This window comes from Musa acuminata, chromosome BXJ3-5, assembly GCF_036884655.1.
Source record: "Musa acuminata AAA Group cultivar baxijiao chromosome BXJ3-5, Cavendish_Baxijiao_AAA, whole genome shotgun sequence".
Taxonomy (NCBI): domain Eukaryota; kingdom Viridiplantae; phylum Streptophyta; class Magnoliopsida; order Zingiberales; family Musaceae; genus Musa; species Musa acuminata.
This window is the reverse complement of record NC_088353.1, coordinates 18,948,626-19,020,714: the sequence shown is the minus strand read 5'-3', so window position 1 is coordinate 19,020,714 and position 72,089 is coordinate 18,948,626.

Sequence of the window (72,089 nt, the reverse complement as noted above, 5' to 3'; positions counted from 1 at the left end):
ACTCCCGATAAGCTCCTGGACTTCACAATGATCTTCTTGGTGAGTTTCGATAAGCTTCTTTAGCAAGATCCTGGACTTCTCAGTCAATTTTGGTAGAACTTCCGATGAACGTTTGGACTTCCGACGAACTCTCGAACTCTCAACGAAATCTCGTTCTTGACTCTAGGACTTCATTTTGCTTTATTCCTTGCTATCATAGTTAGTCCTTCACACTTAAAGCCCACTTAAATATAGATAATTATTATAAAGCTAATCAAATGTTGTATGTCATGTCATTGGTTTATCGATGCTTCATCCGATTATTTGACGCATCGTCCTCTCTTACGGCATAGTACCCAATCGGTCAGTTAACCTCCGCAACTCCGATATCTTTGGCAAAATTTTCGCTCTTCTTGGCCCGATGCCCGAACCCATGGCCCGAAGCCTTTTGTCAATACATCGACCGATCCTTCGACTCGACGTCCAATCTTCCAACATATTTTTCTCTAGCCCAACATGATTCTTCTTGCTTTAATTGTCTTTCCCTGATCGAAGCTTCCTGCATCACTCAAAATGCAAATCAAATCATAAATACTATCAAATTGGTTTAATCATCAAAATCCAAGATTCAATAATCTCTCCCTTTTTTATGATGACAACCAATTGATGACGAAGTTAACCTTAACTCCCCCTATTAATATGTCATATTGATAGAACTCTTGAATTCCAAAATTCAAGCAACATGTCATCATAAAATCATTCATAACATCATCATACTTCTCCCCCTTTGTCATCAACAAAAATGAGAAGTGCATTTAGCAAGTTTCAAATCATTGCATTATAAATATAATCTCAAGTTTTATCATCATGCAAGCAAGTAATTTTCTTTCTTCTCTTTTGAGAAGTATAATTTTTGCTTTCTTGGCAAAGTGCAAGCTAGTAAAATTTTACATCATTTTACATGCAAGCTAGCAAAAATTTTGAGTTTTACAAGTTTGTAAATTTTGCTAGATGTGCAAGTTAGCATGTTTTAGTTATTGAGATAGTCAAGATAGCACTTCTTGGTGATGTTCAAGATAGCAAGTTCTACATCATGCAAGCTAGTGAATTTTACAACATTTTAGAACATGCAAGCTAGCAAATTTATATCATTTTAGAGTATGCAAGCTAGCAATTTTACACATATGAAAGTTAGCAAAATTTTATATCTTTTGAGATGTGCAATATAGACTATTTTTGCATCTTCTTGAAATGTGTAACTTAGCCAACATTGCTTCTCTTGAGATTTGCAAGATAGCACTTCTTGCTACACTTTTGATATGAGCAAGTTTGACTCTTTTCGGGATGTGCACGTTAGAAATTCTTTCTCCCCTTTTGTCATTAACGAAAAGAGGGAAATAACAATACAATAGTGTAATTCATTTCCATTTACTACAATCTTCAAATTATGATAAGGATAAATAACAAAGATGAAAAATCATCATGAATGTCAAAATAATTTTTCATCATGAATATTTTATCATTGCATGAATCATTATCATAAGTTGAAGTATTGCATGCATAATACCAAATCATCATTCATAATTACATTAATATTCTAATCATTATTTCAATCATAAAAAATGAGAGATTTGAGTCCAAAATTCGAGAAATCAAGATCATGATAAAAATGTATAAGAAGAATTTATGCATTTGGGAGCTCTAACATTTCTAAGTTTATCATTCAAGCTAGCAAATTTGATTCTCTTAAGATGCTAGCTTTTTTTTTTCTCCCTTTTGTCATTGTAAATAAGAAAGAAGAAAGGAATAACATAATGGTGTAAATGTTCAAGTCATCAGAAAAATACAAAGGTGTCATATGAAAATCATGACATGAAAGATATTAATATCAAATTATGAATGCCACAAGACATGATTAATTTCAACAATTTTTTTTTGTATAAATGGAAAAAAGAAACATAGGAGATCAAATGATATAATATCTTGATTCATGCATAAGAAATCTCAAGTTACAAATCTCAAAAAATCAAGATAAAGCTCATTCAAATTCAAATCATCAAATCATCAAAATTACTTTCAAGAGATTCAAAATGACATAAACAACTTTGTCAATCTCTTAGTGAAAAATCGATAAGATAGAGAAAAAAAAAATTTCAAGAAAAATACTTTTCTCTTTTTAGTTATTTGAATTCATGTGATTTATTTCATAGAAGCATGCCTTTTTTATTTATGCCAAATAAAAATATGCATCAACGTTTAAGATCGAAAAATAAATTTTGTCATAAAAACCATCAAGACCAAAAAAGTATAACACATTAAACATAAGGCTTCTTCAAACAAGAGATTTGATTCATCATTTTAACTTCAATGATAATTCATTTTTCTTTTTATGTGACTGATTTTATATAAATATGCTTAAGTTTTTCATATGAAAATCATCCTTCTTGTTTAAAACCGAAAAAGTAACTTTCATTTCGATAAAGATCAATAAGCCATGAATCACAAAAATCATCATGTATAACTTCAAAATCTCATGCATAGTATAAAATCATTAAGCATGGTATCAAAACTTAAATATTTTCATTACATCTTATATCATTATGTCATTAAAATATTAAACATGATTTCATTGAGCATTTTCAATCAAAGTCAGAAATCATCAATTTAGATACACATTATTTTTTCTTAAAAACATACATATGATTAATCATTAGATTTAAATCTAACATTTTGCTCCCTTATCATAAAACATGTAATTTTCATGATCATTTTCAAAACCACTTAGAAAGATAAGTATGGTCTCAAAATTTTAACTTTTTCATTATGTCTTACATCATTATGCATTAATCTAGGAGTAAACTGTTGAATCTCGGATTTTGATGATGAAGTCAATTGTCATTTGTTATCTAATCTATATGTTGAGATAAGTGTGCAGGATTAACTACGATGAGATTAAGACAAGCAGCAGGAGTTGCGCCGGAGTCAAGATCAGGATCACGTTGGGAGTTCGAGAGTTCGACGGAAGTTCGGACGGTCGTCGGAGGTTCAGAGAGAACAGATCCGAGAAGTCCAGAAGCTTGCCAAGCGAAGCTCGTCGGAACTCGCCAAGTGGATCGTCGCAAAGTCCAGGAGTATGCCGGATGTCCGCAGAAGGATCACCGAAGGTTATCGGTTGATCGACGGAAGTTGGCCGGAAACTCGCTGGAAGAAGCGATTGACGCATCGGTGCAAAGCTGCAGAAGTTGTCTTAGAGATAATCGTAGTTAGCACGATGATTAAGCATGAAAATGGGAGGTGATCCCATTAGCTTAATCTTGGGGCAATTGGGCCCCTGAAAAGATTCAAAGTGGGTCGAATGGAGTGAACCATTCGGACCCTGATTGCACCAGGAGGTGCAACCGCCCCAGCCAGGAGGTGCAACCGCCTGGGCTGAGGGGCTGGGAGGTGCAACCGCCCCAGCCAGGAGGTGCAACCGCCTGGGCTGAGGGGCTGGGAGGTGCAACCGCCCCAGCCAGGAGGTGCAACCGCCAGGGCTGCACGGCTGGGAGGTGCAACCGCTCCAGCCAAGAGGTTGCACCGCCAGAGCTCAAGTTCCGAGCTCTGCCAGGCGATGCAACCACCAAGCTCAGTCTTCGAGCTTTGGCAGAGTGGTGCATCAGCCTGAGCTCAGTCTCGAGCTTTGCCAGGTGATGAATTCACCAAGCTCGGTCTTCGAGCTATGGCAGAATGGTGCATCAGCTTGAGCTCAGTTTGGAGCTCTGCCAAGTGATGCAACCACCAAGCTCAGATTTCGAGCTCTGCCAGGTGATGCAACCACCAAGCTCAGTCTTCGAGCTCTGCCAGGTGATGCAACCATCGAGCTCAGTCTTCGAGCTCTGGCAGAGAAGAAGCAATCGGCAGAGCTCAGTCTTCGAGCTCTGCCAGGCAGTGCCACCTCTCCAGTCGAGAGGTGCAACCGCCTGATCCCAGAAATTCTGGGATTGGATCGATTTGATCGATTTGAGCTCGAATTTTGAATTGGGTTGGGGCCTATAAATACCCCACCCATTCAGCACTGAAAAGATACAGACACATACCAAAATTGTGATCTTTTCTGTGATTCTAAAGAGCTCAAACGTGTTGTAAAGCCTTGAGTCTCCTCCTTCTGTTCTTCAAGTTTTCAACTGTAAAGTGAGGAGAGAAAGGTCTGTAAAGGTTGTCTCCTAAGCCTGTCAAAAGGAGAGAAACTGTAAGAGGGAAGTTTGGCCTTCGCCCATTGAAGGAAGGCAGCTAGTTGACGTCGGCAACCTCATCGGTAGAGGAAGCCAAAAGTGGAGTAGGTCAAGGCTGACCGAACCACTATAAATCTCTGGTTTGCGTTTAATTTCGAGCACTTTATCATTACTGCAAACCTCCCTCATCACTACTGCTCTCTGCGCTTTCACGAACAAGTTCTAAGTGCTGTTCTTCCAAATCTGGATTCAGACGTAAACTCGTATTTTCGTACATTACAGTTTACGTTTACGTTTGATTCTGCAGAACTGTTTTCTGCGCTTTTACGAACGAGCTTCCTTGCAGTTTACGCTTGCATTTTAATCCTATTAATAACTGCAATCTGTCCTCTACGATTTTACGAACGAGTTTCAACATTTAGACGTAAAACTGCATTCGGACGTAAATCGGCTTTCTTCGCTCAATCATCAGATTTCAGTTTACGTTTATGTCTTGATTTCAACTGCATACTGCCTTCTGCGAATATACAAACGAGTTTCAAAGTTTAGACGTAAATCTGCGTCTAGACGTAAAACTGCGTTTAGACGTAAAACTGCGTTTAGACGTAAATCTGCGTTTAGACGTAAAACTACGTTTAGACGTAAAACTGCGTTTAGACGTAAAACTGCGTTTAGACGCAATCTGCGCTTAGACGCAAACTGCACTTAGATACAAACTGAGAATTTGCTTTTGCATCATAATCGTTTTTGAACGAACGCAGCTTTTTGTTTTTAAATTATTATAAGATTTCCGCTGCACTAATTCACCCCCCCCCCCTCTTAGTGCTCTTGATCCTAACAATTGGTATCAGAGCTCGGTTAACTCTCTAAAGGATTAAAACCCAAGAGAGATGGCATACGCCGGAAACCAAGAGGGGCATTCGATTACACGTCCACCCATGTTCAGTGGAACGGACTACACTTACTGGAAGACCCGAATGAGGATCTTTCTTATTTCTATGGATTTTGAACTATGGAACCTTGTTGAAAATGGATTTTCAAAATCTTCTCTTCCAATGATCGATTGGAACGATTTGGAGAAGAAGGCTTTCGCTCTTAATGCAAAGGCTATGAATGCCTTATTTTGCGCACTAGATAAAAACGAATTTAATCGTGTTTCAACTTGCGAAACTGCTTTTGATATTTGGCACACACTTGAAGTGACCCACGAGGGCACAAGTAGAGTGAAAGAGTCAAAAATCAATTTGTTGCTACATTCTTTTGAACTTTTTCGAATGAAACCGAGTGAAACCATTGGCGACATGTTTACCCGTTTCACGGATGTCGTCAACGGTTTAAAAGGTCTCGGAAAGAGCTTTTCGGATTTTGAGCTTGTTAATAAGATACTAAGATCCCTTCCTAAGAGTTGGGATCCTAAAGTCACCGCCATTCAAGAGGCAAAAGATCTGCGAAATTTCCCTCTTGAAGAACTAATCGGGTCATTAATGACCTACGAAATGACATGCAAAGCTCATGAAGAGCAAGAAGACATCCTTCCAAAGAACAGGAAGGATATGGCACTTAAAACTTCTGAATGCCACTTGAGAGAAAACTCAAGTGATGAGGATTGTGACGATGACTTGGCACTTTTGACAAGAAAGTTTAAAAAATTCTTCAAAAGAAACAAGTTTAAAAATGATGTGAAAAATAAACTTGAACCTAAGAAGGACCAGGTGATCTGCTATGAATGTAAAAAGCCGGGACATTACAAAAGTGATTGTCCCCAAGTCAAGAAAAGAACAACAAAGAAGAAGGCGCTCCAAGCAACATGGGATGATTCGAGCGCATCCGAGGAAGAAGAATCCAACACCGAGCAAGTTGCTCATTACGCCTTTATGGCCATCGAAGGGGAGGTAACGGATTTATTAGATGCTGATTTATCTTTCGATGAATTACTAAATGCCTTCCATGATTTATTTGATGAATGCAAAGTTATAAATAAGAAATACAAGTTGCTAAAAAAGCTACATGATAATCTTACTTGTGAGTTTGATAAGTTAAAAGTCGAACATCATGATAGTTTAAACTCATGTATCAAATGTCATGATTTAGAAACTATACAAAAAGAAAACTTGCTGCTTAAGGACACCTTGAAGAAATTCGAGGTTGGTAGCAAGTCATTAAACATGATCCTTACAAACAAGGGTCATGCTCCCAAAAGAAGTGGGATTGGATTTGTGAGGAGTCCTCACCAAAATCCAACTACCTTTGTAAAAGGCCCCATCTTACACGTTCAACACCAAACCAAGTGCAACTTTTGTTGCAAATTTGGACACAAGACACATTGTTGTCCATTCAAGAAAACAAGTCCAAACAAATTAGTTTGGGTTCCTAAAGGAACCATGATAAACTCTATGCAACATGATAGAAAATATAGATCTGTTTATGAGGCACCCAAAAGCAAATGGGTTCCTAAAGATCATTCGTTCCTATAAAAACATTAAAAGTCTAGGCCGGAGCAAGAAATAATGTTCTGCTCCTTAACTCTCAATGATCATAAACCAAGAATCAAAAAGGAACTCGCAACACTTAAGTAACAAGTGGAAGCTATGAAATCACAAATACGATACAATTTGAAACTTATGATTCACATACCCCCCTGATCTTCAAAAACCTGTTCATCTACGAATTAATTCTTGTAGAAGCTAAACATGTCATGATCTTAAAAGGGACACCAAACAAACATTCGTATGCACGTTAAAAGATCTATCTTACAAAGAGCTTCTTCCTTAAATAAAAACTCATACGAATTCATGTAAATCGATTGCTCTGAAACTCTCCTCAAGGCAAAGGCTCCCTAAATCAAAACATCCTAAAATGCTCACCTGCTGCAGGCGGTGGCACCTCTCCAGCTGGCGGTTGCACCTCCAGCCTTCACGGGTTGCCAGAGGTTGCACCGCTCCAGCCAGAGGTGCAACCGCCAGCAGCTCTGCCCCCTTAAAATCACGCTAGGGCCGGCTAAGGAACCGACCCCAACTCACCCCCATTTCCTCCTCTACTCTTCCAAGACTCCTCCATTCCCACTTCACTCCTCTAAGCCTTCCAAATACCTCCCATTTCGGAGCAAAACATCAAGAATCCTTCCTTCTCTTGAAGATTTCACAAAGGTATTCTCTAAGAAGCTCTTAAATTCTGTTTTGTTCTTCATCTACTTTAGCTCATCATCATCCCTTTAAAACAGCAGTAGTAATGGGATCTAGAAGATCCTCAAGGGACAAGGGAAAGAGGAGAGTAGTAGAAGAGTTTGATCTCTCTCTTTTTGATTCCAAAAACCATGCTGAAAAATTTCTCTCCTTCGAACTAAGAAACATCAATAAAGGAAAATATGTAGATCTGAATGAACTAAGAGATGTAGAGACTATCCATTGGTTTGCAAACCTAAATCTACTTCCCATTTTGCAGATCAACGAACCCATTTATCCTAGACTAGTTAGATTGTTTTATAACAATATGCAAAAAGATGATGAAGAAAGGATATCAACCTATCTATTAGGACAACACATTTCAATCACTGATAAATTCATTTGTGATATAATAGGTATTCCCATAAAAAGCATAGGACTTTACTTCAAAGGATCATGGGATAAAAAAACTATTGAAACATCCTACGTTGAAGCCTTAGGAACAATCCTTGCCAATCCTAACGTAGAATCTATTCCTAAAAGTTGTGAACATCTAATGCCCTTTAACACTAAGATACTTCATCATATCATGACTAGTATAATTCTTCCTAAGCAATACCATCATGATGAAGTGAGTCAATTAGAATTAGGAATTATGTACCTAATTATGAAAGAACGCGACATTTGTCTTGGCTATCTGATCCAACAAAACATGTTGGAATTATCTACGAAAGATATGATGCTCCCATATGGTGGAATTATTACTAGAATAATGAAAGCTTACGACATTCAAATACCACCAGAAGAAGAAGTAATGAAATCAGATAGATACAGCATAATAAACAAAAATCTACTTCACCGACTGAGATGTCACTATAGAAACGGTAACTGGGTTAGAATGCCTAGAAGAACTGATCCCCCTCAGCTTGAACCTGAACAAGAGCCAGAAACCCCAGTCTTTAGAAGTACCCACTCTCCTCCGATCTGTCCCTTTGAGGAAACATATCCGGTTGAGCAAACTCACACATCATCCATCGAAGATATCGGGATTCGGATGGACCGATTTGAGCAACGACAAGAACGCCTTGAACTTCGACAAGATCAAATCCTAACCGAGCTACAACAAATCCATCGACAATTTGACTCTTTATTTAGGCACTTTAATCTTCCACCTCATGAATAAGCTTGTATAAACATCTGATGTTTTTGATATGACATGTTGTAAACTCCTTATTCATAAAGGACTTTGTCTTTATGGTTACCTGTATGCTGTACATATGTTACCCTGATATGGTTATCTTTATCTATGTAAGCATATTTGCAAACATCTCTTGTTGTTTATCTCGTCTTTTTTACTGAAACTACAAAGGTTTAAATGCCTATGCCTTGAAAATATGAAGCAACATACCAATGTAAGTTGATAAGTTAGCAGTATGACATTGATATGGTAGCTATTGCTAATATGTTTGCTATCATGCCATGTATCAAACAAAAATTTGCATCATACGAGCTGATATCTTACCATGTGATGCAATGCTACACTTGCTAAAAATCCTGCTATGCAATATGATATAATGCTGTACTTAAAATAATTGTGTTACTGCATCAAAATTATTCGAATACTATTACATGCCTTGACAACGCTTAACATGTTGCAAATTATGTGACAAATATTTTTAACCAAATGCATGTAAGAAGTTCATTTTTCAGGATGTATGCTAAAAATGGGATGTTCCCGTACACTCTTAAAACTCCTTGGAAAATGACTTTCCTCCGTCAAGCAAAAACAATACAGTGATATATGTGTCATGACTTCTTTTATATGCTTAATAATGCTATCATGCTTTTTGTTGATGACAAAGGGGGAGAAAAATATGAATTGATAAACACTATGTCATAGCTAAACTGCCATAATCATATCTATGTCATAGTTGCAAATACTTGAGTGATGCTATAAACAATATTATGCCATCCTTGCATCACCAAGAGATATGTGAACATGTGCTATAGTTTGCATCATATCTTGATTTGATAAACACTATGTCATAGCTGAACTGCCATAATCATATCTATGTCATAGTTGCAAATACTTGAGTGATGCTATAAACAATATTATGCCATCCTTGCATCACCAAGAGATATGTGAACATGTACTATAGTTTGCATAATATCTTGATTTGATATTGTAAAGAAAATGCAAACTTACTAGAAAATCTCAAATGTAAGCATCATGTAAAAAGTCCTTCGTTGCTTTATATGATTGCATGATGATTGGTTACAAACATTATCATACAAACTTGTTGATGTATGTCATGCCTTGACATAATTCTTGAAGAGATACATCATGATAGGCATCATGATGGAAGCATTGATAAGTTTAACTGATCTAACCTATCAATGCGTCACTTGAATTCTTAGGTCTTGAATTCAAGGTTGACTTATCTCAACTATGGCATATAGATAGGGGGAGTTAAGGATAACTCCTTTATCAATTGATTGTCATCATCAAAAAGGGGGAGATTGTTGAATCTCGGATTTTGATGATGAAGTCAATTGTCATTTGTTATCTAATCTATATGTTGAGATAAGTGTGCAGGATTAACTACGATGAGATTAAGACAAGCAGCAGGAGTTGCGCCGGAGTCAAGATCAGGATCACGTTGGGAGTTCGAGAGTTCGACGGAAGTTCGGACGGTCGTCGGAGGTTCAGAGAGAACAGATCCGAGAAGTCCAGAAGCTTGCCAAGCGAAGCTCGTCGGAACTCGCCAAGTGGATCGTCGCAAAGTCCAGGAGTATGCCGGATGTCCGCAGAAGGATCACCGAAGGTTATCGGTTGATCGACGGAAGTTGGCCGGAAACTCGCTGGAAGAAGCGATTGACGCATCGGTGCAAAGCTGCAGAAGTTGTCTTAGAGATAATCGTAGTTAGCACGATGATTAAGCATGAAAATGGGAGGTGATCCCATTAGCTTAATCTTGGGGCAATTGGGCCCCTGAAAAGATTCAAAGTGGGTCGAATGGAGTGAACCATTCGGACCCTGATTGCACCAGGAGGTGCAACCGCCCCAGCCAGGAGGTGCAACCGCCTGGGCTGAGGGGCTGGGAGGTGCAACCGCCCCAGCCAGGAGGTGCAACCGCCTGGGCTGAGGGGCTGGGAGGTGCAACCGCCCCAGCCAGGAGGTGCAACCGCCAGGGCTGCACGGCTGGGAGGTGCAACCGCTCCAGCCAAGAGGTTGCACCGCCAGAGCTCAAGTTCCGAGCTCTGCCAGGCGATGCAACCACCAAGCTCAGTCTTCGAGCTTTGGCAGAGTGGTGCATCAGCCTGAGCTCAGTCTCGAGCTTTGCCAGGTGATGAATTCACCAAGCTCGGTCTTCGAGCTATGGCAGAATGGTGCATCAGCTTGAGCTCAGTTTGGAGCTCTGCCAAGTGATGCAACCACCAAGCTCAGATTTCGAGCTCTGCCAGGTGATGCAACCACCAAGCTCAGTCTTCGAGCTCTGCCAGGTGATGCAACCATCGAGCTCAGTCTTCGAGCTCTGGCAGAGAAGAAGCAATCGGCAGAGCTCAGTCTTCGAGCTCTGCCAGGCGGTGCCACCTCTCCAGTCGAGAGGTGCAACCGCCTGATCCCAGAAATTCTGGGATTGGATCGATTTGATCGATTTGAGCTCGAATTTTGAATTGGGTTGGGGCCTATAAATACCCCACCCATTCAGCACTGAAAAGATACAGACACATACCAAAATTGTGATCTTTTCTGTGATTCTAAAGAGCTCAAACGTGTTGTAAAGCCTTGAGTCTCCTCCTTCTGTTCTTCAAGTTTTCAACTGTAAAGTGAGGAGAGAAAGGTCTGTAAAGGTTGTCTCCTAAGCCTGTCAAAAGGAGAGAAACTGTAAGAGGGAAGTTTGGCCTTCGCCCATTGAAGGAAGGCAGCTAGTTGACGTCGGCAACCTCATCGGTAGAGGAAGCCAAAAGTGGAGTAGGTCAAGGCTGACCGAACCACTATAAATCTCTGGTTTGCATTTAATTTCGAGCACTTTATCATTACTGCAAACCTCCCTCATCACTACTGCTCTCTGCGCTTTCACGAACAAGTTCTAAGTGCTGTTCTTCCAAATCTGGATTCAGACGTAAACTCGTATTTTCGTACATTACAGTTTACGTTTACGTTTGATTCTGCAGAACTGTTTTCTGCGCTTTTACGAACGAGCTTCCTTGCAGTTTACGCTTGCATTTTAATCCTATTAATAACTGCAATCTGTCCTCTACGATTTTACGAACGAGTTTCAACATTTAGACGTAAAACTGCATTCGGACGTAAATCGGCTTTCTTCGCTCAATCATCAGATTTCAGTTTACGTTTATGTCTTGATTTCAACTGCATACTGCCTTCTGCGAATATACAAACGAGTTTCAAAGTTTAGACGTAAATCTGCGTCTAGACGTAAAACTGCGTTTAGACGTAAAACTGCGTTTAGACGTAAATCTGCGTTTAGACGTAAAACTACGTTTAGACGTAAAACTGCGTTTAGACGTAAAACTGCGTTTAGACGCAATCTGCGCTTAGACGCAAACTGCACTTAGATACAAACTGAGAATTTGCTTTTGCATCATAATCGTTTTTGAACGAACGCAGCTTTTTGTTTTTAAATTATTATAAGATTTCCGCTGCACTAATTCACCCCCCCCCCTCTTAGTGCTCTTGATCCTAACATAAACATGCAATTTTTATGTTCAAATTTTTATTGATATATATATATATATAATATTTTTAAACTAATTTAAAAATAACTCATGAAATGTATTATGTAATTTCAAAATAAAGCAAAGGGGTTTTGGTTACGTTGTCATCGAAAGTCATTAAGGCATAGTTTACCACCTCGCCTTTGTTGATTTGTTCTTCATCATCGGATGAACTCGATTCGTTCCAAGCCACCTTGAATGCTCTCTTCTTCTTTGGCAACTTCTTTTTAAGTTTATTTTTATTTTTTAATTCTTGTTTAATGAACCTTTTAAGTTTTATAGTGAGAAGTTTGAGTTCATCATCACTTAAGCTTTTCTCGAGTGGTCTTTATTTGTTCTAAGTGTCAAATTATTCATGTTCTTTGGAAGGTTGTTCTTAAGTTCATTTTAAAAGTTGCAAGTCCTCTCATAGGTCATTAATGACCCGATAAGTTCTTCAAGTTGAAAAGTATTCAAATCCTTAGCCTCTTGAATGATCGTTACTTTAGGATCTCAAGTTTTAGAAAGAGATCGTAAAACTTTATTCACAAGTTTAAGATTCGAAAAACTTTTCCCAAGAGCTTTTAGACTATTGATGACATCCGTAAAATGAGTGTACATGTCTTCAAAAGTTTGTTAGAACCCTTGCAGATTCTAAACTTGGGGTTGATCTCTTTAGGGGATCGGCCTCCTTGGAACTCTATAGGGGTTCCTCCCTCCAAGTTGCTGCTCAAAGGCTGCAGAAAAGATTCATCTATTGCTTATCAAAAGAGGAGGAATACATGGCTATTTATAGGGTTTCTAAACCCTAACTCCTAATATGACTCCTACTCAAGACTCCTACTTCTAACCAACTCCTAATATGACTTCTACTCAAGACTCCTATTCCTTTACAACTCCTAATTCATCTCTAAGAAACAACCTCCTAACCCTAGCCGGCCTCTTCACCTCTTTAATAGGGGTCGGCTTAGGTAGATTTTACATGAATGTCCCTCTCATTTAGGACTCTCCTAGCTAGAGTTCTAACAGACCCGCCCTCTTCAAATCAGCCTTGTCCTCGAGGCTGACGATTCATGAATTTTGGGAATTTGATCTTCAAGTCGTCATAGTTCTCCCAAGTGGCATCTTCTTTTGGTAGGTTCAACCACTGTATTAGCACTTTAGTAGTGGGTCGTCGTCGTCGAGTCACGATCCGTCAATCAATAATGGCACTTGGCTGGGTTTGGAGTTCTCCTTGGATAGTCATATTTGGTGGGTGGCTTTGGGCTGTCTCCAAGCACCTATTTACAACTTTTGTCTGGCCGTTGATTTGTGGGTGATATGCTATACTCCTTTTCAATTTAGTACCCTGCATATGGAATAACTTTGTCCAAAATCTGCTCGTGAAGATGCAAGTAGAATTTATCATAAGCACAATGCGTCCCTTATAGTATAATTCGTTTGTGTCCCAATTGTAATGAGCTACGGAGCTTGGTGCTTCTTCCAATTTTTTTATAATCTTACTAGTCTCTGAATCTTCTTGCCATTCCATCTTAATATCCTCAAGAAAGTCGCTGGTCGGAAGTGAAATGGCCAAAACTTCAGCTTGCTCGGGTAGTTGCGAAAGCGTATCTGCAAGAACATTCTCTTTCCCCTTTTTGTAAGTTTTTTCATAATCAAATCCAAGAAGTTTTGTTACCCATTTTTGCTGCTCAGGGGATGATATCTTTCGCTCCAAAAAGTATTTTAGGCTTTTATGGTCAGTTTTAATTTGAAATCGTCGACCAATCAAGTAAGGTCTCCACCTCGTTGCTGCGCGCACAATGGCGAGCATCTCCTTATCATATGTTGACTTATTTTAATGGGAGGGAGATAATGCCTTGCTAGTGTATGCGAGTGGTCGATCCTCTTGCATGAGAATGGCTCCAATTCTGACTCCAGATGCGTCGGCCTCAATAATGAAGGGTCGGTTGAAATCAGGTAGTGTTAGTATCGGCGTCGTCGTCATGGCTGCCTTAAGTTTGTCGAAGGCAGTGGAGGCTCTATCTAACCATTGGAAGACATCTTTTTCCAGTAAGAAAGTAAGTGTTGCATTGATCTTTCCATAGTTTTTCACGAACTTACGATAGTAGCCTGTTAAACCCAGAAAGCCATGTAGCAATTTTATGTTCCTCGGGGTAGGCCAGTTTTGCATTGCTTCAATTTTGAAGGGGTCCACTGTCACACCTTCCTCTGATATGATATGCCCAAGATATTCCACCTTCTATTGAAGAAAGCAAAAATTCGTAGTGGTTGTTGTGTGTTCAAAAGGTGGTTTTCGGTATGTCTTCTTCGCACACTCATATTTGATGATACCCGAATCAAAGGTCCAGCTTTGTAAAGATCTGTGCTCCCTTTCATCTAGCAATTCATCTGCTATTGGAATAAAGTATTTGTCCTTGATGGTTATGCCATTGAGAGCTCGGTAATCAACACATATTCACCATATTCCGTCCTTCTTGCGTACAAGTAGCACCGCTGAAGAATAGAGGTTGCAACTTGGCCGAATAACTCCTGTTTCGAGCATCTCTTTTACAATTCTTTCTATTTCATCCTTCTAGAGATGTGGAGGTTTGCCTGAAAGAATCATTATATAATGATCATGCCGATGGGTAAGAGGTAGGTTGTACGGTTCGTCAAATATATCTGAAAATTCAGCAAGCAAAGGAAGTAGGTTTGGATCTTCAAATTGTATTGGCTCTCCCTTAGTTTGCTGCTCAAGTTGTACCAAAAATCTGCTGCATGTTTTATGCAAAACCTTCTCCATTTGTTGTGTGCAAATCGTCGTTACGTTACCCCCACGTTTCCCGTTCAGTATCACCTGTTTCTCCTTACTGTAAAATTTTATAATTAGTTGCATAAAATTCTAAGAAATATCACCTAATATCGTCAACCATTTAATTATGAGCATGGCCTCATGATCATCAAGAGGGAGAAGGAAGAAATATGCAATTATCTCTTGGTAAGGCCTCATGATCATCAATAGTTTCACTTGCGGGCGCCTACGATCATACTTCAAAATCCATCCATCGGCGACCTTAAAGTCAAACCTGCTGCAATTCTCAATAGGTAAGGCCATCTAGATAGTAACCTTACTATTTAGAAAGTTATTAGTACTGCCCGTGTCGATGAGAATAGTGATCGGTTGTTGTTTGAGAAGGCCTCCAACTTTCATCGTTTGCAGGTTTGAGTAGCCGGCTAGTGCATGTACTGTAACTTCAGTCGGTTGTGGCTCTTCTTCTGCATCTTCTTCTTCATGTTAAAGGCTCTCTTCTGGATATTCAATGATATCTTCTTCTATTGGTTCAATCATAAGAAGTCTCCCTTTACTACAGCGATGCTCACGGCTCCACGGCTCGTCACAATGCCAACATAACTCCTTCGCATATCGCTCCCGAAGCTCTTCTCTTGTTAACCTCTTTGGTGTAGGGACTTGGTCGACAGTAGGGGGGGCTAAGGGCTTCAATATTACTGGTTGAGGAGCGACCCTAGTCCTCTGAGCTTCATGGTTCAATTGCTCCTCTTGATGTCGTGCGAAAGAGATGGCTGCCATAAGCGTATACGGTTGTCGCGCTTTAACTTCTCCTCAGATCTCTGGCTTCAAGCCCTCAATGAAGGTCCTCAATAGCTGTTTTTGAGACCAATCATGAGTTTGATTAGATAACCTTTCAAACCAAGTTTGGTACTCCTGAATGGTGGAGGTTTGTTGGATCTTTGCTAGTTGTCCGTCAATATTCTCGTAATCGGTTGGTCTGAAGCGGATCAGCAGTTCTTCTTTGAATTATCGCCATGAAAGGACTCCATAAGTATGTTCAAACTAGTCAAACCACTGTATAGCATCCCCTTCAAGATGTATAGCTGCAATTTTCACCATAGATGCATCCACGATTTTATGGTACCGAAAATATCGCTCCGCGTGCGAGATCCAACTAATCGGGTCTCCTTCTTCCCATCTAGGGAAATCCACTCTCATGCATGGATAGTTGGGGTTGGTCATAGAGCTTCCCCTCTCTTGGAAGTCATATCTTTGGGCTTGGTGCGATTGGGCAAAGCTCTCTCCTTGATATGATTTCTTCGGGCTTAGTGGTCGGCCCAATCTGAGTTCGGTAAAGAGCATCCAAATCTTATCCTTCATTCGCGCCTCGAAGGCTTCGAATTTAGCATTGATTACCTTCTCAGATGCCATAGTATATGCCATCAAATCTGTGATGTTAAGATCTCTCTTTTGTTGTCGAGTTAAAGGCATGTATTGGTTGCGAGAGGTGATGGTCGAAAGGGATGGTAGATCGGTGGATGTAGGCTACGGTTTAGGCTTGTTTTGTGGCTATTTCGGGTGTAGTTTGAGGGTGTGGTTTGGTGGAGTTTTAGGACTGTAGATGAATGTTTTGGATCTGTGGTAGATGGTAGCAAAGGTTTGATAAAAATAAGTGGAAGTTGCAGCAAGTATGTACTGTCTTGTAAGAGTAGAATTCTCATCGAAGAAACAACGGTTTCTCGACGTAATTTCCACCAAAAACTTGAGAGAATTGAGGAGGGAATTGATAGCAAAATCATAGTTTATATGACAGAAAGGATATCTAATTTAATCAAGAAAATTTTGGCAGTACAACAGCAAGGAAATTGGTGCAAGTTGCGATTGCAGAATTCTCATCGAGAAATTTCAGCGGGTTACGACGAAAATTTGCAGCAACACAAAATCATTTTTAGAGATGAATTTCTTAATAGATCAATCATAGATAGAAGCCAAGATGATCTATGAAGTGTATAAGAAATTTCATTCAAAAAAGATTGCAAATAGATGGGTTAAGGCAACAATATGCGGCTGAAATTTTCTGCAGTACAGATTTTTAAGTATAGCAAATTGGACGTAAAAGATCAGTGGTTTATATTGAGAATTTTTTGATGAAACTAAAGGGAATTCTACTGTTAGGAAGTGTCAAAGCTATCATAAAAATTTCATAGAGATTTGGATAGAAACAACATAGTATCAAGATCAAACAAACAGTGCTATGCGGCTGAAATTTTACAGTGCAGATTTTCAAGTATAGCATATTAGAAGTAAAATATCAATGGCTTATATTGAGAATTTTTTGACAAAACCAAAAGAAATCTGCTGTTAGGAAATGTCAAAGATGTCATAAAAATTTCGTAGAGATTTGGATAGAAAAATCACAGTAGCAAGATCAAACAGACGGTGTTATACGGTTGGAATTCTGCAATGTATCTTTCGTCGTAGAGATGAAAACTTTATGACGAAAAGTTTATGCAGCAATATAGGAATAATTTTTTTGGGATTTTCAAATAAGGATAAGTAAATTACAACAGCAGTAAGGTAAGGTAGAAAACCAGAACCTATTGCAATTCACGGGGAGATCAAAGGATGATCCGTGGTAGTGGAGATGACGGCGGAATTTGGCAATGATCTCTTAAGCAATTGTGGGAATTGCTTTAGGCAGTTGTGGGGGGTTGATGGATGGCTGTGGAAGGGCAGCGAGACACCAAGAACGCTGCTCTGATACTAGGTGTTAGAACCCTTGTAGATTCTAAAGTTGGGGTTGATCTCTTTAGGAGATCGGCCTTCTTGGAACTCTATAGGGGTTCCTCCCTCCAAGTTGCTGCTCAAAGGCTGCAGAAAAGATTCATCTATTGCTTATCAAAAGAGGAGGAATACATGGCTATTTATAGGGTTTCTAAACCCTAACTCCTAATAGGACTCCTACTCAAGACTCCTACTTCTAACCAACTCCTAATAGGACTTCTACTCAAGACTCCTATTCCTTTACAACTCCTAATTCATCTCTAAGAAACAACCTCCTAACCCTAGTCAACCTCTTCACCTCTTTAATAGGGATCAGCTTAGGTAGGTTTTACATGAATGACCCTCTCAATTAGGACTCTCCTAGCTAGAGTCCTAACATAGTTTCGCTTTGTTTCATTCGAAATAGTTCAAAATCATGCAACATAATATTTATTTTAGAGTCTTTAACTCTACTAGTGCCTTCGCGTGTGATTTCAAGTGTATGCCAAATGTCAAAAGCCATTTCGCAATTAGAAACCCGATTGAATTCATTTTTGTCTAAGGCGCAAAATAGAGCATTCATAGCTCTAGCATTTAAAAAAAAAATTCTTCTCCAAATCATTTCATTCATTCATTGGAGTAAAAGACTATTGAATCTCGAATTTTGACGATGAAGTCAATTGTAAATTGTTTGTTCCAATCTATATGTTGAGAAAAGTGTAAATGATTAACTACAATAGTAGTAAGACATAAAGCAGGTGTTGTGCCGGAGTCAAGATTGAGATCTCGTTGGGAGTTCAAGAGTTCGTCGAAAGTCCGGACGTTCGTCGGAAGTTCTGCCGGAACCAACTAAGAAGTCCAGGAGCTTGCCAAAGAAGCTTGTTAGAACTCACCAAGAAGATCATCGTAATGTCCAGGAGCTTGCCGGGAGTCCGCCGGAGCATTGCCGAGAGTTCGTTGGATGTTCGTCGGAAGCTCGCCGGAAGAGCAATTTGTTGAAACTCAGATTTTAATGATAAAGTCAATTGTCATTTGGTTATCTAATCCATATGTTGAGATAAGTGTGTAGGATTAACTACGATGGTAGTAAGACAAGTAGCAGGTGTTACGTCGGAGTCAAGACCAAGATCATGTTAGGGGTTCGAGAGTTTGACGAAAGTCCGGATGATCATCGGAGGTTCTGCGGGAACAAATCCGAGAAGTCTAGGAGCTTGCCAAAGAAACTCGTTAGAACTTGCCAAGAGGATCGTCACAAGTCTAGGAGTTTGTCGGAAGTCCACCGAAGCATCACCGAGGGTTCGTCGGATGTTCGCCGGAAGTTCAACGAAAGAAATGATTGACGCACCGGAACATGAGTTACAATATTAATGTCTTAAATGTTATAGTTAGCATAAATATTATGTTACGAATGTGAGGTGATCCCATTAACTTAATCTAGGGCCAATTGGGCCCTTGATAGACCCAAATTGGGCCGAATGGATCAGCCCATTTGGACCCAGATTTCTTGGCCGGCGGTGGCACCGCCCAGAAGCTCGGTCTCCGAGCGAAGCTAAGTGGTGGTACTACCCCCCTATCAGGTAGTGGTACCGCTTGAGCTCGATCTCCGAGCGAAGTCAAGCGGTGGTACCGCCCCTGTCAGGTGGTGGTATCGCCTGAGCTCGGTCTCCGAGCAATGTCAGGCGGTAGTATCGCCCAGTTCTGGCGGTGGTACCGCCAGCACCCCGGAAATCTAGGAGATGACACTTTTGAGCTCCAAATTCAAACCATTTGGGGGCCTATATAAACCTAACCCTTTCTTGTATGAAAGGGCACCGAAAGCTTGCATTTATTTTGAGAATTTAAGAGCTTAAAAGTATTGTAAAAGGCTAGAAGTTCTTCTCCCTCTTTTCTTCTAAGTTTTGATCATTCAAGATTGGAGTGAAAATTTGTAAGGGTTGTCTCCTGAGCCCATCAAAAGGAGTAAAGTTGTAAAAGGGTGGTTGGCCTTCGCCTATTGAAGGAAGGCCTCTAGTGGACATTGGTGACCTCATTGGAGGAGGAAGCCAAAAGTGGATGTACGTTAAGATTGACCGAACCACTCTAAATCTCAGTTTGCATTTACATTCTGCTCTCTATCTTAACTACAAACTGCCTCCGTTGCTTTACTTCAACTATACTTTTGTTTGATCTTAAGTTGAAGAACTTTCCGAAACAATTTTCATCGAAAATGCTTTCATCGTACAAACGTCGTTTTAAACCAACGAAAGTTTTCTACTGCACTAATTCAAACCCCCCCCCCCTCTTAGTGCTCTTGATCCTAACAATTGGTATTAGAGCGGGGTTCACTCTCAATCGGATTAAAACCCAAGAGAGATAGCATACGTCGGAAACCAAGAGGGTCACTCTATTACACATCCACCCATATTCAATAAGATGGACTATACCTATTGGAAGACCCGAATGAGGATCTTCCTTATTTCCATGGATTTTGAACTTTGCAATATTATTGAAAATGGACTTTCAAAGTCTTCTCTTCCAATGATCGATTGGAATGAATTAGAGAAGAAGACTTTCACTCTTAATGTAAAGGCTATGAATGCTTTATTTTGTGCGCTTGATAAAAACGAGTTCAATCATGTTTCGATTTGTGAAATTGCATTTGATATTTGGCATACACTCGAAGTGACTCATGAAGGCACAAGTAGAGTGAAAGTGTCAAAAATCAATCTTTTAGTACATTCTTATGAACTTTTTTGAATGAAACCAAGCGAGACCATAGGCGGCATGTACACCTGTTTCACGGATGTTGTCAATGGTCTAAAAGGACTTGGTAAAAGTTTTTTGGATTTTGAGCTCGTCAATAAAATTCTAAGATTCCTTCCAAAGAGTTGGGACCCTAAAGGCACTGTTATTCAAGAGGCCAAAGATTTAAACAACTTCCCTCTTGAAGAATTAATCGGGTCATTAATGACCTATGAAATGACTTGCAAAACTCATGAAGAGCAAGAAGACATCCTTCCAAAGAACAGGAAGGATATAACACTTAGAACTCTAGAAAACCTCTTGAGAGAAAACTCAAGTGATGAGGACTTTGACGATGACTTGGCACTTCTAACAAGGAAATTTAAAAAATTCATTAAAGGAAATAAATTTAAAAATGACACTAAAAATAAACTTGAACCAAAAAAGGACCAAGTTATTTGCTACAAATGCAAGAAGCTGAGATACTACAAAAGTGATTGTCCCCAAGCCAAGAAGAGAACACCAAAGAAGAAGGTGTTCAAAGCAATGTGGGATGACTCAAGCGCATTCGAAGAAGAGGAGTCCAACACCGAGCAAGTTGCTCATTACGCCCTAATGGCCATCAAAGAGGAGAAACATATACTATCACAAGCTAGGAGCAAGAGATGGTACCTTGATAGTGGATGCTCAAGGTATATGATCGAAGATCCATCTTAATTCTCTAAGCTCACTAGTATAGACGAAGGCTATGTCACCTTCGGAGACAACAACAAGGGTAAAATCATTGGTAAAGGAACCATAGGTAACAAATCCAACTTCTTTATTGAAGATGTTTTGTTAGTTAATGGTTTAAAACATAACCTCTTGAGCATTAGTCAATTGTGTGATAAAGGATATATTGTCAAATTCGAATATAATGCTTGCATTATTAAAAAACCATACAAAAACACATCTATGATTGCATTAAAATAAAATAATGTATACACCATTGACATCAATGATCTTTATAATGAAAATGTGTTTCTCGGTTTTGAATGACGAAGCTTGGCTTTGGCATAAGAGATTAGGTCATGGTAGCATGAAACTAATCACTCAAATTTCATCCAAAGAACTTGTAAGAGGAATTCCTCATATCAAGTTCATCAACGATAATGTGTGTGATGCTTGTCAATTAGGAAAACAAATTTAAGGATAGCTTTAAATGTAAGAACCAAATAAGCACCTCTAGACCCTTGCAATTGATCCATATGGACTTATTCGGACTAATCTCTACATCAAGCTTAGGAGGTAGCAAATACGCCTTTGTTATTGTAGATGATTACAATAGATACACATGGACTTATTTCTTGAAACACAAAAATTAATGCTTTAGATATTTCACCAAGTTTTGTAAACTTGTTTAAAATGAAAAGGGTTATATGATTTCATCAATTAGAAGTGATCATGGTGGTGAATTTCAAAACCGTGATTTTCAAGAATTTTATAAATTTAATGGATACAATCACAACTTCTCTACTCCAAGAAATCCTCAACAAAATGGAGTAGTAGAAAGAAAAAATAGAAATTTACAAGAAATGGCAAGAACCATGTTGAATGAACATAGCCTACCAAAATATTTTTGGGTCGAAGCAGTAAATACTATATGCTATATTTTAAATAGAGTTCTAGTAAGACCCTTACTCACCAAAACTCCCTATGAGTTGTGGAACAACAAAAAACCCAATGTTTCATATTTTAAAGTTTTTGGGTGTAAGTGTTTTATCTTGAATGAAAAAGATGCCTTAGGAAAATTTGATGCTAAATCCAATGAAGGAATTTTTCTTGGTTATTCTTTGGTTTCTAAAGCTTTTCATATCTTCAATCAAAGAAATTAAATTATAGAAGAATCCATTCATGTTATTTTCAATGAGATTTCCGAAATCAAGAAAAATGATTTTGATGATGATGTTAATTTCGATTCTTTGAATTTAAATAAAACCCCTTCTCCGCAACTTGGATGCATCCACTTCCGAAATATCCTTACCCAAGGATTGGAAGTATGTAGAAGCTCATCCTAAGGAGCTAATTTTAATAGACACATCTAAGGGGGTTCAAACACGTTTTTCTCTTAAAAATTTGTGTCAATGCCGCTTTTCTCTCCCAAATTGAACCTAAATGTATTGACGAAGCCATGAAAGATGATTCATGGATTATCACAATGCAAGATGAGTTAAATCAATTTGAGAGAAATGAGGTGTGGAAGTTTGTTCCTAGGCCAAATGACCATTTAGTTATTGGTACTAAATTGGTCTTTAGAAATAAATAAGATGAATATGGTATCGTGGTTAGAAATAAGGCTAGATTAGTGGCCAAAGGTTTCAACTAAGAAGAAGGTATCGATTAGAAAGAAACCTTCGCTCCTATGGCTCGATTAGAAGCCATAAAGATGCTCCTTGCCTATGCTAGTAATAATAATTTTAAGTTATTTCAAATGGATATTAAAAGCACTTTTCTTAATGGCTTTATTTCTAAAGAAGTTTATGTTGAACAACCTCCAGGATTTGAAAATAATAGCCTCCTTAATCATGTGTTTAAATTAGCTAAGGCTCTCTATGGTTTAAAACAAGCCCCAAGGGCTTGGTATGAGTGACTTAGTTCTTTTTTTATTGAAAATAATTTCTCAAAAGGTAAGGTCGTTACTACATTATTTATCAAAAATTTTGAAAATAATTTTCTTATTGTTCAGATTTATGTTGATGATATTATTTTCGGTTCTACGAACAAATCTCTTTGTGAATCTTTTGCTAAAACTATGAGCCTTGAATTTGAAATGAGTTTGATGGGAGAATTAACCTTCTTCTTAGGCTTACAAATTAAACAACTAAGCAATGGCATCTTTATTAGTCAAACTAAATATGCTTTAGATTTGCTAAAAAGATTTAATATGGATAGCTCAAAAGCTATCAACACTCTTATGAGCTTTTAGTATTTACCTTCATGATTGTATTTGAAAATCCATAGCAAAACCTTGTCCGAATGAATGAATGTGTTAAATTTCACTTTCGGACTTTCTTGATCCTAACAATACATGATTTAGTATTTCTTTTCTTCACTTAATGTAGCTTTCATAAGCCTATGTCATATCAAGTTTGTTTCATATCATTGATTTTTGACATATAGAATCAATTAACAAGTGCATCTCTCATAGATTTACCTTGTGAAAAATATTTTTTTGAGAAATGAATTTGATGAAATGATTCCTTCTTATGAATTCCTTCTTGATGAAGAAAGATTTTTAAAATGAAGTATGATTTAATCTCTTATCATTTTAACTTCATTCAAGTAAGTTCACAATGGCTTTCCTCCTTCATGCAAAACGTTAATGACAAATAAAAGGGAAGAAGTAATGAAAGCTATCTTCATGTCATGTTTGCTTGAAAATTTTGTATAATTGGTATCCTATCACTTATTGTTGAAAAATAACATGAACCTTTTTATGACATAAATCATTAGCACACTTATGCTTAAAATTTGCTTAAATCGTTCTCCTTTTTATTGATGACAAAGGAGGAGAAATATGTAGTAAATTGATGATAGAATTGTTATAATTACCATATTTACATTATGTTAAGATATCAAAAGCTTGCATTGTAATTTTACGATATTGATATCTTAAAATATGTGGTAAATTAATGATAGAATTGTTGTACATGTGAAATATTTACATTAATGAAAAGATATCTAGAGCTTACATTGTAATTTTATAATGTTGATATCTTGCCATGTGATGAAATGCTATGATTGCTATACACTTCAAATGTTTGCATTATGTTAACATATCAAGAGCTTACATCGTAATTTTACAATGTTGATATCTTGCCATGTGATGAAATTCTATGATTGCTATACACTTGAAATGTTTGTATTATGTTAAGATATCAAGAGCTTACATCGTAATTTTACATGTTGATATCTTACCAAATGATGAATTGCTACGATTACTATCTTTCATATTTGAAATATGAGACGTGAAAATGGATGTCAAGCCTTGACATCATTTTCAAGGCTTGACATCCATTTTCAGAGAGATACATCATGATAGGAATCATGATGGGAGTATTGATAAGGTTAAATAAACTTAACTTATCAATATGTCTCTTGAATTCAAATGCTTTGAATTCAAGAATGACTTATCTCAAGTATGACATATAGATAGGGGGAATTAATGTTAACTCCATCATCAATTGATTGTCATCATAAAAAAGGTGGAGATTGTTAAATCTCGGATTTTGATGATGAAGTCAATTGTCATTTGGTTATCTAATTCATATGTTGAGATAAGTGTGCAGGATTAACTACGATGGCAGTAAGACATGCAGCAGGTGTTGCGCCGGAGTCAAGACTAAGATCACGTTGGGGGTTCGAGAGTTCGATGGAAGTCCAGGCGGTCGTCGGAGGTTCTACGGGAATAAATCCGACAAGTCCAGGAGCTTGCCAAAGAAGCTCATCGGAACTCACCAAGAGGATCGTCGCAAGTCCAAGGGTTTGCCAGAAGTCTGCTAGAGCATCGCTGAGGGTTCGTCGGATATTCATCGGAAGTTCGACAGAAGCTCGCTGGAAGAAGCGATTGGCGCACCGGAACACGAGTTGTAGTATTAATGTTTTAAATGTCATAGTTAGCATGAAGATTAAGTTAGGAATGGGAGGTAATCTCATTAACTTAATCTGGGGCCAATTGGGCCCTTGATAGACCCAAATTGGGACGAATGGATCAACCCATTCAGACCCAGATTTCCTGGCCGGCGGTGGCACCGTCCAGAAGCTCAGTCTCCGAGCCAAGTCAAGCGGTGGTACCACCGCTGTCAAGCAGTGGTACCGCCTAAGCTCGGTCTCCGAGCAAAGTCAAGCGGTGGTACCGCCAGAGCTCGGTCTCCGAGCAGTGTTAGGCAATAGTACTGCCCAGTTCTGACGGTGGTACCGCTAGGAGCCTAGAAATCCAGGAGATGACACTTTTGAGCTCCAAATTCAAACTGGTTTGGGGCCTATATGAACCCCACCCTTTCCTGCATGAAAGGGCACCGAAAGCTTGCATTTATTCTGAAAATTTGAGAGCTTAAAAGTGTTGTAAAAGGCTAGAAGTTCTTCTCCCTCTTTTCTTCTAGATTTTGATCATTCAAGAAAGGAGTGAAAATCTGTAAGGGTTGTCTCCTAAGCCCATCAAAAAGAGTAAAGTTGTAAAAGGGTGGTTGGCCTTCACTTATTGAAGGAATACCTCTAGTGGATGTCAATGACCTCATTAGAGGAGGAAGCCAAAAGTGGATGTAGGTCAAGATTGACCGAACCACTCTAAATCTCAGTTTGCATTTATATTCTGCTCTCTATCTTAACTGCAAACTGCCTCCATTACTTTACTTCAACTATACTTTTGTTTGATCTTAAGTTGAAGAACTTTTCAAAACGGTTTTCATCAAAAATGCTTTCATTGTACAAACGTCGTTTTAAACTCACGAAAGTTTTTCGCTGCACTAATTCAATCCCCCCCCTCCCTTAATGTAATATCCCTCACTTTTGAAAATTATTAATAAGAAACTATATGTAAATTTGAGGACCAATATGTAAATATAAAAATTTCAAGGACTAAACTGCTAAGTTGCAAAATGAAAAGAAAATAAAGAAAATCAAAATTTTCGGTTTTATCCCACCGCCTCTCACGCACTCTCTGTTTCTTCGAGAAACAGAGAGGAGCGGTGGGGCGTGAGGAGAGAAGAAAGAAGAAGAAGAGGGAAAAGAAGAGAGGAGGAAGAGGGAGAAGAGAAGAAAAGTAGAAGAAGAAGAAGAGAGGGAAGATGGAGAGGAGAGGGAGAGGCAGCAGCAGCAGCTAGGGCTTCTGCACCTCTGTTTCCCGCAGGTGGAAACAGAGGAGAGTATGTGTGGGGCGTTGGGGAGGAGAAGAGAAGAAGAAGAAGAAGAAGAAGAAGAAGAGAGGAGGATAGCTGCAACAAGGCTGCAGCGAGGAGGTGTGTGGCGTTGGGGAGGAAAAGGGAAGACGAGAAGAAGAGAAGGAGAAGAAGAGGGAAAAGAGAGGGAAGAGGGAGAGGAGCGAGAGGTGGCAGCAGCTAGGGCTGCAGCACCTCTGTTTCCTACAGGTGGAAACAGAGGAGAGGTGTGGGGCGTTCGAAGAGGTGAGGAAGGAGAAGAGGAAGAGAAGAAGAAGAGGAAGCAGGAGAAGAGGTTGTGATACCTCTGTTTCCTACAGAGGAAACAGAGGAGAGGGTGTGTGTGACGCCGGGGAGGAGGAGGGAAGAAGAAGAGGAGAAGAAGAGAAGGGGAAGGAGGAGCTGCGGTTGCGGCGGTGGCAGCTGCAGCTGGAAGAGAAGGAGAGGAAGAAAAGAAGGTGAGGAAGAAGAGAAGAAGAAGAAAGGAAGGAGAAGGAAGAGGAGAAGGAAAAGAAGCAGCTGCGGCTACGGTTGTGGCAGCAGCAACTGTGACAGGGAAAGAAAAAGAGGAAGGAAGAAGGGAAGAAGAGGAAGATGAGCAGGGGAGGAAGAAGAGGCTGCGGCCGTGGCTGAGGCTGCGACTGCAGCAGTGCAGCTAGGAAAGAAGAGAAGGAAAGGAAGAAGAAGAGAAAGGGGAGGAGAGGAAGAAGAGAGGAAGAGGAGAAGGGGTGGCAGCTGCGGTAGTGGCAGCTGCAATTGGAAGAGAAGAAGGAGAGGAAATAGAGTAGCGGAGGAAGAAGAGGCTGCGGTTGTGGTGGCTGCGGCCATGGTTATGACTGCGACTGCGACTGCGGCAATTGCAGTTGGGAAAGAAAAGAAAGGAAAGGGGGAAAAAGGGGCTGCGGACGGGATTGCGGCCGCAGCGGCAGCGACTGCGTATGCAGCAGTTATTGTCTGCTAGAGAAGGGAGGAAGGAAGGTAGTGCGGTGGAAGGGGCTGCGATTGTGGCAGCGGTAGCGGCGGCGGCTGTGGCAGCTGCGTTTGGGAAAGAAAAAGAAGGAATGAGAGTAAGAGAGAGCAGGTGACTGTGCCTCGATGTTCAACACGTGGTGTAGTTGTGAAGAAAGGAAGAAAACGGGAGCACAAAACGAAACAGAGAGAGGACACGGAGGAAAAGTAGAAGGATTTGGGCAAGCACCTTCTTTGGATCTTCGGATCGAAATCTTTGAAAGGCAAGTTCCCTGATCGTTTCTCCTATAATTGCTTTGATATTTCTTATTGCAAGTTCCCGATTTGTTCCTCCTGTAATTGTTCTAATCTTTCCTATTGCAAGTATCCTGATCTTTCCTTACTGTAATTTGATCTCTACATTTGATTTGAATATGTGGAACTTGAATTGTTCTAGCCTTGCATTTGATATATCTCTTGTTTAGACATATCGATCCGAATCTGTGCAACTTCTGAGATTCTGACCTTTCGTCCTTGTTATGATTATAACTTCATGTATTGACCTCTGATTTGGACAAAACTTATTTGATCAGAATATAGACTCATAAACCTTTGTTTTGATAGCTTATTTTAAGAATTCGGAGTAAGTTTGTCTGCCCAAACTTTTGTTTCAAATGAGCCTACTGATTTTCAGAAACAGGATCGTAATTTCTGACCTTTTGATACTGAACTGCTTATAAGTCCCTATTGCAAACGTTGATTTATTCAAAGCTTATTTCATTGGAAACTAGACTCGTAGATCTTTCTTTTGATATATGGTTTGAAAGATTTGGAATCCAAACACCTACCCAGTTATCTGTTGAATCTGACATTATAAATTCTGCCAAACAGAGATTTTGTTCTACGACCCTTGTTTACCAAATTATTTGTAACTCTCTCTATTGGATAGTTCAATTCATATGAAGCCTGTCTTATCTGAAAGTATAATCCAATGATATATTTCTAAGTAAATTGGAGCATGATTGATAGTTTGAATCATTTGTTCAATGTGCCTCTTGTATTCTGCCAGAAATCGAGCTTTGGTCGATTTGTAATATTCTGGTTTCATTCCTTTGGAAATTGATATCCTTTAGCTTTCTTATTCAATTGAGCTTTATAATACTGCTTTGAATTCTTTTATGCTCTTGTCCTTAAAATTATTTGCATTCTTGAAAACTATTGTGTAACGTTTAAGCTATATCGTATTGACTCCTATAGGCACATGTATAACTCATTGTTCCGCATTTGCTTTCGATGTGTACCTATTCCATTTCCTTTCAAAATCCGAATATCATTGTGAAAGATTATTGCTTACTTCGTATTGACTCCTAAGGGCACATGTACGTTTTGTTGTTCCGCGTGTGCTTCCGATATATGCTACTTATTGTTAAAACTGCCCTCTTGTACTCTAGTGTGTGGGATTGTCTGGACCTTTGCCAGAAATGGTAAAGGGTATGCGCTTCTTGCCCGCTCTATGGGGTCCCGCTCTGTGGGATATTCTGGACCTTTGCTAGAAATGGTAAAGGGTATGCGCTTATTGCCCGCTCTATGGGGTCCCGCTCTGTGGGATATTATGGACTTTTGTCATGTGGTCATTTAGAAATGGATGAATCACATTCTGACTGAGATCCCACTACACCTTTTATATGTTTGATATGACATCCAGAGTTTTGGTGAATTGTTTATGTTTATGCTCTGGATAAGAATGATATGATTGCAACATCAAGGACGACGTTTGAGCTTCTGTACGGTATTTGTTATTGATATGCTCTGAAATGTTTCATCCACTGTTGATATGTTTCGAAATGTTCCATATGTCGTTGATATGCTCCGGAACATTTCATACGCCATTGATATGCTCCAATTACTCTGTGCTTCATTTGCTATGAAATGATATGTTCTGAAATGTCCTATTTGCCATTGATATGCTCCAATTATTCTCTGCTCCATTTGCTATGAACTGATATGTTCTGAAATGTCCTATCTGCCATTGATATGCTCCAATTACTCTGTGCTCCATTTGCTATGAACTGATATGTTCTGAAATGTCCTATCTGCCAATGATATGCTCCAATTACTCTATGCTCCATTTGTTATGAATCAAATGTCTTGAATGACATGATACATATGATTTTGTATCTAATGAGATGGTATCCTTGAGAATTCTTGTATTCTGCCTTACAATATGATACCTTACACGTTTGAAACCGTTCATTTTGTTATGAATATGTTTTGTCACTTGCTGAGCCGTTTTTGGCTCACTCCGTTGTTATATAAATCTTTCAGGTCAGCATGTCACTCTTCGAGATGTTTGATTTGGGCTGAGATAGTGGATAGCTATTCAGAATTAAGGGCAAGTCTTGTTGGTTGTTATGTTATTGTTGTATAAGCATATTTTGTATGTAATGAAATGTTGTTGATGAATCGAAATGGATATACTGTGTAAAAGTGTGAGAAGATCTCTCTTATTTGGAATTTCGAAATGTTAAGCCTAATTTATAATGATATGAACTTGTGGTGAATAGTTGGAGTTCTGATTGTAATATTTATTTAGCTTGTGGATTTATAAGTGTTGTTCATGTTTGTCAAGTTGGCTTGGGTTGCCATAAATGTGAATTATCGAGTGATGTGATATATGATTATAAACTGCACAGGTTTTATATATGTGGATTTGATAGAATGTTTTTCAGTGTCCTCAAATGTTAGTTTGGATCCTGGATTGGTCTGTGATGAAAATTTTAAAAATCATGGATATTTTGAGGGGCGTGATAGAGGTGGTATCAGAGCATGGTTTGAGGATTACTGTAATATTTGATATGTTGACGTGCAAAATATATTGAGGTCTAATGAACTATAGTGAACGGTGGAAATTTTCTTTGATGCATTTTAGGAATCTGGGATGATGAGGACATTTGGTCCTCCTATTTCATCTGATTTTGATTAATTAAGTGGGATGAATGGGGTAATCAGGGATATTGAATCAGAGTGGCGCAGCAGAAGCATGGTGCACCTAATCCATTGGTGGCAGAAAAATGGATGGTGCGAATAGAGAAGATATTTGATGTTCAAAATTGTTCCAATGATCAAACGATTTCTTTTGCCACCTTATATTGGAAGTAGAGGCTGATCATTAATGGGAACAATGAAAAAAAAAAAAAAAATTTTGAAGATCAATGACAAGAATGATAAGGATAAGTTTAGCAATAAAAATATGATTGGAAATGAATCAGAAAGTAATAACAAGAGGGTCAAGACATTTGGATTTGAAATGGGAAGTCATCACAAAAGACTCAATCATGTGTGAACTATAAGTTAAATTATGAAACAAGTTTGTGTTGGTGGGTGACTGGAGTCTATTTGCATGTAGAAAGTTGGATCATAAAACAAAAGACTGTCATTTGAACAAGAAGAAAGAGTCACTGCCTCATAAATCATCAGCCCATGTCAGAGTGTATGCTATCACTGAATATGATTCTAAAACTTCTGAATTAGTGGTCGAAGGTATTATGCACGTTTATGAAAGAATGCAAATATTTGTTTGATCATGGGTCCTATCTACGATTTGATTCATAACTTGTTGCCTATCACTTGGGTATTCAACCTAGACCACTGTAATATGTGATATATGTAAAATACGATCATTGGAGATTCCTTGATAACGAACTTGAATCTGGTCCTCTTGTCTGATTTTTATTGGAGAACTTGAACTTTTTCGTTGATTTAGTTCTCCTAGAGATTTGGAGTTTTGATATTATACTTGGTATAGATTGACTATCTTCCTATCATACCAGTATGGATTGGTATATAACAAATGATCACTTTTTGTACATTTGATCAGCCGATCTTTTATTTTGAAAGTATTGGACATGATTTATCTCCTTGCCTAATGTATCCCAGAATGACTTGCTTGGATTACCTCCAAACGTGACTTTGCTTTTGATTTGGCCTTTAGGATAATCCCAATATCTAAGCCTCTCTGCAGAATGATATCATTTGAGTAAGTGGAATTAGAAAAACAACTACAAGGATTATTAAATGAGGATTTTATTTGGTTTAATATTTTATCATGGGGTGCTCTGGGGTTAGTTAAAAAGATGGATGGAACATTGAGGCTTCGTATTGATTATGGATAGTTGAATCAGGTGATCATCAAAAATGAGTATTTTATGAAGTAACGACTTGCTTGATTAATTACAGGGTGTGCAAGTATTTTTAGAAATTGATAGAAGGTCGGATTACCGTCTATTAAGGAACAAGGAGGAGAATATTTCAGTCACTCTTGGATAATTATGTCATTATATTGTATTGATGAAATTATTTGAGAGCAGGAGAAGGAAATAAAGATATCATAATCCTCATCTTTTCGTTGATTGAGCAATGATCAATTTAGAGGACTAAATTTTCTTTTAAGGAGGGGAGAGTGTAATATCCCTCACTTTTGAAAATTATTAATAAGAAACTATATGTAAATTTGAGGACCTATATGTAAATATAAAAATTTCAAGGAATAAACTGCTAAGTTGCAAAATGAAAAGAAAATAAAGAAAACCAAAATTTTCGGTTTTATCCCACCGCCTCCCACGCACTCTCTGTTTCTTCGAGAAACAGAGAGGAGCGGTGGGGCGTGAGGAGAGAAGAAAGAAGAAGAAGAGGGAAAAGAAGAGAGGAGGAAGAGGGAGAAGAGAAGAAAAGTAGAAGAAGAAGAGAGGGAAGATGGATAGGAGAGGGAGAGGCAGCAGCAGCAGCTAGGGTTGCTGCACCTCTGTTTCCCACAGGTGGAAACAGAGGAGAGTATGTGTGGGGCGTTGGGGAGGAGAAGAGAAGAAGAAGAAGAAGAAGAGAGGAGGATAGCTGCAGCAAGGCTGCAGCGAGGAGGTGTGTGGCGTTGGGGAGGAAAAGGGAAGAGGAGAAGAAGAGAAGGAGAAAAAGAGGGAAAAGAGAGGGAAGAGGGAGAGGAGCGAGAGGTGGCAGCAGCTAGGGCTGCAGCACCTTTGTTTCCTGCAGGTGGAAACAGAGGAGAGGTGTGGGGCATTCGAAGAGGAGAGGAAGGAGAAGAGGAAGAGAAAAAGAAGATGAAGTAGGAGAACAGGTTGTGATACCTCTGTTTCCTGCAGAGGAAACAGAGGAGAGGGTGTGTGTGACGCCGGGGAGGAGGAGGAAAGAAGAAGAGGAGAAGAAGAGAAGGGGAAGGAGGAGCTGTGGCTGCGGCGGTGGCAGCTGCAGCTGGAAGAGAAGGAGAGGAAGAAAAGAAGGTGAGGAAGAAGAGAAAAAGAAGAAAGGAAGGAGAAGGAAGAGGAGAAGGAAAAGAAGCAGCTGCGGCTGCGGCTGTGGTAGCTGCAGCTGTGGCAGGGAAAGAAAAAGAGGAAGGAAGAAGGGAAGAAGAGGAAGATGAGCAGGGGAGGAAGAAGAGGCTGCGGTCGTGGCTGAGGCTGCGACCGCAGCAGTGCAGCTGGGAAAGAAGAGAAGGAAAGGAAGAAGAAGAGAAAGGGGAGGAGAGGAAGAAGAGAGGAAGAGGAGAAGGGGTGGCAACTGCGGTAGTGGCAGCTGCAGTTGGAAGAGAAGAAGGAGAGGAAATAGAGTAGTGGAGGAAGAAGAGGCTGCGGTTGTGGTGGCTGCGCCCATGGTTGCGAAGGCGACTACGACTGCGGCAGTTGCAGCTGGGAAAGAAGAGAAAGGAAAGGGGGAAAAAGGGGCTGCGGACGAGATTGCGGCCGCAGCGGCAGCGACTGCGTATGCAGCAGTTATTGTCTGCGAGAGAAGGGAGGAAGGAAGGTAGTGCGGTGGAAGGGGCTGCGATTGTGGCAGCGGTAGCGGCGGCGGCTGTGGCAGCTGCATTTGGGAAAGAAAAAGAAGGAATAAGAGTAAGAGAGAGTAGGTGACTGTGCCTCGATGTTCGACACGTGGTGTAGTTACGAAAAAAGGAAGAAAACGGGAGCACAAAACGAAACAGAGAGAGGACACGGAGGAAAAGTAGAAGGATTTGGGCTAGCACCTTCTTTGGATCTTCGGATCGAAATCTTTGAAAGGCATGTTCCCTGATCATTTCTCCTATAATTGCTTTGATATTTCTTATTGTAAGTTCCCGATTCGTTCCTCCTGTAATTGTTCTAATCTTTCCTATTGCAAGTATCATGATCTTTCCTTACTGTAATTTAATCTCTACATTTGATTTGAATATGTGGAACTTGAATTGTTCTAGCCTTGCATTTGATATATCTCTTGTTTAGACATATCGATCCGAATCTGTGCAACTTCTGAGATTCTGACCTTTCATCCTTGTTATGATTATAACTTCATGTATTGACCTATGATTTGGACAAAACTTATTTGATCAGAATATAGACTCATAAACTTTTGTTTTTATAGCTTATTTTAAGAATTCAGAGTAAGTTTGTCTGCCCAAACTTCTGTTTCAAATGAGCCTACTGATTTTGTGAAACAGGGATCGTAATTTCTGACCTTTTGATACTGAACTGCTTATAAGTCCCTGTTGCGAATGTTGATTTATTCAAAGCTTAATTCATTGGAAACTAGACTCGTAGATCTTTCTTTTGATATATGGATTGAAAGATTTGGAATCCAAACACCTTCCCAGTTATCTGTTGAATCTGACATTATGAATTCTGCCAAACAGAGATTTTGTTCTACGACCCTTGTTTACCAAATTATTTGTAACTCTCTCTATTGGACAGTTCAATTCATATGAAGCCTGTCTTATCTGAAAGTATAATCCAATGATATATTTCTGAGTAAATTGGAGCACGATTGATAGTTTGAATCATTTGTTCAATGTGCCTCTTGTATTCTACCAGAAATCGAGCTTTGGTCGATTTCTAATATTCTGGTTTCATTCCTTTGGAAATTGATATCCTTTAGCTTTCTTATTCAATTGAGCTTTATAATACTGCTTTGAATTCTTTTATGCTCTTGTCCTTAAAATTATTTGCATTCTTGAAAACTATTGTGTAACGTTTAAGCTATATCGTATTGACTCCTATAGGCACATGTATAACTCATTGTTCCGCATTTGCTTTCGATGTGTGCCTATTCCATTTCCTTTCAAAATCCGAATATCATTGTGAAAGATTATTGCTTACTTCGTATTGACTCCTAAGGGCACATGTTGTTGGGAAATCATAGGGGGGGCGACATCATATGCGCAGCGGAAGAACAAGAAAACAAAAATCCCCGATTCCCAAAAAGATGTTCATCGTCGTGCGAAGATTGGTGCGCAAAATCCGCAAAAACACAAAACTGCGTATAGTGATTGTGTTACCTAGGGAGATCGTATATCCCTGTTTCCTTGCAGATCCTTAGGAGAGGGTGAAGGAGGTCAAGTGTCCTCCTCTCTAGCGATGATCCACACAGCAGGGTTGCGACGACGCTCCTCAAAACTCCAGGCCTACTCTGAGGTGGAGAGGGAGAGGAGAATAGGAAGGGCAAGCAAAGACTCTAGCCTATGAGGCTGTGAATCCCTCCTATTTATAGAGATCCCGTGTCAAAACCCTAATGGGTCCTTTCCCTAGTGGGTATTGGATCTGCATCCAATAAGACAAGGGCTCCGTCGGATATCTCATATCCGAACCTCTACTCATCGCAATGCCTACCATATGTGTGTGACCCTCTAGGCCCAATATCGAGCTGGCCGTGAGTCATACCTGTTAGAACTCCTTCTAACTCAGTGAATTATTATCTCTGTAATAATTCACTCGACTCATCGACTACGGAAGTACTAGGCCACTACGCCGTAGTCCCCAGACGATACAGGGAAATCCAATCCATTGGACCTGTCTGTCCTCAGTTACCATGTACCTATAGTCCCTCATCCATCTAATATCCCAGAGACCGTATATCGAGCATGGTGCTGTCAGACCCATACGGTTTCTACTCGAGTCTCGCTCTAATCGGATTCTCCCGGAGAACTCTTTCTCTCTCAACCCAAATGACCCTGGCCAGGGATTTGTCTGAGCAAGAACACATAGGATATTCCTCTCATGACGCCGAGAGTGGATGATCCTCTATTGACACTCAATAGCCCTCGTAAGGTCGACTACCACTCCCAATGACCAGCTGTACTAGATCTGGGAACAGCCAAACCTATAAGTCTGGTATCAAAGAGTGGAGCACTCATACAGGACATCCTTGGTGTCTCAAGTCTAAGAATCAGATACACCACTAGGACTACGGAATCGTTGTCTGACAATAAGGCATCATCAACCATCCAGCATTCCGTAAGCGGATCAATCAGTGAACTCATTCTCCAATGAGCACCTGTACTGTATCCCTAGTGTCCCTACACGAGCAGCTATGAGACCAGCTGCATCCATCATATGGACGGGTATACAGCACACCAGTCTATCCGGTTATCACGATGTCCCTCTCGAGTAACCTATGACCGGGATTATTTAGGATATGTGTTTAAAGGTGAATCGATCTCATTATCGTGATCTCATCACGATCCGATTCCCATTGCACAAATCCAAGGACATCACAATATATATGCATTTATGCAATAGTTATAAAGTGATATACGCCAAAATATAATAAGCAAAAAGATTCTGTATCAAGTCACACGTGCCATCACTCACGTGATTGGCTTGCTGGGCACTTATGACTAGCAATCTCCCACTTGACCTAAAGCCAATCACCTATGTGTCTGATCCCCATCAGACTCCTGTGACGCTCATAGACAATCTGAGACAACGGCTTTGTCAGTGGATCTGCAATGTTATCTTCGGATGGAACTCTTTCCACTACTACATCTCCTCGGGTTACAATCTCTCTTATAAGCTGGAACCTCCTCAGAACACTTCTGATGAGACCCGGGTTCCCTTATTTGAGTAATCACCCCATAGTTGTCGCAATATAAGGAAGTCGACTTGTCGCTATCTGTATCGACTCCCAAATCTGTGATGAACTTCTTCACCCAGACTCCCTCCTTTGCTGCATCTAATGCGGCAATGTACTCCGCCTCTGTGATTGAGTCAGCAGTGGTATCTTGCTTGGAACTCTTCCAGCACACTGCTCCTCCATTCAAGGTGTACACATACCCTGAATTCGACTTGCTATCATCGACATCAGACTGAAAACTTGAGTCAGTGTAGCCTTCAACCTTAAGGCTATTACCTCCATATACTAGTAAAAGATCCTTAGTCCTTCTCAAGTACTTAAGGATACACTTTACTGCTTTCCAGTGCTCCAAGCCTGGATCCGCCTGATACCTGCTCGTGACACTCAGAGCATGCGCTATATCAGGCCTAGTACATAGCATGACATACATGATAGACCCTATTGCTGAGGCATAAGGTATCATATTCATGTTTGCCCTTTGGAATTTTCCATGCCAAACCTTTTGACAATGGTTTCTATGTACCTGGACTGGGACAAGCCAAGCATCCTCTTGGATCTATCTCTATAGATTCTAATCCCCAAGATATAGGATGCTTCTCCTAAGTCCTTTATGGAGAAGTGTCTAGATAACCAAGTCTTTACTATGGATTGCATTCCTACATCATTCCCAATGATGAGGATGTCATCCACATATAACACCAAAAAGGTGATAGCGCTCCCACTTACCTTCCTGTATACACAAGGCTCATCTTCGTTCTTAACGAAGTCATAAGATCTGATTGCCTCATCAAATCTTATGTTCCAACTTCGGGAAGCTTGCTTTAGTCCATAAATGGATTTAAGCAACCTACACACTTTATCTGGGCAGTTCTTGGACACGAATCCCTCAGGTTGCATCATATACACCTCCTCCTCGAGGTTCCCATTGAGGAATGCGGTTTTCACATCCATCTGCCAGATCTCATAATCATAGTGTGCTGTAATAGCCAATAGAATTCTGATGGATTTTAGCATTGCTATGGGTGAGAAAGTTTCGTCGTAGTCAACACCTTGCCTTTGACGATACCCCTTAGCCACTAGCCTTGCTTTATAGGTCTCTACCTTTCCATCTACTCCGATCTTTTTCTTAAAGATCCACTTGCAACCGATGGGTACAATACCTTCGGGTGCATCAACTAGGTTCCAAACCTTGTTGGAGTACATAGAATCCATCTCAGAATTCATGGCTTCTTGCCACTTCCCGGAGTCTATACTCATAATAGCCTCCTCGTAGGTCTGAGGATCAATATCCTCTACATCCTCTGCTCTAATATGTCCCACATATCTCTCAGGAGGATGGGATACTCTATCAGACCTGCGTAAAGTTGAAACTTGTGTATTAGATACCTGAACAGACTCGGGCTATAGAGTGGTGCTTGAGCTTGGTTCCCTAACTTCGCTCAACTCTATCATTCTCCCACTGTCTCCGCTAAGAATGTGTTCCTTCTCAAGGAACACTGCTCTCTTAGCTACAAAGACCTTTTGGTCCTCGAGATGATAGAAGTAATACCCACAAGTTTCCTTGGGGTATCCCACAAATTTACATCGCCCTGTCCTTGATTCTAACTTATCGGGGTTGTGTCTTTTAACATGGGCAGAGCAGCCCCAAATCTTAACAACCTTAAGATCAGGCTTCTTCCCTTTCCATATCTCATATGGTGTAGACACCACCGACTTAGTTGGAACTCTGTTCAGAAGGTAAGCTGCGGTTTCTAGGGCATATCCCCAGAATGAGATGGGTAGGTCAGCGAAACTCATCATGGACCGTACCATATCTAATAATGTACGATTTCTCCTTTCAGAGACACCATTGAGCTGAGGTGTATAAGGAGGTGTCCATTGGGATAATATCCCATGGTCCTTGAGGAAGTGAGTAAACTCTGTACTTAAGTACTCACCTCCTCGATCTGATCGAAGAGTTTTGATACTCTTACCAGTCTGGTTCTCCACCTCATTCTTATACTCTCTGAATTTCTCAAAGGCCTCGGACTTGTACTTCATTAAGTACACATATCCATACCTTGAGAAATCATCAGTAAATGTAATGAAGTAGGAGTAACCTCCAATGGCATGAGTTGACATGGGTCCACATACATCACTATGTATGAGTTCCAACAACTCAGTGGCTCTCTCTCCAGTTCCACTAAATGGAGAGTTGGTCAGTTTTCCACGAATGCAAGGCTCACAAGTTGCATATGACACATAGTCGAATGGATCTAGATATCCATCATTTAGCAACTTTTGAATCCTTCTTTCATGGATGTGACCTAGCCTACAATGCCACAGGTATGCACTGTTCAACTCATCTCGTTTCCTTTTGGACACATTTACATTCATGATATGTGGAGTGGTGTCTAACATAAATAAACCATTATGCAATGTTCCTTTCGTGATGATCTTATCATCTAATAATATCGAACAACCATTGTTCTCAAAAACAAATTTATATCCACTAACTGTTAAACATGAAATGGAGATAATGTTTTTGATAATTGAAGGAACAAAATAACATGCATCTAATGCAATAAAAGCTCCACTAGGCAGATGTAGGGCGACCTCGCCAACAGCTAATACAGCAACTTTTGCTCCATTACCCATCTTGAGGTCCATCTCGCCTCTCTCTAGTCTCCTAGGCCTTGCCAGAACCTGCAACGAATTGCATATATGATAAGCACTACCGGTATCTAATACCCATGTGTTATCATAAGAGTCTGACAAATGGAGACTGATCATGAATGTACCTGAAGCTTCATCAAGCTTTTGTTTCGCCCTTTCTGCAAGGTACCCTTTGCAGTTTCTCTTCCAGTGCCCATCTTTACCACAGTGGAAGCACTGGCCTTTGTCCTTTGTTGGGTCTTTCTTAGCAACCTTTGCTTTACCTTGTTTGCCCTTGCCCTTTCCCTTCTTAAGGGACCTTTCTGCTTTCCTTTTCTTCCTGGTCTCACCAGTGTAGAGAACTGGCTTCTCTTTCTTAATAGTACTCTCTGCCTCCCTCAACATATTGAGGAGCTCTGGGAGAGTTACCTCAAGCTTGTTCATATTAAAATTCATTATGAACTGTGAAAAGGAATCTGGTAGGGACTGAAGCACAATGTCCACACACAAGTTATCCTCTAGGACCATTCCTAGACCTGTGAGTTTCTCTATCCACTCAATCATCTTTAGGACATGGTTCTGAACCGGTGTCCCCTCAGTCATCCTAGCGCGGAAAAGGCTCTTGGATATCTCATATCATTGAGTCCTTCCCTGTTCCTCAAACAATTTACGGACATGTAGGAGAATAGATCTGGCATCCATCTTTTCATGTTGTCTCTGTAACTCTGGAGTCATAGAGCCCAACATATAGCACTGAGCAAGAGTGGAGTCATCAATGTACTTCACGTAGCGAGCGATCTCATCCTCGCTTGCCCCTTCTTCGGGCGTAGGCATCACTGTATCAAGGACGTACACGATTTTCTCCGCTGTGAGAACAATTCTCAAGTTACGGAGCCAATCCGTATAATTTGGACCAGTGAGGCGGTTGACATCAAGTATGCCACGTAAGGGATTTGAAAGCGACATTTTCTGAAAATAAAGATGTAGCAAAAATGAATAACATGCAGATTTTGCAAGAAATAAACTATCAAGATATGGACTTCTATCTTAATATGCTCCCACTATTTTACTAACGAGTCACGCGACACCCTCAGCACGTGAAACGGAAGTCTCCGGCAGACTTCTAGTGGGGATCAGGATCCAATCAGCGTCTTAGTGTAACCTCGAGGGACTCGACCAATCACACTAAGCCTAAAAGGTAGACAACTCTTGCCGATCACAACTCCTTGTGATTCCCGTCCTGTTCGGCCTCCGAATCACCATGGCCTCGAGGGACTCGACCAACCATGATGCTCGGTTAAGTCAACACCTTCGTTACAAGATGAGTCTGATTTGATGATATACCCTCGAGGGACTCGACCAAGCATATCATGCCCTCAGGTCACCGGTGACATCTCTATGTCGTAAGCAAGATAGCGAATCGCGATATAGGTGAGTCTCGAGGGACTCGACCAACTCAACCTACACCGGGATTCGGTTCCTACTCATAACGATGGAAGGCCACGTGGGTCAATCTAATTGCCTCACGTTTACCGACTTAATATTATCGAGAGATGTTTCTATGATTTGGTCTCCTAATATGACATGTCACACATATGCATATTTAATATATATCTACATCGCATGCAAATATATATACATATCTAGTATGTGTATAAGCAATCACACCAGATGATCATGGACCACAACCTAATATGATTAGGCCCGAGCCAGTAGGCCTAATCACTCACATCAAGATCTATGTGTGCAACGGTGCATCTCCATGCCTTGTGATCGTCCATCTCGTCCTCGTCGGTTCCGTCGACATCTTGATGCATCTCCATGCATCACGATCGTCTGTCTCGTGGGTCCCGCTATGGCATCCACGCTCCCGCTGCGCCTCCTCATGTGATTACAACTTAATCATAGGCACGCAGGCCCGACAATAAACGAGAAATATAATGGAGGTTCGCAGACCTCAATAATAATAATCACAAGTACACACATCACACGGTCCATGATCATCCGTCCACACATCATACATCACATGTATAAATAATCATCATCATGTAGGACTACTAGATAATAATAAAAAATAATAATCAACTAAACCTTTTAATTAATTAATATTTTCTGAAATCAGGGATATATAGGGAATTTCTCAATTCCTAAGGGTATTTTCGTAATTTGGACAAAAGATAGAAACTAGAATTTCTCAAATTCCGAGGGGCAAAACAGTCTTTTTTCAGAAAACCCTAATGCCCTTTCCCCCTTTCGCTGCTGCCGTTGCCGCCGCCACCCTGCTGGCGGCGGCCTGTGCGGCGAGGGGCGGGGCGCTGCCCTCGCCTGCGGGCGGCACGCCGGCTGGCGGCGCTGCCGCTGCAGGTGGGCGCCCCCGCGGGCGTCGCCGCCTCCGCGGGCAGTTCTGCCGGCGAGGCAACGCCCGCAGGCGGTGCTGCCCCTGCAGGTTGGCGCCCCTGCGGGCGCCGCCGCCTCCGCGGGCGGTTCTGCCCGCTAGGCAGCGCCCGCAGGCGGTGCTGCCTCGCTGGCGGCCGCCCCTGCGGGGTTTTTGCCCGTGGGAGCAGCGGCCACAGGCGCCGCTGCCCTACGGTGCCACAGCCCGCGCTGCTGCCCCGCGGCGCCTCTACCCGCGGGCTCAGCGGCCGCAGGCACCTCTACTCGCGGGCTGCCAGCCCCGCCAGCAGCAAGCCTGCTGCAAGCAGGCCGCCGGCCGGCTGCTGCAGACACAGCGCTTGCGCATGCGCCGGCGCTGTGCTGCCTGGCTGCGACTGCGGCTGCCGCTGCAGGTGGCTGCAGGCATGCAGATCGAGGGCAGCAACTGTTGCTGCCCTTCCTCGCTTTTGCGTCAACGATTTTGACGTCAAAATTCTTCCTAAACACAATACACGCAGTTCAAAACCAATCATTCGCACGAACAACCTGGCTCTGATACCACTGTTGGGAAATCATAGGGGGGGCGATATCATATGCGCAGCGGAAGAACAAGAAAACAAAAATCCCCGATTCCCAAAAAGATGTTCATCGTCGTGCGAAGATTGGTGCGCAAAATCCGCAAAAACACAAAACTGCGTATAGAGATTGTGTTACCTAGGGAGATCGTATATCCCTGTTTCCTTGCAGATCCTTAGGAGAGGGTGAAGGAGGTCAAGTGTCCTCCTCTCTAGCGATGATCCACACAGCAGGGTTGCGACGACGCTCCTCAAAACTCCAGGCCTACTCTGAGGTGGAGAGGGAGAGGAGAATAGGAAGGGCAAGCAAAGACTCTAGCCTATGAGGCTGTGAATCCCTCCTATTTATAGAGATCCCGTGTCAAAACCCTAATGGGTCCTTTCCCTAGTGGGTATTGGATCTGCATCCAATAAGACAAGGGCTCCGTCGGATATCTCATATCCGAACCTCTACTCATCGCAATGCCTACCATATGTGTGTGACCCTCTAGGCCCAATATCGAGCTGGCCGTGAGTCATACCTGTTAGAACTCCTTCTAACTCAGTGAATTATTATCTCTGTAATAATTCACTCGACTCATCGACTACGGAAGTACTAGACCACTACGCCGTAGTCCCCAAACGATACAGGGGAATCCAATCCATTGGACCTGTCTGTCCTCAGTTACCATGTACCTATAGTCCCTCATCTATCTAATATCCCAGAGACCGTATATCGAGCATGGTGCTGTCAGACCCATACGGTTTCTACTCGAGTCTCGCTCTAATCGGATTCTCCCGGAGAACTCTTTCTCTCTCAACCCGAATGACCCTGGCCAGGGATTTGTCTGAGCAAGAACACATAGGATATTCCTCTCATGACGCCGAGAGTGGATGATCCTCTATTGACACTCAATAGCCCTCGTAAGGTCGACTACCACTCCCAATGACCAGCTGTACTAGATCTGGGAACAGCCAAACCTATAAGTCTGGTATCAAAGAGTGGAGCACTCATACAGGACATCCTTGGTGTCTCAAGTCTAAGAATCAGATACACCACTAGGACTACGGAATCGTTGTCTGACAATAAGGCATCATCAACCATCCAGCATTCCGTAAGCGGATCAATCAGTGAACTCATTCTCCAATGAGCACCTGTACTGTATCCCTAGTGTCCCTACACGAGCAGCTATGAGACCAGCTGCATCCATCATATGGACGGGTATACAGCACACCAGTCTATCCGGTTATCACGATGTCCCTCTCGAGTAACCTATGACCGGGATTATTTAGGATATGTGTTTAAAGGTGAATCGATCTCATTATCGTGATCTCATCACGATCCGATTCCCATTGCACAAATCCAAGGACATCACAATATATATGCATTTATGCAATAGTTATAAAGTGATATACGCCAAAATATAATAAGCAAAAAGATTCTGTATCAAGTCACACGTGCCATCACTCACGTGATTGGCTTGCTGGGCACTTATGACTAGCACATGTATGTTTTGTTGTTCCGCGTGTGCTTCCGATATATGCTACTTATTGTTAAAACTGCCCTCTTGTACTCTGGTGTGTGGGATTGTCTGGACCTTTGCCAGAAATGGTAAAGGGTATGCGGTTATTGCCCGCTCTGTGGGGTCCCGCTCTGTGGGATATTCTGGACCTTTGCTAGAAATGGTAAAGGGTATGCACTTATTGCCCGCTCTGTGGGGTCCCGCTCTGTGGGATATTCTGGACTTTTGTCAGGTGGTCATTCAGAAATGGATGAATCACATTCTGTCTGAGATCCCACTACACCTTCTATATGTTTGGTATGACATCCAGAGTTTTGGTGAGTTGTTTCTGTTCATGCTCTGGATAAGAATGATATGATTGCAACGTCAAGGACGACGTTTGAGCTTCTGTACGGTATTTGTTATTGATATGCTCTGAAATGTTTCATCCACTGTTGATATCTTTCGAAATGTTCCATATGTCGTTGATATGCTCCGGAACATTTCATACGCCATTGATATGCTCCAATTATTACTCTATGCTCCATTTGCTATGAACTGATATGTTCTGAAATGTCCTATCTGCCATTGATATGCTCCAATTACTCTATGCTCCATTTGCTATGAACTGATATGTTCTCAAATGTCCTATCTGCCATTTATATGCTCCAATTACTCTATGCTCCATTTGCTATGAACCGATATATTCTGAAATGTCCTATCTGCCAATGATATGCTCCAATTACTCTATGCTCCATTTGTTATGAATCAAATATGTCTTGAATGACATGATACATATGATTTTGTATCTAATGAGATGGTATCCTTGAGAATTCTTGTATTCTGCCTTACATTATGATACCTTACACGTTTGAAACCGTTCATTTTGTTATGAATATGTTTTGTCACTTGCTGAGCCGTTTTTGGCTCACTCCGTTGTTAAATAAATCTTTCAGGTCAACATGTCACTCTTCGAGATGTTTGATTTGGGCTGAGATAGTGGATAACTATTCAGAATTAAGGGCAAGTCTTGTTGGTTGTTATGTTATTGTTGTATAAGCATATTTTGTATGTAATTAAATGTTGTTGATGAATCGAAATGGATATACTGTGTAAAAGTGTGAGAAGATCTCTCTTATTTGGAATTTCGAAATGTTAAGCCTAATTTATAATGATATGAACTTGTGGTGAATAGTTGGAGTTCTGATTGTAATATTTATTTAGCTTGTGGATTTATAAGTGTTGTTCATGTTTGTCAAGTGAATTATCAACGACAAATCAATGGCGTTGCCATAAATGTGAATTATCGAGTGATGTGATATATGATTATAAACTGCACAGGTTTTATATATGTGAATTTGATAGAATGTTTTTCAGTGTCCTCAAATGTTAGTTTGGATCTTGGATTGGTTTGTGATGAAAATTTTAAAAATCATGGATATTTTGAGGGGCGTGACACTTAATGCTCTTGATCCTAACACAATTGATGTCACGGAACAAGAAGGGCAATGATTATGTCTTAGTTAATGTAGTTAGATCATAAATTAAGTTAGGATTAGGAGGTAATTCTACTAACTTAATTATGGACCAATTGGGCCCTTAATAGGACTGAATTGGGCCGAATTGAGTAGCCCATTCAACACTTGAAATCTTGGTCGACGGTGGCACCGCTTGGAAGACAGTGCCCCGGGTTGTTTGGGCGGTGGTACCACTGGCAATGAATGTTGCCAACGGTGGTACCGCCCTTATCAAGCAGTGGTACCACCCATTGTCAAACCAACGGTAGTCATACCGCCCAATAACGGCGGTGGTATCGCTAGTACCCCGAAATCCGGGGATGTGACACTTTTTGGCTCCAATTTTAAAGCCATTTGGGCCTCTAAAAACCCCTCTCTTTTCTGCATGAAAGGGCATGAAAGTGTGAAATCATTCTTGAATTGTTGGGGTGTTTAAGTGTTGTAAAAGTAAGAAAGAGTCCTCCCCTCCCTCTCTTAGCTTTGTAAATATCCAAGAAATAGGAGTGAGGCTTGTAAGGGTTATCTCCTAAACCCGGGAAAAGGAGAATGCATTGTAAAGAGGTATTTGGTCTTCACATATTGAAGGAAGGCCTTTAGTAGACACCTGTGACCTCGATGGAGGAGGAATTTGAAAGTGGATTTTGGTCACATCGACCAAACCACTCTAAATTCTAGTGTGATTTTCATTTGTGTAATTTACATTACTGCAAACCTCCTTCATCTTCTTCTTGCATTTTTACGAAAGCTTTCAAATTCAATTTCTCTTTGAAACGAATTGTATCGAAACAATTTATATCAAAATCAATTTTAATCGAAATAAAGACTTTTAAAAATTAAAAAAGTTTTCCGCTACACTAATTCACCCCCCCCCCCTCTTTGTGCCACTCTTGATCCTAACAATTGGTATCAGAGCAAAATTCACTCTCATTTGGTTTTAAACTAAAAAAGAGATGGCATTTGCCGGCAACCTTGAGGGTCATTCAATTACACGTCTGCCCATGTTCAATGGGACGGATTACACATATTGGAAGACTAGAGTGAGGATCTTCCTAATTTCAATGGATTTTGAATTATGGAATATTATAGAAAATGGGTTTCAAAAGTCTTCTCTTACAATGAAAGATTGGAATGAGTTGGAGAAGAAGACTTTCGCTTTAAACACCAAGGCTATGACTGCCTTATTTTGTGCTTTAGATAAAATCGAGTTCAATCGTGTATCTATTTGTGAAACCACTTTTGATATTTGACACACACTCGAAGTGACTCATGAAGGCACTAGTAGAGTGAAGGAGTCAAAAATTAATCTTTTAGTGCATTCTTATAAGTTGTTTCAGATGAAACCGAGTGAGACCACTGGAGACATGTACACCCGATTTACGAATGTCGTTAATGGTCTAAAAGGACTTGTTAAAGGTTTCTCGGATTTTGAACTTGTTAATAAAATTTTAAGATCTCTTCCAAAGAGTTGGGACCCTAAAGTCACAGACATTCAAGAGGCCAAAGACTTAAATAACTTTCCTCTTGAAGAACTAATCGGGTCACTAATGACCTATGAGATGACTTGTAATGCTCATAAAGAGCTTAAGAACAACTTTCCAAAGAACAAGAAGGATATGACACTAAAAACCCAAGAAGACTACTTGAAAGAAAGTTCAAGTGAGGACCTTGATGATGACTTTGCTCTCTTAATAAGAAAGTTTAAAAAAGAATAAAATAAATAAATTTAGATATGACATAAAAAATAAATTAGAACCGAAAAAGGAACAAGTAATATGTTACGAATGTAAGAAGCCGGGACATTACAAGAGCAAATGTCCCCAAGCAAAGAAGAGACAACCAAATAAGAAGGCTCTTAAAGCAACATGGGACGATTCAAGTTCATCCGAAGAAGAGGAGCCAACCAACACCGAGCAAGTTGCTCACTATGCGCTAATGGCTATTGGAGATGAGATGAGTAGTTCATTTGAAGCAAATTTATCCTTTGATGAACTATTAAATGCTTTTCATGATTTATTTGATGAATGTAAATTAATTAGTAAAAAATATAAATTATTGAAAAAGGAGCATACTTCTCTTGTTAGTGATTTCGATAGATTGAAAGTTGAGCACAATGATAGTTTAGCTCTATGTACGAAATATGATGAACTAGAAACAATTCAAAAGGAAAACTTTATACTCAAATAAACCTTTAAAAAGTTTGATATTGGTAGTAAGTGTTAGGATCAAGAGTACTAAGAGGGGGGGGGGGTAAATTAGGGCAGCGGAAAACTTTCGAGGATTAAAACTGCGTTCGTACGTTGAAATCCGATTTCGACGTAAAAGTCGTTTCGTGCAGATAATAACTTTGAAAGCTTACGGAAACGTATTTGAAGTAAAGGAAGGCAATTTGTAGTTAAGATAAATAGCACAAAGGAAATGCAAACCAGATTTTAGAGTGGTTCGGTCAAACGTGACCTACATCCACTTTCGGCTTCCTCCTCCGATGAGGTCACCGACGTCCACTAGAGGCCTTCCTTCAATAGGTAAAGGCCAACTACCCTTTTACAGTTTCACTCCTTTTGACGGGCTTAGGAGACAACCCTTACAGAATTTTCTCTCCTCTCTTGAAAGATCAAAACATGGAAGAAAAGAGGGAGGAGAACTTCTAGCCTTTACAACACTTTTGAGCTCTAAAAATCATAAAGTAAGATTGGATTTTCGGTGCCCTTTCATGCAGGAAAGGGTGGGGTATATATAGGCCCCAAACTGGTTTGAATTTGGAGCTCAAAAATATCTTTTCCTGGATTTTCAGGGTCCTGACGGTACTACCTCCTGACTGGGGCGGTACAACTGCTTGGCAGCTCGTAGACTAAGCCTCTAAGCGGTGCCACCATCTGACAGGGGCGGTTGCACCATCTGACAGGGGCGGTTGCACCGCCCAATCTTGCTCGGAGACTGAGCCCAAGCGATGCCACCGCTTGACCTGGGCAGTTGCACCACCCAGCTTTCCTGGGAGACCATCTCCTGGGCGGTGCCACCACTTGGTAGGAATTCTGGTCCGAATGGGTTAATCCATTCGGCCCAATTTGGGTCTATCAAGGGCCCAATTGCCCCCAGATTAAGTTAATGGGATCACCTCCCATTCCTAACTTAATCTATATGCTAACTACAATATTTCTTAAGACATTTACTGCAACTTTCTTCGGTGCATCAATCGCTTCTTCCGGCGAACATCCGACGAACCTTCGGCGATGCTCCGGCGGACTTCCGGCAAACTCCTGGACTTGCGACGATTCACTTGGTGAGTTCCGATGAGCTTCTTTGGCAAGCTCCTGGACTTCTCGGATTTGTTCCCATAGAACCTCCGACGACCGTCCGGACTTCCGTCAAACTCTCGAACCCCCAACATGATCATGGTCTTGATTCCGGTGCAACTCCTGCTGCATGTCTTTCTTCCATCATAGTTAATCCTGTACACTTATCTCAACATATGGATTAGATAACAAATGATAATTTACTTCATCATTAAAATCTGAGATTCAACAATCTCCCCCTTTTTGATGGTGACAATCAATTGATAACGGAGTTAACCTTAACTCCCCCTATCTATATGCCATACTTTGAATTCAAGAGACATATTGATAAGTTAAGATCGTTTAACATTATCAATTCTCCCATCATGATTTCTATCATGATGTATTTCTTTGAAAATGATGTCAAGGCTTGACATCCATTTTCAGGTTTTACATTTCAAATGTGAAAGATAGCAATCATAGCAATTCATCATATATCAATTTGTAGAATTGTGATATATGCTCTAGATATCTTAACACAGTGCAAATATGGCAATAACATAGTGCAAATATGGAATAGTGCAAATATGGCAATCATAGCAATTCTATCACCAATTTATCATATATTTCGATGCAAGATTTTGATACCTTAACATAATTCAAAATCAAATATGGCATTCACAGTATCAATTTATATATTTCTCCCCCTTTGTCATCAACAAAAAGGAGAACGATATTAGCAAATTTTAACGAGGTTTATGTCATTTTTCAATAATGAGTGATAGGATACCAATTATACAAACATCTCAAGGAAAACATGACATGGAGATGATTTTCATTACTTCTTCCTCTTTATTTGTTATTGTCTTTTTGCATGAAGAAGGAGAGCCATTTGTGAGCTTACTCGAATGAAGTTAAAATTGATAAGATATTAAAGCACACTTCATTTTTACAAGAATCAAGATATATGTGTGAATCAAATCCTTGCACGTAAAACTATTTCTCAAAAGATATAAGAAGGAATCATCAAATCCATTTCTCAAAAGATATTTTTCACATGATAAGTCTATGAGAGATGCATTTGCTAGTTGATTCCATATGTCAAAAATTAATGATGTGAATCCAAAACTTGATATGACATATGTTTATTAAGTCCGGAAGAGAATAATGTATCCAGAAAATCCGATTGTTAGGATCAAGAAGATCCAAAAATGAAATTTAACACTTTCATGCATTCGGATGAGGTTTTGCTATAGATTTTCAAATTCAATCATGAAGATAAAACATGCTTATTATCATGAAAATTTTTGTATCTAAAACACATAATTTCCAACATGTAATTAAAGCATGTAATTATGTAAAATCATCATAGCAATTAAGTGATTTAATCATTAAATCAAAAAAGTTTGAAAAATAATCTTAACAAGTTTATGTATTCGGATATATTAACATTCCTGATTCTCTTCTAATGAAATCAAATTGTTCTTCACTTAGAGGTTTTGTAAAAATATCAACTAGTTGATGCTTAGTATCAATGAACTCTATGATTACATCATGATTACTCGTATAAAGTGATGTCTAATATCAATATGTTTTGTTCTTGAGTGTTGAATGAGATTCTTTGTTAAACATATTGCACTTGTGTTATCATATTTAATGGGAATGTTTTTAAGATAGACTTTATAATCTTCTAAGGTGTTTTTCATCCACACAACTTGTGCACAGCATGCACTAGCTGCAATATACTCAGCTTCGGTTGTTGATAGTGCAACCGAGTTTTGTTCTTAGATGACCAGGAAACAAGGGAATGTCCCAAAATTTGACATATTCCTGATGTGCTTTTTCTATCTAGTCTACACCCAACAAAATCTGCATCAGCATAAACAATTAACTCAAAATTCTCGGATTTTGGATACCATAATCTTAGATTTATGGTACCTTTAAGATATTTAAGTATTCTTTTAACCGCTTTGAGATGAGATATCTTAGGGTTCGATTGAAACCTAGCACAAAGTCCAACACTGAACATGATATCTGGTCTAGTTGCAATGAGGTAAAGTAAACTTCCTATCATACCCCTATAAGTTTTTTGATCGAAGCTTTCTCCACCTTCATCAACTTCTAACTTAGTGGAGGTGCTCATAGGAGTGTTAATAGCTTTTGAGCTATCCATATTAAATCTTTTCAGCAGATCTAAAGCATATTTAGTTTGACTAATAAAGATGCCATTGCTTAGTTGCTTAATTTGTAAACCTAAGAAAAAGGTTAATTCTCCCATCAAACTCATTTCAAATTTGAGACTCATGGTTTTAGCAAAAGATTCATAAAGTGATTCATTCGTAGAACCGAAGATAATATCATCAACATAAATCTGAATAATAAGAAAATTATTTTCAAAATTCTTGATAAACAATGTAGTATCGACCTTGCCTTTTGTGAAATTATTTTCAATAAGAAAAGTACTAAGTCTATTATACCAAGCCCTTGGGGCTTGTTTTAAACCATAGAGAGCTTTAGTTAATCTAAACACATGATTAGGGAGGCTATTATTTTCAAATCCAGGAGGTTGTTCAATATAGACTTCTTCGGAAATAAAACCATTAAGAAAAGCGCTTTTAACATCCATTTGAAACAACTTAAAATTATTATTGCTAGCATAGGCAAGGAGCATCCTTATGGCTTCTAATCTAGCCATAGGAGCAAAGGTTTCTTCGTAATCGATACCTTCTTCTTGGTTGAAACCTTTGGCCACTAATCTAGCCTTGTTTCTAACCACGATACCATATTCATCTTGCTTGTTTCTAAAGACCCATTTAGTACCAATAACTAAATGGTCATTTGCCCTAGGAACAAGTTTCAACATCTCATTTCTTTCAAATTGATTTAACTCATCTTGCATTGCGATAATCCATGAATCATCTTTCATGGCTTCGTCAATATATTTAGGTTCGATTTGGGAGAGAAAAGCGGCATTGGCACAAAAAATTTTAAGAGAAGAAAGTGTTTGAACCCCCTTAGATGTGTCTCCTAGGATTAGCTCCTTATGATGAGTATCTACATACTTCCAATTCTTGGGTAAGGATGTTTCGGAAGTGGATGCATTCAAGTTGCTAGTTGGAGAAGGGGTTTCATTTAAATTCAAAGAATCAAAATTAACATCATCATCAAAATCATTTTTCTTAATTTCAGAAATCTCATTGAAAACAACATGAATGGATTCTTCTATAATTAAAGTTTTTTTATTGAAGATACGAAAAGCTTTAGAAACTAAGAATAACCAAGAAAAATTCCTTCATCGGATTTAGCATCAAATTTTCCTAAGGCATCTTTTTCATTCAAGATAAAACACTTACACCCAAAAACTTTAAAATATGAAACATTGGGTTTTTTATTGTTCCACAACTCATAGGGAGTTTTGGTGAGTAAGGGTCTTACTAGAACTCTATTCAAAATATAGCATGCAGTGTTTACGGCTTCGGCCCAAAAATATTTGGGTAAGCTATGTTCATTCAACATGGTTCTTGCAATTTATTGTAAATTTCTATTCTTTCTTTCTACTACTTCATTTTGTTGAGGATTTCTTAGAGTAGAGAAGTTGTTGTTGTATCCATTATATTCATAAAATTCTTGGAAATCACGGTTTTGAAATTCACCACCGTGATCACTTCGAATTGATGAAATCATAAAACCCTTTTTATTTTGAACAAGTTTACAAAACTTGGTGAAATATCTAAAGCATTCATTTTTATGTTTCAAGAAATAAGTCCATGTATATCTACTATAGTCATCTACAGTGACGAAGGCATATTTGCTTCCTCCTAGGCTTGATGTAGAGATTAGTTCGAACAAGTCCATATGGACTAATTATAAGGGCCTAGAGGTGCTTATTTGATTCTTAGATTTGAAACTACCCTTAATTTATTTTCCTAATTGACAAGCATCACACACTTTATCTTTGATGAACTTGATATGAGGAATTCCTCATACAAGTTCTTAGGATGATATTTGAGTGATTATTTTCATGCTAGCATGACCTAATCTCCTATGCCAAAGCCAAGCATCTTCATTCAAAGCTGAGAAACACATTTCATTGCAAATATCATTGATGTCAATGGTGTATACGTTATTCTGTTTTAAAGCAATCATATATGTGTTTTTGTGTAGTTTTTCAATTATGCAAGCATTAGATTCGAATTTGACGATATATCCTTTATCACATAATTGACTAATGCTCAAGAGGTTATGTTTTAAACCATCAACTAACAAAACATCTTCTATAAAGAAGTTGGATTTGTTACCTATGGTTCCTTTGTCAATGATTTTACCCTTGTTGTTGTCTCCAAAGGTGACATAGCCTTCATCTATGCTAGTGAGCTTAGAGAATTGAGATGGATCTCTGGTCATATGCCTTGAGCATCCGCTATCAAGATACCATCTCTTGCTCCTAGCTTGTGATGGTGTATGTCTCTACAAGAAAGGATAATTTTTAGGTACCCATTTACTTTTGGGTGCCTCAAAAACTGATCTACATTATTTATTATGTTGCATAGAGTTTATCATGGTTCCTTTAGGAACCCAAATCAGTTTGTTTGGGCTAATTTTCTTGAATGGACAATGATACGTTTTATGTCCATGTTTGCAACAAAAGTTGCATTTGCTTTGGTGCTAACAATGTAAGATATGGCATTTTATGAAGGTGGTTGGATTTTGGTGAGGACTTCTCACAAATTCGATTCCACTTCTTTTTGGAACGTGACCCTTATTTGTAAGGATCATGTTCAAAGACTTACTACCAACCTCGAATTTCTTCAAGGCGTCCATAAGTAGCAAGTTCTCCTTTTGGAGAGTTTGTAAATCATGGCATTTTTCACATAGAGCTAAACTATCATGATATTTTTCAGTAATTTATATTTTCTACTAATTGTTTTGCATTCATCAAATAAGTCATGGAAGGCATTTAATAATTCATCAAATGATAATTTATCAAAATTGCTAACAAGACTATCATGCTTATTTTTCAGTAATTTATATTTTCTACTAATTGTTTTGCATTCATCAAATAAGTCATGGAAGGCATTTAATAATTCATCAAATGATAAATCAGCATCAATTAAATTTGTTACCTCCTCTCCGATGGCCATTAGGGCATAATGAGCAACTTGCTCGGTGTTGGACTCCTCTTCTTCGGACGCGCTCGAGTCATCCCATGTTGCTTTGAGCACCTTTCTTTGATGTTTTCTTCTTGGCTTGGGGACAAACACTTTTGTAGTGTCCCGGCTTTTTGCACTCGTAACAAATAACTTGGTCCTTTTTTTGTTCTAATTTATTTTTTTTGTCATTGTTAAACTTTTTTCTCTTAATAAATTTTTTGAATTTCCTTGTTAGAAGTGCTAAGTCATCGTCACAGTCCTCATCACTTGAGTTTTCTCTCAAGTGGTCATCTAAAGTTCTATGTGTCATATCCTTCCTATTATTTGGAAGGATGTCTTCTTACTCTTCATAAGCCTTACAAGTCATTTCATAGGTCATTAATGACTCGATTAGTTCTTCAAGAGGGAAGTTGTTTAAATCTTTAGCCTCTTGAATAACAGTGACTTTAGGGTCCTAACTCTTAGGAATGGATCTTAGAATCTTATTTACGAGCTAAAAATCCGAAAAACTTTTTCCGAGTCCTTTTAGACCATTGACGACATCCGTGAAATGGGTGTACATGTCGCCAATAGTCTCGCTCGGTTTCATTCGGAAAAGTTCAAAAGAATATATCAAAAGATTGATTTTTGACTCTTTCACTCTACTTGTGCCTTCGTGAGTCACTTCGAGTGTATGCCAAATATCAAACGTAGTTTCACAAACCGAAACACGATTGAACTCATTTTTATCAAGCGCAAAAAATAAGGCATTCATAGCCCTTGCATTAAGAGTGAAAGTCTTCTTCTCCAATTCATTCCAATCAATCATTGGAAGAGAAGACTTCGAAAATCCATTTTCGACAAGATTCCAAAGTTCAAAATCCATTGAGATATGGAAGATCCTCATTCGGGTCTTCCAATAGGAGTAGACCGTCCAATTGAACATGGGTGGACGTGTAATTGAGTGACTCTCATGATTTCCGGCGTATGCCATCTCTCTTAGATTTTAATCCGTTTGAGAGTTAACCCCACTCTGATACCAATTGTTAGGATAAAAAACACTAAGAGGGGGGGTGGGGGGAATTAGTGCAGCGGAAAACTTTTGAGGATTAAAACTGCGTTCGTACGTTGAAATCCGATTCCTACGTAAAAGTTGTTTCGTGCAGATAATAATTTTGAAAGCTTACGGAAACGTATTTGAAGTAAAGTAAGGAAGGCAGTTTGTAGTAAAGATAATATGCTCAAAGTAAATGCAAACCGAGATTTAGAGTGGTTCGGTCAATCTTGACCTACATCCACTTTTGGCTTCCTCCTCTGATGAGGTCACCGACGTCCACTAGAGGCCTTCCTTCAATAGGTGAAGGCCAACCACCCTTTTACAGTTTCACTCCTTTTGACAGGCTTAGGTGTCACGCCCCTCAAAATATCGACAATATTTAAAGTTTTTATCACATCTAACCCAGGATCCAAACATACATTTGAGGTCACTAAGAAAACATTCGGATCAAAATTTCACCTCTATAGTCTACAAATTCATAACCCTGTGCAGTTCATAAACATACCACACATCACTCAATAATTCATATAATCTGAACTCAACTCATCAAAATAATAAACACAACATAAATTCACAAGTGGGGAAGTCTATGCAGTCACCAAACCAACGATTACCATAAGTTCATATCATTACATGAATTTAACTTAACATTCCAAAAATCCTATACATTAGGGATCCTTTAACTTACACAAAATCCACAGGTTTAGATTCATCGTCCACATTTCAATAGATACAAAGTGGCTTATGCAACACATACATATATGCTAATAAAGATCAGCCCAAAATCTTCTAACTTTCCACTGCCTCAGCCCAATCTTAACATTTAAGCAAACGGTACGCTATCCTGAAAAATTTATCAACAAACGGGGTGAGCATAAAGAACTCAGCAAGTGACTAACATATCCATATCAAATAGTACAATTTCCAAAGAGATACAGTTTCAAAATATAAGGCAAAATATACGATTTCGTAGACATAATATCATTAGGAGCAGAAACACAATTGTCCTTTCAATCTTACATATTTGGTTCCTGACAGATGGGGCATAGAGTAATTGGAGCATATCAGTGACAAAGGAAACATATCGGAGCATATCAATGGCATATAAAATGTTCCGAAGCATATCAACGACTTATGGAACATTTCGAAGCAAAAATCATCAGTGAATGAAGCATTTCAGAGCATATCAAAAACAAATACCGTACAGAAGCTCAAACGTCGTCCTTGACGTTGCAATCATATCATTCTTATCCAGAGCATGAACAGAAACAACACACCAAAACTCTGGATGTCATATCAAACAAATAGAAGGTGTAGTGAGATCTCAATCAGAATGTGATTCATCCATTTCTGAATGACCACCTGACAAAAGTCTCCCACGTCTGGGAGCTCCATCCACCCACATCTAGGTAAAGTCAGAGGGGGCCGGCAGAGCATCGCAGGCTCTAAGCACATACCCTTTACCATTTCTGGCAAAGGTCCAGAATATCCCATAGAGCGGGCAATAAGCATATACACTGGGTCGTATGAAACCCTTATCTAATAATTCTTGTATTTGCTTCTTTAATTCCTCTAGCTCGAGTGGTGCCATTCTGTAGGGAGGCTTAGATATTAGGGTTGTACTGGAGACCAGATCAATAGCAAATTCACCCTCTCTATCTAGAGGTAAACCAAGCAAGTCATTTGGGAATACATCAGGGAATTCTTTGACCACTACAGTTTCATCTAGGTGGGTTTCCTAATTTGAATGCTCCTTTACACACACCATATAACAAAAACAACCTTTCTGCATAAGACGATAAACTTGAAGTGTTGATATCAAGCAAGGAGGCAAATCATGCCTAATGCCCTCAAAGAAAAATATAGGCTGATTTGGTATGCAGAAAGTAATTATTTTCTTGTAACAATCAATACTAGCGTGATGAGAAGATAACCAATCCATACCAAGTATAATATCAAAACCTGGATCTCTAGGAGAATCAAATCAGCACAGAGTTTGTGTTCTCCAATATAGATCAAACAAGATGGGTAAACCAAGTTTGTTGCCAATGAATCTCCAACAGCAGTTGTTACATATAACATATAATCCAGGGATCTAGGTAGAATATCCAAGTGACAAACAAAGTATTATGAAACAAAAGATAAGTTGGAGCCAGGATCAAACAAAACTTTTGCATTTCTTTTAGAAACATGAAGAATACCTTCCACCACCGATTTAGAAGCTTTAGAATCTTGTTCAGTGATAGCGTACACTCTAGCATGGGCTGAGGGTTTAGGAGATAGTGGCTCTTTCTTCCTTTTCAGTGGGCAATCTCTTAATTGATGATCTAACCTTCCACAAGCAAAACAGGCTCCAGTCACCCGAAAACACTGACTTGTTTCATGATTTAATCCACATTTTGCACATGACTGAGTCCTCCGCAATGGTTTCCATTTCTCAAATCCAGATGTCTTAAACCTCTTGTTACTAGCTTCATATTCATTTTCTCTCCTGCTTTTGCTAGTAAATTTATCCTTTTTGTTCTTGCCAATGATTTCTTGAATTTCCTCCATGTCTCTTTCAATTTTCAAAGCTCTTTCTACCGTATCTGCATATGTTTGTAGTTTTAAAGCTGACATTCAGCTTCTTATTGCTGGTCGTAATCCCCTTTCAAACCTTCTTGCTTTTCTAGATTCATCATCAGTCATATGCGTGGCAAACCTGGAGAGCTCAGTAAATTTAGATTCATACTTTGTAACCGTCATACTTCCCTGGATAAGATTCAAGAACTCCAATTCTTTATGCTCTCTCATACAATCTGAAAAATATTTATCGTTAAACTTTTCTTGGAATAACTTCATGTCATTGGCTCATGTTTGATTTCAGACATCCTCTTAATCATTCTCCACCAATGTTCAGCTTCTCCTTCCAGCATAAAGGTGGCAAGAAAAACCTTTCGATCATCAGGGTAATTTAAGGCATCAAATATTTTCTCTATCTGCATCATCCATCATTCTGCCACCATTGGATCAGACTCACCACTAAAACTAGGAGGACTAAGCTTCTTAAACTGTACAATTCCCAACCCCGTCTGGTTTGATGTTCCTGTTCCATCATTTTTTCCTTGTAGGACAGGTTGTTGTTGTTGTTGCATCACTTGTGCCATAGTCTCCAAAGTCCACATGATACCACTCAATTGATCAGCAGTAGATGCAATAGGAGAACCAGATGATCTCGTCATCCTTGCTTCCTAAAACATCAAAAGAACATTTTCTTTGATCAATCTCTAAATGATAGTCAATAAACCTCAAAAAAATAATATTCTTAGTGATTCTCAAATCATGCTCTGATACCACCTCTGTCACGCCCCTCAAAATATCGACAATATTTAAAGTTTTTATCACATCTAATCCAGGATCCAAACATACATTTGAGGTCACTAAGAAAACATTCAGATCAAAATTTCACCTCTATAGTCTACAAATTCATAACCCTGTGCAGTTCATAAACATACCACACATCACTCAATAATTCATATAATCTGAACTCAACTCATCAAAATAATAACCACAACATAAATTCACAAGTGGGGAAGTCTATGTAGTCACCAAACCAACGATTACCATAAGTTCATATCATTACATGAATTTAACTTAACATTCCAAAAATCCTATACATTAGGGATCCTTTAACTTACACAAAATCCACAGGTTTAGATTCATCGTCAACATTTCAATAGATACAAAGTGGCTTATGCAACACATACATATATGCTAATAAAGATCAGCCCAAAATCTTCTAACTTTCAACTGCCTCAGCCCAATCTTAACATTTAAGCAAACGGTACGCTATCCTGAAAAATTTATCAACAAACGGGGTGAGCATAAAGAGCTCAGCAAGTGACTAACATATCCATATCAAATAGTACAATTTCCAAAGAGATACAGTTTCAAAATATAAGGCAGAATATACGATTTCGTAGACATAATATCATTAGGAGTAGAAACATAATTGTCCTTTCAATCTTACATATTTGGTTCCTGACAAATGGGGCATAGAGTAATTGGAGCATATCAGTGACAAAGGAAACATATCGGAGCTTATCAATGGCATATAAAATGTTCCGAAGCATATCAACGGCATATGGAACATTTCGAAGCAAAAATCATCAGTGAATGAAGCATTTCAGAGCATATCAAAAACAAATACCATACAGAAGCTCAAACGTCGTCCTTGACGTTGCAATCATATCATTCTTATCCAGAGTATGAACAGAAACAACTCACCAAAACTCTGGATGTCATATCAAACATATAGAAGGTATAGTGGGATCTCAGTCAGAATGTGATTCATCCATTTCTGAATGACCACTTGACAAAAGTCTCCCACGTCTGGGAGCTCCATCCACCCACGTCTAGGTGAAGTCAGAGGGGGCCGGCAGAGCATCCCAGGCTCTAAGCACATACCCTTTTCCATTTCTGGCAAAGGTCCAGAATATCCCATAGAGCGGGCAATAAGCATATACCCTTTACCATTTCTAGCAAAGGTCCAGACAATCCAACACACCAGAGTACAAGAGGGCAGTTTTAACAATAAGTAGCATATATCGGAAGCACACGCGGAACAACAAAATGTACATATGCCTTTTCAAGACAATATGATGCAAGGAACAAATCTCTCACAAATCTATTCATATTAGGAATGAAACGGAAGCAAGAGTATACAGGGAATCCAAGCAATCATATTTAGCTCAATTCAAATAAGAAGGTTAGAAGAATTCAATATCCAAAGGAATGAAACAGAATACGCGAAATCGACCAAAGCTCGATTTCTGACAGAATTCCAATGGCACATAGAACAAATACTTCAGATTATCAATTATGCTCCAATACCCTTAATAAAGCTGTCATTGAAAGATATATCAACCTATTTTCTGTTGAAATAAGTTTCGTACGAATCAGAGTTTCCAACAAGGAGTTACCTTTGATTTGGTAACCCAAGGTCAAAACACAATCACTGTTTTGCAGAATACATAGGGTCGGATTCAACAGATACTAGGGTAGGCATTTGGATTCTAAAATTCTCAAACTATATGTCAAAAGAAAGATTTTCAAGTCTAGTTTCAAATAAAATCAGTTTGGTACAAATCAGAATTTCCAACAGGGAGTTATAGGCATTTCAGTATCGAAAGGTCATAAATCTTAATCCCTGATTTGCAGCGTTCATAGACTCATTTGCAACAGACGTTTGGGTAAGTATTCGGTATTCAAAATCTTCAAAATTTGTGTCAAAAGAAAGATATAAGAGTCTAATTTCAAACAAACTAGGTCCTGTTCAAATCTGCATTTCGTACTAAAAATTATAGCTGGAATCGTATATAGGGGTCAGTTTACCGAAAAATTTCAGAATCGATGGTTCTTTGCCCAAGGAGAGAACATATCGGTTTCTAAATAGAAATCCTTCAGTTTATTTTGAATCAACATAAAACAGAGACTAAAAATTCTATAGGATGGGGTTAGAACACTTGCCTTTGAGAATTTTGACCCCCAATTGAGAAGATTGAGTAAGAAACCTCAAAGCCCCAATTTTTCTTCTTCTTCTTCCCCCTTTCTTTTCTCTTCTTCTTTCTTTCTTTTTCTGTTCTTCCACACAGCAGCTGCCTTCTCTGGTTCCTTAAGAACGAAGGCAGAGAGGCTTAGGCGGTGGGATTTGTTATTTTGTGCATTTTATAGTTTAGTCATTGTTTTTATTATATTCACGATTAGGTCCTCAGGGTTTACATATAGGTCCTCATATTCTTTTTTGAACAAATCTCCCAAATCTTAAAAATAAGTTACCTCTAATTCATACTCTATTTCTTTTGTCAATTTAAAATAGATGCTTACATTATCACTAGAAATTTATACGAACATTCGGAAACGAGGGATGTTACATTAGGAGAGAACCCTTACAGAATTTTCTCTCCTCTCTTGAAAGATTAAAACATGGAAGAAAAGAGGGAGGAGAACTTCTAGCCTTTACAACACTTTTTAGCTCTAAAAATCACAGAGTAAGATTGGATTTTCGATGCCCTTTCATACAGGAAAGGGTGGGGTATATATAGGCCCCATACTGGTTTGAATTTGGAGCTCAAAAATGTCATTTCTCGAATTTCTGGGGTCCTAGCGGTACTACCTTCTAACTAGGGCGGTAGAACCACCTGGCAGCTCGGAGATTGAGTCTGTGGGTGGTGCCACCGTTTGACATGGGCGGTTGCATCGCCTAGTCTCGCTCGGAAACTGAGCCCAGGGGGTGCCACCGCCTGACCTGGGCGGTTGCACAGCCCAGCTTTCCTGGGAGACCATCTCCTGGGCGGTGCCACCGCCAACCCTAGCGGTGCCACCGCATGGTAGGAATTCTGGTCTGAATAGGTTGATCCATTCGGCCCAATTTGGGTCTATCAAGAGCCCAATTGCTCCCAAATTAAGTTAATGGGATCACCTCTCATTCCTAACTTAATCTACATGCTAACTACGATATTTCTTAAGACATTTACTGCAACTTGCTCCGATGCGTCAATCGCTTCTTCCGGCAAACTTCCGGCGAACATCCGACGAACCTTCAGCGATGCTCCGGCAGACTTTCGGCAAACTCCTGGACTTGCGACGATCCACTTGGCGAGTTATGAAGAGCTTTTTTGGCAAGCTCCTAGACTTCTCGGATTTGATCCCGTAGAACCTCTGACGACCGTCCGGACTTCTGTCGAACTCTCGAACCCCCAACGTGATCATGGTCTCGACTCCGGTGCAACTCCTACTGCATGTCTTTCTTCCATTGTAGTTAATCCTGCACACTTATCTCAACATATGGATTAGATAACAAATGACAATTGACTTCATCATCAAAATCCGAGATTCAATAGTAAGTCCTTAAACATGATCCTTGTCAACAAAGGTCACGTTCATAGAAAAGGCTGAATCAGATTTGTGAGTAACTCTCACCAAAATCTAACCACCTTTTTTAAAGGCCCTACTTTGCATGTTTCACCCCGAAACAAATACAACTTTTTTTACAAATTTGAGCATGTAGCTTATCATTGTCCATTTAAGAAATGTAGTTCACACAAATTGATTTGGGTTCTTAAAGGAACCATAAAGAACTCCATTCAAAATGATAAGTTAAGCCGATCGATTTTTGATGTACCCAAGGTCAAATGGGTACCTAAAAATAATTCTTTTTTGTAGAAATATATACCGTCACAAGCAAGGAGTAAGAGACGGTATCTTGATAGTGGATGCTCAAGGCATATGACCGAAGATCCATCTCAATTCTCTAAGCTCACTAGCCTAGACGAAAGATATGTCACCTTCGGAGACACCAACAAGGGTAAAATCATTGGCAAAGGAACCATAAGTAACAGATCCAACCTTTTTATTGAAGATGTGTTATTGGTTGATGGCTTAAAGCATAACCTTTTGAGCATTAGTCAATTGTGTGATAAATGATATATTGTTAAATTTGAATCTAATTCTTGTATCATAGAAAAACTACATAAAAACACATCTATATTTGTCCTAAAACAAAATAACGTATACACTATCGACATTAATGATCTTTGTAATGAAATATATTTTTTGGTTTTGAATGACGATGCTTGGCTTTGACATAGGAGATTAGGTTATGCTTGCATGAAACTAATCTCTCAAATCTCATTTAAAGAACTTGTTTGAGGAATTCCTCACATTAAGTTCGTTAAAGACAATGTGTGTGATGCATGTCAACTAGGAAAGCAAATAAAAAAAAGTTTCAAACCAAAGAACCAAACAAGCACCTCTAGGTCATTGCAATTAATTCATATGGACTTATTTGGACCAATTGCTATATCAAGCCTAGGAGGTAGCAAATACGCATTTGTCATCGTGGATGATTATAGTAAATACACATGGACTTACTTTTTGGCACACAAAAGTGATTGCTTTAGATATTTCTCTAAGTTTTATAAACTTGTTCAAAATGAAAAGGGTTTGTTGATTTCATCAATTCGAAGTGATCATGGTGGTGAATTTCAAAACCGTGATTTCCAAGAATTTTGTGAATCTAATGGATACAACCATAATTTCTCTACTCCAAGAAATCCTCAACAAAATAGAGTAGTAGAAAGAAAAAATAGAAACTTACAAGAAATGGCTAAAACCATATTAAACGAACATAGCCTACCCAAATATTTTTGGGCTGAAGCCATAAATACAACATACTATGTCATGAATAGAGTTCTAGTAAGATCATTACTCGCCAAAACTCCTTATGAGTTGTGGAATAACAAAAAACTCAATGTTTCATATTTTAAAGTTTTTGGATGTAAGTGTTTTATCTTGAATGAAAAATATGCCTTAGGAAAATTTGATGCAAAATCTGATGAACAAATTTTTCTTGGCTTTTCTTCTATTTTTAAAGTATTTTATATCTTTAACAAAAGAACTTTGATTATAGAAGAGTTTATTCATGTTATTTTCAATGAAGTTTTCGAAGTCAGGAAAATTGATTTTGACGATGATGTTAAATTTGATGCTTTGAATTTAAATGAAACCCCTTCTTTATCTAGCAACTTTAATGCATCTTCTTCTGAAATATCCTTACCCAAGGAATCGAAGTATATAGATGCTCATCCTAAGGAGCTAATCATATGAGACACATCAAAAGGGGTTCAAACTTGTTATTCACTTAAGAATTTTTGTGCCAACACCGCTTTTTCCTCCCAAATTGAACCTAAAGGCATTAACGAGGTCTTGAAAGATGATTCATGGGTCATCACAATGCAAGAAGAGTTGAATCAATTTGAGAGAAATGAAGTATGAAAGCTTGTTCTAGACCAAATGACCATTTAATTATTGGTACTAAATAGGTCTGTAGAAACAAACAAGATGAATTTGGTATCATGGTTCGAAACAATGCTAGATTAGTGGCTAAGGGTTTCAACTAAGAAGAATGTATCGATTATGAAAAAATCTTCACTCCTATGGCACGATTAGAAACCATAAGGATGCTCCTTGCCTATGCTAGTAGTAACAATTTTAAGTTATTTCAAATTTATGTTAAAAGTGATTTTCTTAATTGCTTTATTTCTGAAGAAGTTTATGTTGAACAACCTCCCAGATTTGAGAATGATAATCTCCCTAATTATGTATTTAAATTGACTAAAGCTCTCTATGGATTGAAACAAGCCCCAAGGGCTTGGTATGAGAGACTTAGCTCATTTCTTATCGAAAATAATTTCTCTAAAGGCAAGGTCGATACTACATTGTTTATTAAAAAAATTTAAAATAATTTTTTTATTGTTAAAATTTATGTTGATGATATTATTTTTTATTCCACGAATGAATCTCTATGTGAATCATTTGCTAAAAATATTAGTCTTGAATTTGAAATGAGTTTGATGGGCGAATTAACTTTCTTTTTAGGCTTACAAATCAAACAACTAAGTAATGGTATTTTTCTTAGTAAAAAAAAATATGCTTTAGATTTACTAAAAAGGTTTAATATTGATAGCTCAAAGGCTATCAATACTCCCATGAGTACCTCCACTAAGTTAGACATTGATGAAAGTGGAGAAAGCTTTGATCAAAAAGCTTATAGGGGTATGATAAGAATTAAGAAGTTTACTATACCTCATCGCGACTAGACCGGATATCATGTTTAGTGTAGGACTTTATGCTAAGTTTTAATCTAATCCTAAGATATCTTATCTTAAAGCAGTTAATAGAATTCTTACATATCTTAAAGGTACCACTAATATAGGATTATGGTATCCAAAATCTGAGAACTTTGAACTAATTACTTATACTAATATGGATTTTGCTGGATGTAGATTAGATAGAAAAAGCCCATCCGAAACATATCAATTTTTAAGACACACACTTGTTTCTTGGTCTTGAAAGAAACAAAACTCGATTGTACTATCTACAATCGAAGCTAAGTACAATGCAGCTAGTGCATATTGTGCATAAGTTATGTGAATGAAAAACACTTTAGAGGATTATAAGATTCATCTTAAAAATATTCCCATAAAATGTGATAACACAAGTGTAATATGTTTAACAAAAAATCCTATTCAACACTTTAGAACTGAACATATTGATATTAGGCATCACTTTATATGAGATCATGTTAATAATCATGATGTAATCTTAGAGTTTATTGATACGAAACATCAATTAGCCGATATTTTTACAAAACCTTTAAGTGAAGAACAGTTTGATTTTATTAGAAGAGAATGAGGAATGTTAATTTGTCCGAATGCATGAATTTAATGTATATCTTTTCTGGACTATTGGTATATTTTCTGGACTATCTTTCTCTTAATGTATTTCATGAATGGAGCCTTCATGATTTTATTTCATTTTTATCTTCCTTGATACTTCATATCCTTGCTCCATCACTTAATGATTTTCTTTTGTGAGAAACGAACTCGTGATTTATAAAGTCTCATTTGTGATACTCCTCTCCCATGAATTCTTCCTTATTCTTCTCATGAAAGATGAATTTTATAAATTTCAATGGATATCTTAATCCTTAAAAGATGAATTTTCATGTGTGATAATTATTTGCAAGATTGGGGATTTTATTTCATATGGATATCTCGATCCTTTTCATGAATCCCTTCTCTTTGTCAAAATGAAAGCATGTTTTAACGAAAACTTATTTATTGTTTTTGACTTGATTCAAATCATTTCATAAATTTAGTTCTTAATGGATTCCCTCCTTACCTTCTTTCCTCTTCTTCATGCAAAATTTTGATGACAAAGGGGGAGAAGTTGATGGAATATATCACTTTAATGTTGATAACATTTAATGATGAGAACTTTTAAGTATGAAACTTGCTTGAATTTTTTTATCACATTTGCATTGTTGAATTGTTCTCCTTTTTGTTGATGACAAAGGGGAAGAAATAATACCAAAATGTGGTAAATTGATGATAAATGTATACAATGTATTTCATCATATATACTTAAAATGTTTGCTTGATAAATTTCTTTCATTATGATAAGATATCTAGAGCTTAACTTGCTATTTTATAATTGATATCTTGACATAGAATGATGAATTGCTATCTTTGTCATCTTTCATATTTGAAATATCATACTTGAAAATAGATGTCATGCCTTGACATCATTTTGATAAATACTTGCATCGTATTTTAAGAATGTTAGATCATGATAGGAATCATGATATGCATGTTGATAAGTTTAATGAACTTAACTTATCGGTTTGATTTATGAATTCAAAGGCATTGAATTCAAGAATGTCTTTTCTCAAGCATGGCATATAGATATGGGGAGTTAAGGTTAACTCCATCATCAATTGATTGTCATCATCAAAAAGGGAGAGATTGCTGAATCTCGGATTTTGATGATGAAGTCAATTGTAAATTGTTTAATCTAATCTATATGTTGAGAAAAGTGTGCAGGATTAACTACAATAGCAGTAAGACATAAAGTAGGTGTTGTGCTAGAGTCAAGATCGAGATCTCGTGGGGAGTTCAAGAGTTCGTCGAAAATCCGAACGTTCATTTGAAGTTCTACCGGAACCAACCAAGAAGTCCAGGTGCTTGCCAAAGAAGCTTGATTGAACTCGCCAAGAAGATCATCGTAAAGTCTAGGAGCTTGCCAGGAGTCCGCCGGAGCATTGCCGAGAGTTCGTCGGATGTTCGTCGGAAGTTCATCGGAAGCTCGCTGGAAGAGCAATTGACGCACCGGAACAATAAGGGCTATGATTATGTCTTGGTTAATGTAGTTAGATCATAAATTAAGTTAGGATTGGGAGGTAATCCCAGTAACTTAATTAAGGGCCAATTGAACCCTTAACAGGGCTAAATTGGGTCGAATTGAGTTGCCCATTCAGCACATGAAATCTTGACCAGCAGTGGCACCGCCAGGAAGATGTTAGGATCGGAGCGGCACTAAGAGGGGGGGGGTGAATTAGTGCAGCGGATTAAAATGTCGGTTTTGATCAATCTTTCATACGAAAAAAATCGAACTCGGAAGTGCTTAACTTGAAAGCGTATTCGTAAAGTGCATGCAGCAAAGGTAATGAGGAAATAAAGCACGTAAGAAGGTTTGCAGTAATGCAAATAGCAATAATGAAATGCAAACCAGAGATCACGCCGATTTTAAAGTTGTTCGGTCAAATGACCTACATCCACTTGCAAGGCCCTCTTCGATGAGACTCCCACCTTCCACTAGCAAATCTCTTGAAAGGGAAGGGCAAATACCCCTCTTATAACTTTTTACAAGCGGTTCACTCTCTTACAGATTTTCAGCAAGAAAGAAGGAGGTGAACACTAGCAAATTGAAAACAAGACTTGCTAAGACTTTTCTAAGACCTTTCTCTCAATCAATTGCTTCTCAAAAAGTTGTTATCTCAGCTGAGATTTGAGGGGTATTTATAGGCCTCAAGAGAATTCAAATTTGGGCTCCAAAATTTGAATTCTCTTTGGTTCCGATGCTGGCGGTGCCACCACCTATCAGTGGCGATGCCACCGCCTATCAGTGTCTGACACTGACAGTGGACTGGCGGTGCCACCGCTTGGCTCTCGGGTGCTGGGCGGTGCCACCGCCAGACCCTTCGATTCACAGGTTGGGCTTTAATTTCAGCCCAAACCAAGTCTAATTTTGGGCCCAGTTGGCCCCTAACTAGGATATAGGATTATCTCTTAATCCTAATCCTAATTACATGTGAACTACATAACTAAAAACATCCTAAGCAAGTTTTCAAACGTGAACGTCGAGTCTTTTTCCGGTGAGCTTTCCAACGAACTCCCATTAAGCTCCCGATCTTGTGATGACTTTAACGAGTAGCCGAGCCTTCTCGATGATCTCTGCGAACCTCCGACGATCTCTTCGGCGAACTTCCGAAAATTTTGACAGGTTCCCGATTTCTTCTCGGTTGGTTCCGGTAGCATCTCCGACGATTCTTCGATCTCTTAAACGTCCATCGAACTTGACTCCGGTGTTCTTGCTTTGTGTTTTCTGGTTATCGTAGTTAATCCTGCACACTTAACTCAATAATATGGATTAGATCAATTAACCCATCAATTGATTTTATCATCAAAATCTGAGATTCAACAATCTCCCCTTTTTTTATGATGACAATCAATTGATGACGGAGTTAAACATAACTCCCCCTATCTATATGCCATATTATGAGAAGATAAAAAACACTTGAATTCCATCCCATTGAATTTAAGCATAAACCGATAAGTTCTAATCGTAGAACTTATCGTTATTCTCATTAAGCAATAGTAAATACGAAACTTCGATAAAAATCATAAGTCAAATGATAAGGGATGATTTTTACTGCGACAGGAGATAAAGATTTTCAACATGAATTTCATGATATAGATGCAAGGCATGCTTTCAATATGATCAATCAATCTTGCGATTTTCTTAAAGATTTTGCAAGGCATATAAGACATTCATATCACTCAAGCTTTTGTAATTCATATAGGTTATGCTATCAAAATGGTACAAGTCATCACTTTTCTCCCCATTTGTCATCAACAAAAAGGAGATGAGACTTTGAAACACACAGTTTGTGATCATCAAATCAATAGAGAAAAAATCCAGCACTAAGATTAATCATTCAAGTTTGCCAAAAATATATATCCAGACTTTAAAAATACATCTAAGAAGAAGGTTCAGTTTTCGTTCAAAAGATGACAAGCTTCGAACTTGATATTAAGAGTAAACAGAACAGAATAAAAAGATACATCAATTAATCCTTAGGAGGTAATCAATAGTGCTGATACATAGCATCTATTTTTTGATTCATTTGTCGTAGTTCCTTCAAAATTTTAATTTGCTAGAGTTGAATTTGTTCTTGCTGCGATTTAAGTTGGTCTTGTTAGAATTTGATCTGAGACGGTTCTGCCATAATGAGTCCTTCAGATGATGAAATAGGAGCTGAAGGTGTTGCGCCAAAGGGACTAGGAGGACGAGATTCATTTCCCCTAAAACTTGGTGTTTCTGGTTGTTCTACTGGTGGAGGAATATGATCAATCCTTCTAGGTTGCCTTACCCATATTCCATTGTTAAATGTGCACCTAAGTCTCTTTAGTAGATTTTTATTGATGATGTTATATCTATCACTTTGAATTGTTTCTTCATCGGGTGGGATGCAAATGTCATAGGCACGAAGAAATCTAGTGATTAACCCCCCATATGGTAACATAGTATCTTTAGCTGTAATATCCTGCATGTGTTGCCGTATTGAGTATCCAAAACAGTTATGTTCACCGGTCATAATCCAATACATGGTGCTTATCTCTACTAGACTTATTTCATCAAGATGATATTGCTTAGGGAATAGTATGTTTGTTATGATATGATAAAGAATCTTAGAGTTAAAAGGTAGTAAGTGGTCGTAACTCTTGGGTATTATTCCGAGGTTCGAGTTTGCAAAAATAGTTTTGACAGCTTCTGTGTAAGTTGCTCATATTATATTAACATCTCATTTACCTCTAAAATAACAGCCCCTATCTTTTTCAGTGATTCCAATTAGTCCACAAATAGTATTATCAGAAATCCTAATTTGTGTTCCTAAAAGGTAAGTACTTAGGCTATCATTATCTACCCATAGGTTTGCATAAAAGAGCCTAACTAACCTGGGATAAATTGGTTCATCTATTTGTAGGAGAGGTAGGTCCTCTAGATGAGCAAACCACCTACTGGGTTCTAAGTCTCCTAGTTCATCGAGATCAACATGTTTACCCTTATGGATACATCTTGTTTCAAGTTTTGGAAACCTAAGGACCTCTTCTTTGGATCTAAAAAGATCGTGGTCATATGAATCTCCTTCAATCCTTTTTCCTTTTGATCTCTTAGGAGCCATTGTCTAGACAAGATGGAAAAAAATATAAAATTGTAATGAGTAGGTAAAACAAGAAGAAGGGGAAGGAAAGATTTTACCTTATGGAGTGTTTCTTGGAGGATGGAGTGCTTGGACCAATAAGAATCCCTCTCCAAGACTTCTAGAGGTTAGAATGAGAGTTAGGAAGTTTTTGGGAGAGTTTGAGGGAGGTCTGCACGGGTTGGGGGCGGTGTCACCACCGGCCCTAACCATTTAGAATTTATAGGGTGTCTCGGGCGGTGCCACCGCTTGGCGCCCGAGTGCTCAAGCGGTGCTACCGTTGGTTCTGGCGGTGCCACTGCTTGGAGCCCGAGCGTTCAAGCGGTGCTACCGCCGGTTCTGGCGGTGCCACCGCTGGCGTGCTGCGGAAGAAGAAGAAAAAAAAATTTTCTTCCCCCTTTTGTTTTTAAGAGGTGTTTGACTCAAGATAGGTTAAGATAATGAGTTGTACTTCAATATGTCATTTTGAATCGAAGGAGAATGATGAAGTCAAATCCATAGAAGAACGGAAAAGGATGAGACATTTTTTGAAAAATATATTCAAATAAGCTTATTTTCAGGGACAATTTAACATGCCTAGTTCCCTTCTAATGAATTCAAATTGGTCTTCATTTAAGACTTTTGTAAAAATATCTGCCAATTGATGCTTTGTGTCAATAAATTCTAAAACAACATTATTGTTAAGGACATGATCGCGTATGAAATGATGCCTAATATCGATATGCTTAGTTTTAGAGTGCTGAATTGGATTTTTAGTAAGACATATGGCATTAGTATTATCACATTTTATGGGAACATTTTTGAAGTGAATTCCATAGTCTTCTAATGTATTTTTCATCCAAACAACTTGTGCACAGCATGCACTTGCAGCAATGTATTCGGCTTCCGCCGTAGATAGTACAACTGAATTTTGTTTCTTGGAAGTCCAAGAAACAAGTGCATGTCCTAAAAATTGGCATGTTTCGGATGTACTTTTTCTATCTATCCTGCATCCGCCAAAGTCGGCATCTACATAAGCTATTAAATCAAATTTTTCAGATTTTGGATACCATAATCCTAAATTTGGAGTTCCTTTAAGATACCTAAATATTCTTTTAACACTCTTAAGATGAGATAATTTAGGATTAGATTGAAACCTAGCCCAAAGTCCTACACTAAACATAATATCCGATCTAATTGCGATGAGGTAGAGTAGACTACCTATCATTCCCCTATATATTTTTTAATCAAAATTTTCACTATTTTCATCCATATCTAACTTAGTCGAAGTACTCATAGGGGTGTTTGTTGCTTTTGAATTATCCATGTTAAATCGTTTTAACAATTCTAATGTATATTTAGATTGGTTAAGAAATATACCATCACTAAGTTGTTTGATTTGTAATCCCAAAAAGAAAGTTAATTCACCCATTAAACTCATTTCAAATTCATAACTCATACATTTGGCAAATGATTCACATAGTGATTCATCCGAAGAGCCAAAAATAATATCGTCAACATAAATTTGCATAATAAGAAAATTAATTTTAAAATATTTGATAAACAATGTAGTATCAACCTTGTCTTTGGTAAAATTATTTAAAATAAGAAAGGAACTAAGCCTTTCATACCAAGCTCTAGGAGCTTGTTTCAAGCCATAGAGAGCCTAGTCAATTTGAATACATGATTAGGAAGAAGAGAATTTTCAAATCCGGGAGGTTGTTCAACATACACTTCTTTGGAAATAAAACCATTCAAGAAAACACTTTTGACATCCATTTGAAATAGTTTAAAATTATTACTACTGGCATAGGCAAGGAGCATCCTTATGGCTTCTAATCGAGCCACAAGAGCGAAGGTTTCTTCGTAATTGATACCTTCTTGTTGGTTGAAACCTTTAGCCACTAATCTGGCCTTGTTTCTAACCACGATACCATTTTCGTCTTGCTTGTTTCTAAAGACCCATTTAGTACCAATGACTAAATGGTCAGTAGGTCTAGGAACAAGCTTCCATACCTTATTCCTCTCAAATTGATTCAATTCCTCTTGCATTGCAATAACCCAAAAATCATCTTTTAAGGCCTCGTCAATGCATTTAGGTTCGATTTGAGAAAGGAAGGCGGTGTTAGCACAAAAATTCTTGAAAGAGGAACGGGTTTGAACCCCTTTTGATGTATCTCCTATAATTAGCTCCTTTGGATGAGCATCTATATACTTCCATTCCTTGGGTAAATAAATTTCGGAAGAAGGTGCATCCAAGTTGCTATTTTGAGGAGGGGGTTCATTTAAATTCAAATTATCAAAACCAAGATCATCATCAAAATCATTTTTCTTTAAATTAGAAATTTCATTAAAAACTACATGAATAGACTCTTCTATTACTAAGGTTCTTTTGTTAAAAACCCGAAAAGCCTTAGAAACGGAAGAGTAACCAAGAAAGATGCCGTCATCGGATTTAGCATCAAATTTTCCTAAGGCATCCCTTTCATTCAAAATAAAGCATTTACAACCAAAAACTTTAAAATAAGAAATATTTGGTTTTTTGTTATTCCATAATTCATAGGGAGTTTTTGATAGGGATGGTCTTATTAGGACTCTATTCATGATGTAGCAAGCCATATTTACGGCTTCGGCCCAAAAATACTTAGGTAAACTATCTTCATTTAACATCGTTCTTGCCATTTCTTGTAGGTTTCTATTTTTTCTTTCAACTAATCCATTTTGTTAGGGATTACTCGGAGTGAAGAAGTTGTTATTGTATCTATTAACTTCACAAAAATTTTGAAAGTCACGGTTTTGAAATTCGCCACCGTGATCACTCCGAATTGATAAAATCATGAAACCTTTTTCATTTTGAGTGAGTTTATAAAATTTAGAGAAACACTTGAAACAATCACTTTTGTGAGCTAAGAAATAGGTCCAAGTATATCTAGTATAGTCATCCACAATTACAAACACATATTTGCTTCCTCCTAGACTTGTCGTGTCAATTGGTCCAAATAAGTCCAAATGAATCAATTGTAATGGTCTAGTGGTGCTAATTTGAGTTTTTGGTTTGAAACTAGTTTTTATTTGTTTACCTAGTTGACATGCATCGCATACTTTGTCCTTAATAAACTTTATATTTGGA